Genomic DNA, 72,089 nt, shown 5'->3' on the forward strand with positions numbered 1-72,089 from the left:
TGCCATCGATCTCATCCAAGAGGAGTAGCCAACGGCTGGGAATCAGTGTTTATAGGTAAAGCCTAGGCGGGAGAAAGGGGAAGAGAGAGAGTTGTCTTGTCTCTTTGTAATTAGAGGTTTAAATATGAGGAAACCTGAATATTTGCCAAGATGGACTGCAGCTATGCGTGTCAGTTAGCTCACGAGAAAGAAGTGGGCTGATTGATCAAATCCAAAAAGGATTAGGAATGTGACGTGTGCAGAAAAGGAAAGGAAAGCTTTGATTCCCTTGCTTTCCTTCGACGTTACAAAACCAAATCCTAATTGGATTGACTATTTGTTACTTATTTCAAAAAACTGTAATATATTGTCAACATAATCTAGTACATATGTGATTATGTAAATCATTATTAGATTATATTTATGATACTATAAGATCCTTTCTGTTTAGGATTGTTGGTAGGATTTTTACCACCTCTGCAAATAGGTTTAAATTCACACAAAATATGGCATTCTACTCCTAAGAGTACAGGTAATTGTAGTATAAACGTTCATGTAAGGTCGTTTTTCTCATGGATTTGATGAATATATTTTTTTAGACTAATCATTAGTTAACTATTTAAAATTGGATTTTAGAGAAGATTGAGATTGTGGAATATAAAAGATGAAAATAATAGATAAACAATTTAATCTCCAATAAAACAAACTCGCCAGCAAGAATATGTAACAATTATTAAGAAAACCACTTATGAAAAGGAGTAGGGTTTAGCCGTCGTCATTAATAATCTTATGCAATTCTATCGATTGCTAATGAATTTTCACATACATCTTTGAAAGTTATGTTTTTCTGATGCATATTTCCTCGTGATGTTCAAGCGAAACCATATATCTAAAAGATTAAGATTGTTAAATTTAAAATAAAGGATAAACAATTTAATTTTAAAGAAAACAAACTCGGGAGCAAGAATATTTAACAATTTTTAAGAAAACCACTTATGAAAAGGAGTAGGTTTTAGTCGTCACCATTAATAATCATATGCAATTCTATCAATTACTTATGAATTTCCACATACATGCTTTGAAGGTTAGGTTTTTCTAATGCATATTCTTCTCATGATGTTCAAACGAAAACATATATCAAACACTTAATCCGTTTGTGATGTTGAGATCAAATATAAACATGCAAAACTCATTAAGTTCTCTGAAAAACCTTTTAAAAACCATGTAACCCTTAAGAGCATGATGTTCGCTTTAAGTGAACTTACAGTTATTAATCACAAGAAGCCCTACTCAATTTCAAGGTGATGTTCCAACAAAAATTGCATCAAATTACTTATTCTAATTACCCTAATGGTGGCCAGCCACTAAGTCAATTAGATAGCTTAAGCACAATGATTAACAATTCAAAGCAAGAGTGCATCAATTCACAAGTGTTGGAACCAAATTCATGCACCACTGTCAGTGGTGGAGATGCACAAATTTGAATAACTTGTAAAACAACAAACAACTGTGAGCAAGCCTAAGACCAGGGGAGTGGTGTGTATGCCAACCAAAGGCTCTCCAACAGTGAAGTTATAAGGAAGATAAACATAGACTTGAAACTACCAAGATGCTGAACAAAGGATTTACCATCCTATTGACGACTGGCAATGGCTTTCTTAGCTGAAAACTAGAGCATAATTGTTTGGTTCCCATACATGTCCTTCATAGATTTCTAAAAATCCTGTGAGACTCAGAATAACTAAAGATCTCAGCAACATGTTTCTCCATTGAATTAAGGAGCAGTGACATAACCAATTGATCTTTGCACAACCATGCTTCATACAGTGTTTGGTGCTTCGTTAATCCCGATAAACCTTAGTTTCCACTTACCTCTTAAAGCGAGAGAAACTATCCTAGACTAGGGAAGGTAATTGAATTCTTTCAATAAAACTAAACAAAAACGCTAGTTAGTGTTGACCTTTGCATCTGAAAAACTTTAAGGAAAAACAGGAAAGCTTTCACCATCTAGATGAACTGAGCTTTCTTTAGCCATGGAGAAAGGTTGGAGGCAAGCTTGGAGCGGAAAAGAAATGGGCAGAGACAGGTCAAAGATGACACTATTCAAATACTATGTGAAATTTTCAGTTTGATTCAATGTATATTTCATGGTTTGTATGAATGTACAAAGCAATATAAGTAGAGAAAGAAGGGAGACAGTTACATGCAAACCTTTATTACGCAAACCCTAGTAACTAGATAATAACCTAAAGCTATCATACTTCCTTGAATTAAGGGATCACATCAAAACACTAAACCAAATATCAACAAGTCATCTACACCTTAATTTCAGGGATCTTGGTTAATGATGAAACCTAGGAGGCAGGCTGCAGCCGTTGACTTTAGGAAGTGACAACTTCTTGGGATGAGACCATTAGTCACTCTATAGCTTCAAATAGTGCATTTATGTGTTAATATACCTAAAAATCAGTGTTCTAAAAATCAGCCTAGGCAGCGCCTAGGCGTTGAGCGTAGGTGTGCCGATGCATTTAGGTGCGAATAGTTAAGAAAAATCGGGGAGCTGTTAAGTGCCCACCTAGGCGTCTTAGGTGGCCTAGGCGGTTTAGGCGGAGTGAAATGATTTCTTGGGAAGAAATTCCAAACAGAAACCCAAAATTACAAAAGCTTTTTCACCACTTTGACTCCCTCTCTCTATGCACCACGACTTTCTTAACTGTCGCGACTTCCTCTCTTTGGAATCCATCAAAGAATAGGAACTTAAAGCGCAAAACAGAAGTGGAGGAAACCAAAAAGGAAGAATTTACAAAGGGAAAATGGAAAAAAAAAAAAGAAAAAAAAAAAAAAGAAAAGGAAACGGAAAGAAGACAAAGACGATGAGGAAAAGGAAAGAATAAAAAAGAATAAAAGTTTCCATTTTTCAAGGCATCAAAATAGTCTCCTTCGCTTGGGAGTCTCTTGGCTGATGTGAGTGATGGGGACTAGGGGTGGAGGGGAGGGGTCACACCACACACGTGGTGCTTTATGAAATGGGGAAGGATGCATGCACGTCTTCATAATTTTCTCTTTATGATTTATGACCTCAACTTTCAATTGCTATATTGTTTCTAACTGGTTTTAGTGCTCCAAAGTTCAAAGTGGGACACCGACCCATATAAAATCATAAATAAAAGAGAGAGAGAATTTCGGGGATGATACCAATGTGCGTGGTTTGGTTAAGGGATGCCTGGCATGGCTTCCTAGTAGTTTTATTATGAACCACCCAACCCACTACGTGGGATTTTTACTTTTATTTTTTTAAAATCAAATATAATCATTCAAAGTGTCTTAAGTAATATGGCATATATGCTTAATGTGTTTTTAAATTTTGGACTTGTTTGATACTCTTTTTGTATTTTATCATTCTTTTATTATCTTATCCCTGAATTTCATACAAGTATAATTTTTTATATGTCAATATGCAGTTATTTACAATATATACAAGAAATTTACCTAAATCTGCCTAGGTGCCCACCACGATCTAGTCTAGCCACCTAGGCGCTAGGCACCAGCCTGTCGCCCTACTAGCGCCTGGGGTTTTTTAAAACCTTGCTAAAAATTAAAACTAAATATACTCCTTTCCCTTATTACCAGCAAGCATATTCATATAATCATATGTCAGTCGACCAGAAGGCTACTATTTTGAACTTTGATAACAAACTAAATATATTCCTTTCTCTACTGTTCCTTTTTTTCTTTTTTTATTTTTTGGTCCAAAAAAAAAATGGATTAAGAAATTTCATCGTTCCGATTTGAAATTTCTACCATAAAGATACTTTATTAGTAAGTGGGGTATTAGCTCATGCCCAAGAGAGGAATGCCAGTATTATTTTTTTAAGCGATAGAGTATTTCATTACCATGAATAACCAAATAAAAAGTTAGATGGGCGCATTTCTCTCTCATGACCAATTTTTTGATCTGGAGGTATTCGCACAAAATGCTTATACTTGTAAACTTCTATACGGTCACCACAAGAGTCCACTAAAACCAAGAGTTCCAGAGTATATCTGTCACAAAGATGATATACGCGATAGACCTAGAACCAATGCCTCACATCAAGCCATTGCAAACAATGAGGCCACAAAAATCGCTAGAGCTACACAAACAAATCGCAGTAGCGACACTATAATTCTACATATCTAGGCGGTACAACAAAAAACCAAGAAAAGAAAATACATACAACTAAACTAAAGTTGATATGTGTCCACGAAGAAGGAGGATATAGGGATGGCAATGGTTCGGTTTGGGGATAGAAATGTCATATCCATCTCCATAACCACAAAAAATAATATCCATACCCGCAAGTTAATCATCGGGGATTATCTATAATCATACCCATCAGGTAACAGATTCACTATCGATTAACGGTTATATCCATCTTCGTCAATGAAAAACAATTATTTGTTCCACTTACACATTATAATATAATAGATAATTTTATATTAAATATCCACATCCAAATCATCAAAAACATAACAATACTTTATGAAGGCGTTCATGATAAGGCAAATATAATAGTAAACCAAGGCAAATTGGTCCCATGATAAAAAAATTAAAAAAAATTAAAAAAAAAGGCAAAGGGATGAAAAAAGCAATACAATAGTCACTACGGGAGAAAGGTAAAACAAATTATCTAATAATTTTAAGGAAAACTAATGAAAAAGGTTTAAAAACCTTGAGTTTTAATGATAAGGACAAAATAAAGGATAAAGTGAATAGTATCATAATTGACTTTTTAGTATGAAAATGTGATTTTTCGTTAAAGTGAACGGTATCGGAAGCTTTTCGTTAAAGTTTCCATAATTTTAATACTTGTGAATACACGTGTGTGTGTGTGTGTGTGTGTATTATATTTTTCGAAGTGGATTCTAGGATGGAGATGGATCAGGGACTGTATACCATAACTGAAACCATAACAAAATCATATCCACGGTTATTGGGTTTAACAAGTTGAATTGCCATCCTTAAAGAGGATGCAGGTACAAAAGCGGTCGCAGAACAAGGACAAGGCGTGAGAGGCACAGAGGTTCCCTAATCACAACCACTGTCAATGCAGTGTTATAACCAACCGCCACCACCCACCTAGTAACCTGCATAAAATTAAATTTATTAGCACCAGAAGTCGTTGAAGACTTGTGGTTGAAGCTTCAGCAAAAAAGCAAATCGAAGTGTGCCTAGCATCTGGTTCCCACGCTAGAGCCACCGACATATTGCGCTATCATAGCCCGCCACCAGCACGAATCCATGCCCACCGAACCCATAGCTCCAAAAGCTGCGAGGAAGTCCAAGCCACCAGAGAATGACGTTTCAGATCTGCACGCCAAACCAGCATAAACACCCAAACAAGCCATTATAGTGAACACCTCATGGCCAACACAGTCAATAGATCAAGATCAAGATAATTAGCTCATTAACCTCATAGAAGGATAATAGTTTGACCCCATCCAACTAAAGAGAGGTATTGGAGACGCCCCGTTAGAGGAAGAGGGTTGGATAGAAGCGTGAAAAGGGAGGGAAGAACAGAGGGGGAGAAAAAGGGGGAAGAAGAGGAATGAGGAGGACATAGAGGAGGGTGGAGAGAGGGAAGGCTAGGAGAAAAGAGAAGGGCTGACGCCAAGGGCCGGTGACTCTGGGGTCTTTAGATCTAGGTTTCTGAGAAGGGAGGGAGAACTTCAGAGAAAGAGTCACGAGAAAGTTTCTAGTGCAATAGAGTCATGAGAAAGTTTATAATCCAAGTATTATTTCAATACAATTTGTTTTTATTGTAGTAGGAGTATTATTCAAAAAATCCCCAGCTAACATAGTTTAGGCCCCACCTAGGCGCTAGTTGGCTGGCCACCGTCCCAATTAATGCTTAGGCGTTTGAAAATTAAGTAATGACGCCTAGACCAAGACGCATGCCTAGACCTACTGAGGCGCTCGCCTAGAACTGCTGAGGCGCTCGCCTAGAACTGCTGAGGCACCCGCCTAGCCCGGGACCCACCTAGACACCTGCCTAGGTTGCAACTCACTTAGATAGAAAATAGATAATTTTCCTTTTACATTTTACTGTTTCCAATAACTTGTAAGAGACTAACTGAACACTTAAATAAACACACATTATATGTTTCCTCCCCATGTCTTCATTATGTTCCAATACTTCATAATATATATGATATTCTATTTTCTAGTTTATGATGAAATTATATATATTTTAAGTATAAACAGACACTTATTTACACGAAATACAATAGATTTACTTAAATCTGCCTAGTTCGCCTAGGCTCCGCTAAGCCACCTAGGCACTAGGCCCCAACCCGCCGCCCAACTAGTACCTAGCGTATTTTAGAATCTTGAGTAGGAGCGAGAAACAAATTTGCATGCTTTCCAGATTGGTCTATGCACAAAAGAGGTTTGGTTAGGGCATTTTCAATGCAAGATATAAAATGCCTTGAAATAGGTATTTTATATTTTTGCTTGATCAGAAAACTTTCTCAGACCTACTCCAACCCTTGGAGTAAAACTTAAATTTTAAGTTTTAAACCTACCTCAACTTGCTAAATATAAGTTTTAACCTAAAACTCATTTTGGCGGCATATTTAGCCCAGAATTTCCCCTGGTTAGTGGGATGGCCCACCATATGTCTATTTTTTTTAGTTTTGCATTTATAAATTCATTGAATCCAATGGCTAAGATCTAATATGATCAAATCCAACAGTTAAACAAAAAATAACTCACGGTCCAAATTTAATCTAACTGCTAAAATAATTATAAAAAAAAAAAATTCATGTGTTTCACATCCTTTCATAGTGTTCAACAAGTTTCATGATAGATTTAGTGATTTTTCAATATTTATCAGAATGTAAATATTGTTAAGTTTTATATGATCATAAAATTAAATTAGGATAATCTACATAAGTTTTTTTAAAAGTTACTTTCAGGAAAAAAAAATTATCCTAAATTCATTCTTTAATAATCTTGGAGTAAAAATTTAACCTAGAAAGATTAAAGCAGAAAATTGTTTCTTGTTGTGGCTTATTTATCTGACGAGGGAGAGAGGGAGGCACAACAACAAAGAGAGATTAGAAAGAGATGTGTTTATAGGGTTGTGCAGAGGATGTGTTATTCTCCCTACGCAGTGTTTTTTTTATATAATAATAAGGGAGGGAAGGATCTTTCTCCTTTAAGGAATACAAGTCCCAATAGGAAAGAAAAACTAGTATAAAATATAATTTAAGATTCACACATCACACTTTAATATAATGTTTATAACATTTTTGGGTTAAAATCTAAATTTTCTAATTTAAAAATAAATTTTAGATTTTAAACCAAGATCTAAATATATATACATCTTGGCCGAAAAATGTAATTTTTTTTACATATGAATATATATATATATATATATTTTTTTTTGTAACATCTTTTGATGATGAGTCCTGCTAATCAAAAAGAGAAATTTAAATAGGTTTTCAATAAATGATGAGAATAAGAAATTTCAACAATATGTCCGCAAGTATCCTTTTCTGTGTGCACAGTGCTTCATTAACTTCACAAGGGTCCAATTCCTATATCTGTAAATTATATTGTTTGGGTTCGATAGGGATGCCACTATAGTCTTTCTAGTATAAATTCTTGGATGGATTGCTAAATTAATTATTAAATTATCATTTGAGTAAAAATTAGATTTTTAAACTATTTTTTTTCAAAAAAATTAGTCCTTAAATTATAAAAATTTGTCAATTACATCCCTAATATTAAACTCGAAACTACTATATTCAATATTCCGTCAATTTAAGTCACGTTACTTGCATGTGATACACATTGAAGGGTACAGTGGTAATTTTATATAAAGAAATAGTGTATGGAGTTAACTTTGGAGGGTAAATTAGATGTTAGATTCACAACCTATATGAAATGCTAAGGGCTTATAGGCAAGAAAATAACGGTATTTCACTCTAAAAGGTGTCAAGTGATTTAAGTTAACGAAAAATTGGATAAAATAGCTTTGAATATCATAGTAGAAATGAAATTAGCAATTTTTAATGAATTTAGGAACTTATTTTACCCAAAAAAAAAAAAATTTTGAAACCTAATTTTCATTGAAGTGATAGTTCATGGACTAAATCAGCATTTCATCATAAATTCTTTGATAACTATTATCTTCTGGCAATTGGCAGGGAAAGAATAATCCACATATTTAAGCATCAACAACCTCCGGTCCACTCACCACTAGTATCCGTAAGGGAATATCCTCTCTTTAACTTATTCTAATTGCAAGTTGTAATTTATTTTACACCATTAATTTAAGTAGCTATCCTGAAAAAATTTCTTCCCTAAAGAGTTCGTCCATTTTCTTTAGCTCTGTCATAACTTCTGTATTAAGTAATGGCTTCCAATCCCTTGACCTCAGTGAAACCCCATGCAGTTTGCATACCATTCCCAGCTCAAGGCCACATAAACCCTATGCTAAAACTAGCAAAACTTCTCCACTACAAAGGGTTTCACATAACGTTTGTCAACACAGAGTTCATCCATCAACGCCTGCTTAAATCCCAAGGTCCCAACTCCCTCAACGGCCTCCCCACCTTTCGATTTGAAACCATTCCCGATGGCCTGCCTCCAACTGATGTTAGTGTTTCTGCTGCCCAACACATGCCGTCCCTCTGCCAATCCACTAGAAAAAACTGCTTAGCACCCTTCAAAGACCTTTTGTCGAAGCTCAATTCTTCACAAGAATTGGGAATTCCTAAAGTTACTTGCATAGTTGCCGATGGTATCATGCACTTCACTCTTGATGCAGCTCAAGAATTGGGAGTTCCTCAAGTTACTTTCTGGACAACGAGTGCTTGTGCCTTCATGGGCTACCTTCAGTATCGCCCTCTCATTGAAAAAGGTTTCACGCCTCTTAAAGGTAAATCATTTATCTATATTTTTATTTTTGAATATGATCGAAATTAATAAATTTGTATATATGCTAGGGCCGTAATCTTTTTGTGGGAATATCAGTGGCATGAGGCAGAATTACTAAATGGCAAACACAGCCTAGTTAAAACATAAAATATCGTACAACTTTCTAGTGATTCCGTTCATATTTTTAACACATGATGGATAATTTGATTTGCAGATGCTAGTTATTTGACAAATGGGTATTTGGAAACCATGATAGATTGGATACCGGGCATGAGAGGTATACGATTGAAGGACATTCCAACTTTCATTAGAACCACAGAACCAGATGACCCCATTATGGATATTATCATGGTCGATACAGAACAAGCTAAAAGGGCTTCTGCTATCGTTTTGAACACGTTTAATGCCTTGGAGCATGAAGTTTTAGATGCATTATCGAATTTGCTACCACCAATTTATTGCATTGGTCCCTTAGATCTACAACTTGCCCAGATCACGACTGATAACGAATTGAAATTGATTGGATCAAACTTGTGGACAGAAGCAACGAATTGTCTTGAATGGCTCGACTCTAAAGAACCTGATTCTGTGCTTTATATCAACTTTGGAAGCAGCACAGTTATGACAGCTGAGCAGCTAATTGAGTTTGCTTGGGGACTTGCAAATAGTAATAAGACCATTTTTTGGGTTATTAGGCCTGACCTTGTTGGTGGGGTTTCATCTGTGGTTCCTACTGACTTTATAAAAGAGACCAAAGAAAGGAGTCTACTGGCAAGTTGGTGCCATCAAGAAAAAGTTTTGAACCACCCGGCTATCGGAGGGTTCTTGACGCACAACGGCTGGAACTCTACTATTGAAAGTGCGTGTGCCGGAGTGCCCATGATCTGTTGGCCTTTCAATGCTGATCAACAAACAAATTGTAGGTACAGTTGCAAAGAGTGGGGCATAGGCATGGAGATCGAAGGTGATGTTGAAAGAAATTATATAGAGAGACTTGTGAGAAAATTAATGGAGGGAGAGGAAGGCAATGAAATGAGAAAGAAAGCCTTGGAATGGAAGAAGTTGGCAAGGGAGGCGACTACTGGTCCTAACGGTTCATCTTTTTTGGATTTGGACCAAATGGTTTCCAAGGTGTGCATCTATCTCTGAGAAATAAGCATGGAGTAATTGCTTTGATTTTTCATACATAATGGTCCTTGGTGGAATTTCCCAAAAAGTAAAGATCTCTTTTCTTGTGTCTAGTAATTTGTATTTTTTTTTTCTTGTTATATTAAATTTCGTCTTATTATTCAGTGGATGGGTGGAATACTTCTAAATGATCTATAAGCTACATTCTATTAGAATCCTAACTTTAGTTTGCGGGTTATGTGACAAGCATAGAGGAAAAATTGTAAATGAGGAACAAAAGTCTCCTAGCTCATTCCTATGATTATTGAATACGAATCAGAATAAATTATAATCTCATGATTCAACTTGGGAAAATATTTGAGATCACATTTTGTAAAGGGTGATATTAGAAAGATCATCTATTTAGACCATATGTTTTTTAGACCACATAATGTGGTGGTTAATAGTTGGATTCTTTTTTTTATTTTTTCTTTTATTTTTTATTTTTTATTTTATTTTATCAAGGTTGGATTCTTTCTTTAAGTCAATAAAAATAGAATTGAACCATCATCCGCCACAACATGTGACCTATAAAATATGATCTAAACCACTTCTCTAATAGTAAGATGATTTAATTGTGGTCTAAAAATATAATTTCCCTACCATCTCCCTACAACTTGTCACAAAAACAAAAAAAAAAACAAAAAAAAAAAAAAAAAAAAAAAAAAAAAAAAAAAAAATCATTTGCTTTGATATATGTGAGTTTATTTGATTTGGGCCTACATTAATGTGAGACAATTTTCGAGTTACTACCTTAGAGCAAAACATGAGGTCACACGTATCAAAAGAAACACCACAACTCCACAATTACAAACTGTTTAGAAATATGTATAATTCATGAGTCACAAATTACCAAAATCCATGCAACAATAAATATAGCACCCACGAGGACAACAATAAATCTAGTTTTCTTCCCTTTTTTCATTTTAACTCTGCTTTAATTGTGAACGCTTGTATCATTAAATTTTTCCATAGACATATCAATATTATTGTTGCAGTCCTATTAGATTAGGAATGTGATTTTGTAAATCCTAATGTATCTTGTGATATCCTTGAAGTTTCCCTTTAGTAGTTAATATCCTATTAGAGTTGAAATCCTAAAAGGGTAAGGAATTAACCTTCCATACTACTATAAATAAAGGCACAATGGGGTGGAATAGAACACACCTCACAATTAAACATCTCTCTCTTCTCTCTTTATGCCGCACCCTCTCTCTCTCTTTCTAGCCTCCATAATTGTTCAATAAATTATGCTTACAACACATTATCAGCACACTTTTGACGTTGCGCTAAAGAAAGTTTGATCTTCAATCAGGGGAGTATTACGTTTTAATCATTCTTTTTTATGACTAATTTATTATTTTATTGAATTGATCCACATGCTATTGATTCAATTTAACATTTCATTGTTGTACGTGATACAACACATTGGAGATGCAATTCCAGCTTTCCAAGACTGATCTTCTACAAATTCAAAGGCTTTTGTTGTTTTCATGCATTAAGCAATTTTTGCTATGAGGAATTTGTGAGTTAATGAATCAAAATAAAATAGAAGCAATTTTGGTTTTTTTTTTTTTTTTTTCCAAACCCTAGCCAAATAAAAAAAAGGGAACCAAGCAGCCCTTCTAGGCTTGCTGTGCGCTAGAACCAAGCCTACTCGCATGGGCCTTCATTCTTTGTTGGGCTTCAAGCCCTAATTCCCTTTGGGTTACGAAAACCCTAAAACTAAAACTTCAAAAGAAAAAAAAAGTAAAAAAGCGCTGGAGCCACGGCTTGAAGCTGTGCTTGCGCCAAGCCAAGCCAAGTCGTTTAGTTTTTTAGTCGAGTCCAAAACCCAAACACAGAAGCATACAACGTCGTTTTTGGCGTCGTCTTCTTCGTCACACTCAACGCCAACTTGCCTGTAGTCAAGCTTCGATGACCTACGTCGACTGGAAGTTATCCTCAATCTCGAAACCCCGAGATTAAATTTGAAAATCAACTATGTTTTAGAGATTCTCGAAGAATCTCACTAGTTTTTTTACCACCACCGATGTCGAGAAAGTACTCCATCGTGAATGGTATTGCTCTGCTTCGGTGGAGGCCTACCGAACAGACCCCTTCAGCTTCGGCTAGAGCCTACTGAACCCAATTCTGGGTCTGCCTCTCTCACAATCCAATTTCAGTTTGTTTTTACAACATATGGTAAAAGCAGGGCCTACCAAGGTGTGGCATCACGCCCGAAGCGTGATCCTTGGCACCTAAGACCTAAAACTTTAAGAATAAGGGATATTGTTCCTGAACCTCAACCCTGCAGAATCTATTTCCATCTCGATGGAATAGATCATAGAATATGCACCTATTTGTGCCCCTACCAATGTCATTGAGGAGTATCATTCTTGTAGTTAATATGTGAGACTAATTTTGCTCCACCGAACACTGTTGGAAAAGCAAAATTTTGACATGGATAGCCTTGTTGGCCGAATCCCCTTAGTAAACCATTTACTTTATGAACATTTCTTTATGTTCTTGGATTCATGTTTGGTGTTTCTTTTAGTTATGGATAATCTTATTGATATTGTCCTCGAATATGAGTTAATTGAATCATGTATCTTGTATACATGTGACCAAATTCAATTAAACACGTGAATAGGTAGGAATGTGGGAAAGTTAGTTGTATGGATGAATGCGATACTACACACACTAACTTTGTACCTAAATCACATCCCTAGCAATGACTTCAGGTCTATCCAACCTGATTAAGAGCATTGTCACTCTCCTTGTTGTATGAATGGTACTACATTACCATTTAAGAGACCTTATATTCTCACCGTTCTGGGTTTTTAAAGATATTCGAGATGACAATGATCATAAATGAAACCACTGAAGAAAATAGAGTTGCATATCTTTGTACCACGTCCAAAAATGAACTTGAATCTTTGTTTTGGGGCCAATAGGCTGCATCCCAACTGGGAACACGCCCACATGTGGCCGGCCTGGAGCCAGGTGATTCGAGCAATTTACTTGCTTTGGCATGAGCATTTGGGACACTTAGGTCAAACAATGATGTTACAACGCATCTCCTTACCCGAAGTAAGGATTTTCTACCTACAAGCACACTTTGCCAAGCCTGCTCGTTGATTGATTTTCTAAATCATTCCTAGCAAAGATACGAAATAACCTTCTTTTCACAGTGGATTCAAGGGAATACATGTGGATTAATCCAAACAAAATGCGGACCATACAAATACTTATGGTTTTGGTTGATGAATCGACAAACTGGTCACATGTTTGTCCACACACATTGTTGCTAAACCTCCTAGCCGATTTTAAAGGTTCACTACCCAACTTATCCCATAAGGTCTAAGAAACTCGATAATGTCGGAGAGTTTATATCGACAGTTTCTTATTAAGTATTGCATATCTTTTGGGTTTATAATTGAACATCGAATTCCCATGTTCACCCCAAATGGCCTCGCTTTGTGATCATAAAGCAGAATTTAAATTATCGCCCGAACTTTGGTGAATGTACCAAATTTTTGGTTTCTGCCTAGGTCTATGCAATCTTGTACGTAGTTATGTTGGTCTGCCTTGAGGCTCATTGCCACCCAACCATTTCGACGTTACAGTTGGTTGCTAGGTACGAACCTGACGTTTTCGTATTTACGCATTTGGGTGTGCATTCCATGTGCCAAGTTGCGCTGTTGCAACATACCAGTATGGGTCCTCAAGGAAGGATGTGAATCTTTGTCGATCATGATTCTCCTTCACAGAAGCTCTCCAAGAACCCTTGCAAGGGATGTCTTTACCGGTCATTTGCGGAGTCACTTCAATGAGACAGTCTTCCCATCGTTAGAGAGATATAAGAAAGTCAACTTGCATGTAGAATAGCGCGCGTGGACGTTGCCCACTATGTCTCATCTCGATCCTCGTACCACATAAGTGTGATAAGCAAGTGCGATGTATTCTAACTTTCAGAATGTTACTCCAGGCGCATTCCTCTAATCTAGCTAAAGTGATAAGATCATATACCAGCTGCAAACATGCCTGCGAAGATAGATGTACTTAACGGACATCGAGTCAACATCCCCGAAAGGTGTGCCGCCCTTGTTGGACAATTTAGATGCCACTGTTGGATGGTCTGGTACACCGGCGGATAGCCAATCAATCTATCTTAGCCTAGAGCATGACAGATCTCTTGCTTCGTAGGATTCACTTCCCTAGAAGAGGAGGACAAGGCACAATAATGAATCCATACTTGATTGTTGTCTCAAATCATTTTCATCTAATGAGATTAATCCAGATTACTCTCGAGACTTGAAGTTCTTTGTCTAGTATACTAGTTTGGATGAGAAAATGGAATTGAAATGAGATTACCATCGATGATGTTTTCACTTATATGGTAGTTACCGACATAAATGAAAAGCGACGATATTGAACCTTGTTCCGTTGATTAAGTGACAACGTAAAACTGATTGCACAACCAAGATTACAAACTAGGTCAAATTCCTTACCAAAGTGTGTTTTGGACCTATCGTTTCGACATTGCCCAAGGTAACCCTGTTGTGTTACATGTGGGAAAGTAAGCGTAATGGGATGAATGAAACAGTGCGATATGATGCACGCCTTACAACGCAAAGTTTCTCTTAAAAGTCCTATAATTGATAGCAGCATTATGAAATGTGGTTAGTGTTTTCTCCATGGCGATATAGATACAGAGATTTACATATAATTCCTGAAGAATTACATGGACTGGTTCAAATAGCTCTAAACCATGGACCATCCTTTCAACTCGTTTAAGGCGTTCACTTACGGATTGAAGCAATCTGATGGATGTGGTATACCCGTCTAAGTGATTATTTGCTTAGTCAGGGATACGAATGAATGCCCTTGCATGTTAAACTATAAAGTCTTATTCTGAATTGCTAGAGTTACAGTTTATGTTAGTGACATACATCTCACTAAGACTCTAGAAAAGCTTGAGAAAACTGTCCCACATCTAAAGATGGAATTTAAGATGAAGGATCTTAGGAAAACGTTGAAGCATTGTTCTGATGGTACTTTGGTTGACCAGTCAAACTACACTCCGAAGGTGTTACCTTTGAGTATACATGTGATCGTTCATACGTTATATGTAAATGAGACCCTTGAAGAGGTTATGTAATTTGAAATTCCATATCTAAGTTCAACATTGTGCTTCGTTGTACTTAGCTCATTACATTAGACAGGACATATCCTTCGTTATTGATCTATTGGTAAATATGCAACACCACACCTACACACAACCACTGAATTGGCATTAAAGACGTACCCTGAAGGTACTACGAATTTGGACAAATACCAATGCATCTTGAACGGATCCAATCCCCCTGATCCTAGAAATGATGTTTGCCCTGTTTATTATGCTGACGCTGGTTACTTATCAAACCCACACAAGGCAAAGTCCCCAAATGGTTATGTCCTTACCGATAAAGGATATCGCAATATCTTGGAGGTCCGCGATACGACCTTAGTTGCAAAATCTTCAAATCGTTCCAAGACTTACCTCACTTCACTATGCAACACGTGTGACATGGTTAGGACTTCTTATTGAGCATATTTGAAGTACTTGTTGCTTTCATCCATTGTTAAGTCCCAACGACAACCCATGAAGACTATGACACGTGTATGAACCCGACCAAGACATGATACATCAACGAAGTCAACACCAAGACATATTGCGTCTACATCACATCAGAAAAGCATCAGGAGATTGAAGTCATGCAAACCAATCCTAACAACCTTGCCGACCTCTACACAAAGTTACTGCCGAAGTCATCCTTCTAGAACCTTGTTCGAGGAATTGGTATGCCTAACTATTCATATACAATGCTTGTAGTTCTCATTAGGAAGTTTTGTCAAACTCAAGGGGAGTATCTAGAAATATACTCACTTGATCTTAATGTACTCTTTTTCCCTACACTTAGGAGCATTTTTCCCACTGGATTTTTGCTATCTAATTAGGTTTTAACGAAGCACCCATCTTAGGCTAGTCATACCCTTGTGAGCTCTTCTACTTGCGTCTAGAAGATGTATAGTTTTGAGCTCTCCTTAGTTTATGGGTTTTTCTCCCACCTTGGGTTTCACCAAAGGAAGGTTTTGTGAGATTGACCTTTTTATGCATTCTTCCATTAATTTAAGACTCGCATTCGCTCCTTATGCCGACGACTTCATCAACTGTACTTACTTGATCGCGGAAGACTTGATACGCCATTTACTTGAGTATTTACACCCTCAAGGGGGAGTGTTGCATTCCTATTAGATTAGGAATGTGATTGTGTAAATCCTAGTGTATCTAGGGATATCTTTGAATATTCCCTTTAGTAGTTAATATCCTATTAGAGTTGTAATCCTAAAAGGGTAAGGAATTAACTTTCCCTATTACTATAAATAAAGGCATAATGGAGCGGAATAGAACACACCTCACAATTACACATCTCTCTCTTCTCTCTATATGCTGCACCCTCTCTCTCTTTCTAGCCTCCATAATTGTTCAATAAATTATGCCTACAACAATTATCAAGTTATCCATATACATACCAATTTTTTAAATCATTTGTTATAGAAACTAAAACTTTTATTATTATTTTTTTATTTCACGTGGAAGTGAAACGGTCTATTCAGTATCAAAAACATTGTTTACAATGTAGAAGCATCTATTTGGTTGCTTGCCAAATATCAAACTACTTCTTTGTAAAAGTATTATGAGGTAAAAGCTTTTTCTAGTGCTTGAACTGATTTCCTTGTTTTCTCAAATTTGTGATTCCTTTGTTTTTAAAAATTTATTTGGTTTAGGGATGCAATCATTCCAAGTCACCTGCACTAAATTCCATCAGAACTATAAAGTTAAGCGTGTTTGAGAAAGTGTAATACTAAGACGCACAACCTCTTAAGAAGTCTTCGTGTAGCATCCCCCTCCTTTATAGTTTAAGGGATGATGGTGCTCCACTGACCGCCATATGGTGAATGATATTAGATCTTGTCTATGTTCATTTGATGACTCACATGTTTGTCATGCTCGTCACCAATATGACAACATAGAGACTAACTATATTGGCTTTAGAGCAAGTCCAGCATGGTTAAACGCCAACGGGGCTGCTCCAACAACCCAAATCGCCAGCCTAAGCAACTCCAACCCATTCAAGCTATTGGGCTGAGAGGGAGCCTGAGGGAGAGCTCAGGGGAAAATCCAAGGCCCGAGCACCTGAGGAGGGAGATGATGTAAGGCTGACATCGGCATGACGTTAGCCATGTTATAAAAAAATTTACGTCAGGCGCATGCAACACAAGAGCACGTGGGGGTGCGTCACTAATAAGATTTGCAGGCGATGGGGCCCACGCTAGATAGTTTGATTTCCAATGGTAAAAAAAAATTTCAAAACTCCCCCAATAGCTAAATGACGTGGCATGATCTGAGCCCTTCAAATCCAGATCAACAGTCTAAGTTTTTTGGCTTTAAAATTTAAAAAAAAATATCTTATATGTTACCGTTATGCCACGTGTCACAATCTGGAGGGTTGGATTTCAAATTTTGTGTAATCCAACAGTACAAATTAATTAAGTTAATTAAAAAAATTAAAAAATATAAAAAAATAATAATAATAAATTAGAAAAAAAAATTTAAAAATTAATTATTTTATTTTTCTATAAATACCTTATCATTATCTTCCACCTTACACCACACTTTCATATTTTCCCAAATACTTTCAACCACATTCCAATCTTTCTCTCAAAGTTTCTATATACTTTTGTTTCCAAAAAAAAGGCTACTGATGCAGGTACGAATTAGACACTTATTGAAGATGTTGCATTGTGTTCTAACTGGGTTGAAGTTACTCATAATCCGACTACAGGTAATGAGATGCAGTTGCAAGAAATGTGGAGCAATATTCATTCTCTTTTTCTTGAGAAAATCGATGCCAAAAGAACGGAACAATCATTCTCAAGTCATTGGAGAATACTTAGCCAATCATTTACTCATTGGAGAAATGACCTAGCACAATCTAATACTAATATTCAAAGTAAGGGAAATTACACAGATCAGGTAGCAATATATTATTTATTTGTTTGTACTATACCCAAATTTACATTAGCTAGTTTGATTATAATTTTTTTCTTTTCCCACATTTTATAGACACTTCAAGCACAAGCTTGGTACAATGCCAACAACAAAAACAAACCATTCAACTGGTAGGAATGTTGGAATATTGTCAAAGATTGTCCCACATTCAGAGTTGTGTATGTCGGTCCAGAAGTTGTCATGAATAGAACCCCTCTACACTATGCTAGACCACAACTCGCATGTTCATGAAAGCTCTATAGAACAAGTGCCGAAAGCGACCCCTAAGCAAGTGTCAGGGTCAACCCGTTATCCACTCAGGCTTCAAGGTAAGAAGGCTTCAAAGAGAAAAGGGAGTTATTCCAAGAATGATTATGCAAAATATATGGAAGAACTTGCTTGCCAAGGTGAATTGACTTTAGTGTGGAAAATGGCTAAATTTGAGGGTGATAAGGCTAGAGATGAGGCAAAAGTTGCAACTGCTGAGAGATTATTTCAAGCTAATGGGAGAGAAAGATAGCTACTTAGGCAAGAAAGGAAGATGCTTAAAGAAGAAAGAAGGGCTCAACAAGATCGTGACATTATGAACACGCATGTAGATGAAATGTCTTCGAATTCTAAATATTTTTGAATTCAGAGAAAGAAAATGTGGTGTGAAAAAGACGTGCCAAAGACGAGGGAACAAGTAGATATGGTCCTAGCACCACAAATTGGTTAGGTGATGATTTTCCATTCACAAGGGACTATGTAATTTGTTGTATAATCGGAGCCCAAAATTTTCCAATCACTTTGGGTTGTAATTTTGTATTTATTTAATTTGGTACTTCATGTAATTTTTGTATTTATTGAATTTAGTACTTTATGTAATTTCATATTTATTTAATTTAGTACTTTATTTAAACTAAGAATATCTTTATTTAATTTGGTACTTTATTTAAACTAAAGAGAATCTTTATTCAAACAACATAAACACACCAAATAAAAAAAACACTAAACTTAAAAAACACACCAAATAAAAAAAACACAGTAAATGAACTTAAAAACACACCAAACAAACTAAGAGCATTCTTCTTCCACCACAAGCTTGTTTTTAAGTTTCTTGAGCTTGTTTCAACGACCACAAGTGTTCTACCAAGTCACTTTGCCTGGCTTTGTGATAGTATGAGGATTGGAGTGAAGTATATCATTGAATGAGCCTTTCATTGTAATGTCCATTTCTTTCTAAGGGCTCGTGTTGCACGGGTTCTTCAGTGGCGACATAATCACAATATATCTGTGTTTTGAAATTGTTCATTATGTCTGGCTCAAATTCATCAATGCGATCATAATCATACCTGGAAGCGTATCATGCCTTAGCACCCTCCATCTTTTCCACAAATGATTCAAGAGGACATTTGTGGATTTTTTCAACCACCATGTGAACCATTTAGATATTTTATAGTATTGGTCGATGCTTCTACATGTTGGTCACACGTGGAGCTGTTATCCACAAGTTGTCTTCTCCACACTGGTGGCTTAAATTAACAAGCTCAGGGCTCACCACCTTGATTATCTGATCAAATCCATTTTATTGGATAAGTTGAAGAATTTACATCGAAAACTTTCGATGGATATTGCATGTCAGTTGGGTTTTGAAGTTGAACATCCAATACCCCATGTTCATACCCAGAACGACCCAGCATAAGCATTCATTAAACGTCTTCAAATGATTACGTGATCGATTGGTTATACGTACCAAGTTCTGAATCTCTGTTTGGGGCCATGCAATATCAGAAGCAACCATGTTGGTCCGCCTGAGGCCCGTCACAACCCAACCTTATAAAGTACATGTCAATTGGTTACCAGATACGAACTTGACATATCACATCTATGCATCTTTGGTTGTGCGGTCGATATGCCATTTGCACTGCACTTACATAGAAAAGAAAAAAAGGGTCATCCAGGAAGAATGGAAATCTATGTCGGTTATGATTCTCCTTTCATTACTTAGAACCTTTGACAGTCGATCTCTTTACCACTTGTTTTGCGGATTGTCACTTTTATGAAACAATCTTCCCACAGTTAAGGGAAGATAAGAACGTCAGCGTTCTTAAAGAAAGACACAAATTATTGTGGACGTCCCCACTATGTCTCATCTCGATCCCAATCTAGATCGTCAGAGTATAACCAAACACTTCTTTTGATTTAGCAAAAGTGACAAGATCACATACATTTGCAAAGATGTGTACCAAATGTACGACGAACCTTCGTCCCGAAAGCAAAAACACCACTATTATGGCTGATCCTCATACATTGGTGGCTAGCCAATCAATCTATCCTACACCAGAAGCATGGCAGATCACTTAGTTCGAAGGATTCACCTCCTTAAAAGTGAAGGAATGTGGCATGAATGAATTAGCCCCTCGATCGCTGTCTCAATCCAAATTACTCTCGATACCTGAATTTCTTGGTCCAGTATACTAGTTTAGATGAGATATGGAATTGGAATAAGATTATTATAGATGATGTTTCATTTATATGGTTACTACCAACATAAATGAAAAATGACGATAATGAACCGTGTTCTGTTGATTAATGTCAACGTAGAACTAATTGGTCAACTAGAAGAATCGATCTATGATGAATGAGATGAATAAAATAGTGCGATATGACACCTTGTGGCACAAAGTTTCTCTTCTGAGATATGATTGATTGCGGCATTACAAATGTTGTTGTAGTATCTCTAGGATCTTGATACGAAACCTACATGGAGTTTCCAAAGGACTTACATGTACTAATTCAAATAGTTCTAGACCACAAGAACACTTCTCGGTTCTGATGAGGCCTTCACTTTGCAGATGCAGAACTATCCGGGCGAATGCGGTATATCCGTCTAAGTGAATATTTGATCAATTAAGGATATATGCCCCTGCCTATACAAAATCCAAAATGGCTACAGTTGAGAAAACTAACTCACACCTAAAGTCGAAATTTAAGATGAATGATCTTGGGAAAACTCGACATTACCTCGACCTGAAGTTTCGAGCTATTTCTGATGGTATTATGGTCCACTAGTCGAACTAGACCAAGAAGGTGTTACGTCTGAGTATATCCTGATCATCTGTACGCTAGATGCAACTATATCTAAACACAATTGGCATTTTTTGTACTTAGCTTAATGAACTAGATTAGACATCTTATGTGTTGATAATCTTTTGGCATAAAGCAACACTGCACTTACACACCACCACCAAATTTGGTGTTAAAGACATTTTTTCATTACTATGGATTTGGGCTTATCTATCCCTATGCATCTCAGAATAGATCACACCCCCTTGATCTTCGGAAAGATGCCTACCTTGTGGGATTCACTAAATCAGACTATCTATCTTACCGCACAAGGTACGTTCCCAAATGGTTATGTCTTTATCATTGAGGAACACCGCAATATCTTAGAGGTCCCTGATATAGACCTTTAGTTGTGAAACCTTTGAATCATTCTAAGACTCATTGTATCTCATCACGTGAAAGATATGGATGAGAACTCTTGTTGAGCATAATCAAACTCCCTGCAATTTTTATCCATCGTTGAGTCCCAATAACGATACATGAAGACAATGCCATATTATCGACCAGATCATGATACATCCAACAAGTCAACTCCAAGCATATTATGTCTACATCAGCATGAGTATCAGAAGATTGAAGTCAAGCAGTCCAATCCCAGACAACCTTGCCGATCTCTACACGGAGTCACTGCTGAAGTCTACCTTTCAAAAGTTTGTTCGAGAAATTGGTATAGATAACTTTCTAACTTGTAATGCTTATAGTTTCATTTAGAAGTTTTGTCAAATTCAAGGGGAGTATCCAAAAGTATACTCACTTAAACTTAATGTACCTTTTTTCCCTACACTTAAGGAGCATTTTTCCCACTGGGTTTTTGCTACCTGACTAGGTTTTGATGAGGCACCTATCCTAGGTTGGTCATACCCTTGTGTACGTTCTACTTGTGTCCTGAAGACTTATAGTTTTGACTTAATGAAACTTCTCACTTTTCTCCTTCAACTATGGGCTTTTGTCCCACCTTAGGTTTCCATAATGAGGTTTTGTGAGTTTTACCACCCATGCATTCTTCCGTTTGTTTTGAGACTAGCATTCACTACTTGTGCCGACTAGATGACTAGACTTCATCAACTGCTTCTACATTTCAATGAAGATCTGATGCGCCATCTACTTGAGTATTTGCACACTCAAGAGGGAGTGTTATGACATATGTTCTAATACATATTGTGATTGTATAAATCCTAAGTAGAGATAGATTAGGAATCCTTTGGGATCTAAAAGATCTTTCCTAATAGACTTTATATTACTTGGAGAGCAAGCTTATCTCCTCCTTATTACTATAAATAAAAGCACAAGGACTAGAAAATTAACACACAATTCCTCAAGCCTATTCTCCACTCTCTTTTTCTCCATGCCGCACCCGTCAGTTAAAAATAGGCCATAACATAAAGAAGCATTTATCATATTCTTCTCCTTAAAGCTATTTAAATTTATTATATTTAAAATTAAACACTTCAATAGTATACATTCCCAAATGCTCCAATGATTTTTTTTTTTTTTTTTTACCAGCGATAGAGTTAGTGAGTTAAATTGTTAATTGTTAAGGGGAGAGGTGTGATATCCCGTCTTGTAATTTATTATTTATTTGTTTTACAGTTTTGGAAAAATGATTTTAAGGGTATTTTAGTCATTTTAAATATCACTTTTGTGTTTGGAGGTGGGTTTACAATAGATGGATAGAGCTCAATCCCAAAGTTTTTAGGCAAAGACCATTCATGAATAGGAGTTGAACAAAGAAGTTACAAGCTTTGAAAAAAGGGGTATTTTTTTCTTTAGCCACTTACTATAAATAGTAAGGTTTCTTTTTAAAACCTACCAAATTTGGAAAGTTTCCAAATCTGAAAAATCAACCCATAACCCAAAGTCGCCGATCCACCAACCCGTTTTCTCTTTGAATTTCCAACACAAATTTCGGCCATCTCAAACATAATTGGATGGTGCCACCTACCCAAAATTGAAGATAACACTTTCTTGTACATAACCCACCCAAGAACCATCTCAATAAACCACCAAACGTGGCGGTGCGAGGCTGCAAAATCAAATGAATTTCAGCGACCCTAGTTTTTTTTTCAACGAATCCTCTAAGCAGTGATCGACGCCACCACCTGGAACTTGTAGCCCATCATTCTAGAAGTAAAACCCAAGCAACCCCAACGTCGTTTGACCATCATAGGCGGCGAATCGATGCCGCGAAGATTACAGCACCCACAACCTTTACCAACGAAATTGGTCATCTTTCGTCCACTTTTAGGCTTTGTAGTATGTATAAAAGATGTTCCTCATGTTGAGATGTACGTGTCTGTAGAATTTGGTGAAATTTAGAGTTAGTTAGAAAATTAAAATTTCATTCGCTAAAACAATTACATGCAACAGTGCATTAGTGGCGCGTGGGAAAAATCTAGGACATAAATTTTGGGTGGCGGACATTCTTAATGCTCTGAGCCCATATCCAAAGTCCGTTGGTTGAGATTCAATGCGATAGTTTGATAATTCAGTTTTTGAGTTAATTGTACCACCGTTTGATTTTTGTAATTAACGACAATCCAACTGTTGGATCATCATGAAATTAGAATAAGATGTTGTTGAGGCTTGATGGAACTTAATTGGTTCATCATTATGACATGTTTTTACTGGTTGACACACATCTCGAATTACGTGAAGTAGCATTGTCCCTCATTTTACGTGTCAATCTTGATAAGTTTCCTAAGTAGAGAGTTGTGGACAATATTAGGCTTTATCAGAGCATTGATGGCTCATCAAGACATGTAAAGTCTCAATGACGTGTGTATTGTTTGGCATGACAATTCAATTGTGTTGATTCTGAAAGTGCGTATGACTCCATGTGAGTGACTTTAATATTATGTGATAAGTATTTTGCCTATGAAAATCTCCATGTTGATATCTTTTGTGAATATGACATAGAATTATTAATTAGTTTAATGTTAGTCATCCATCTATTATGTGAAATGTATGTGTATATATATATATATATATATATATATATATATATGTAAGTTTGAAAGATTTGTGAACTGAAAGAGCTAGTAGAGAATCCATAGCCTAGAATACTTTTTTTTTTTTTTTTCTGATTTCATGTGTGGATCTTAAATCTCTAGTATATGACCTTTGTTTCTGATTCCATGACTGCATCTTGTATCCTGCTAATACTTTATGTATGGATGCCACTGAGTGCCTCTGGATCCTTACATTCTTTTTCATTCCATTGAGTACGTCTAGAACCATTCATCCTATGGATTCTATAAAGTAGGCTTGGAATCTTAGTTCCATCTTGTGTATTAGTTCTATATGGTTCCATGAGTGCGTTTGGAAGGCGGAACGTTGTTATTTGTGCTAGTCTGTGTGGATTCAATCAAGATTTGTGAGTAAGGATTACTTTATATATATGCAGAGGATTTATGAAATTTTTTCAAAATATAATTGATTGACTTTTGTTCACATATGTCGTATTATTGTCACTCACACAAGCTTCATAACTTACCCAGATTTTTGCTTTAACCTGTGCACCATTCCCATTGTGTAGGTTGTTTCTTGCAGAGTACATTTAGTGGTTAGAGAAGAAGATTTCAAGGGGTATTTAGTGTGTGTGTAGTGCACTTGAGAATAGGGTTTGTTACCCTTTATTATAATTTTGTTTCCACTAAATATCTTATGTATGAATCTCATTATGTGTTAATCTATTGCTACTTTCTGTTGCCATGTCTTTATCCTAGGCATATCTCGAAATTGGGGCATAACGTAAGAGATTGCTGGTGATCAAACTCGCACTAAAGTGCACAGACATAATTATTTTCTATTACTGCGGTAAAGCACCATCTATCATGCCCAATAATTTACAACAAGTTAACCATGAGTATACATGGACCACCCCGTTATTTTAACAAGTGTTTATCGGATTATCTGATAACGACTCGATTCATTAACCTGTCAATTCGAAATTTTTTATTTTGATGTCTTTTCGTGTCGGTTTAACATGTTGTATAAAAAATAATAATTCCTGAATACAGGAAAGATCTCCATATTTAAGTGGGACTGGGCAACCTTCTATGAAAGAAAACAAAAATGGCACATGAAGTGAATACGGTTAAAGACAGCATGTTTCTTTTGCAGTTCGTGGGCACAGTGGCAATATTCATATGCAGCCACACATTTCACACATTACACACGTCCCAGATCACAAAAGAGATAGGATTGCGCATATAAAAGCTTCCCTTGAGGGGTATTTACTGTGTTGTGGCACGTGTGAAGGTGCATGTCTCATGGACCTCATGGGCCAGTTAAATAAGCTAATTATTTGTTTAATGCATGTCATTCACTAGTTTTCAGTCTCACTTGTATTAAATGAACCACATGTTGTCTGATATTTACCATAAAAACCGGTCACGTGCATCTTAATTAGTTGCTAGATAAAAAGGGTATAATTTCACGTAAAGTTATTATTTTATTCGAATTGTAGCATACAATGACAAGTCCATGATTCAAATACTGGAGGATACCCTAAAAAAAACAAAAATATTAGACAAATAATGAATTGAGCGACGCGGGGTGAGTGGTTGAGGGTGACGGCACGGCAACAAGTCAGGGTCGTTTCTGAGATTTCAGGATCTTGTGTCAAATTTATAAAAGGTAGCCTTCTTAAGATAATTTTAAAATAATAAAATAATAAATAATAAAAAAAGTTGAATAAAGTATTGATGCTAAAAAACAATATCGAAACAAATTTTAAAACTCAAACTAATCATTGGTTTCTAAATATCATTCAATGTAAAAAAAGTTACAAAAATAATCATATTATTAAATAATCAACAATTAGTTCAATCTTAAGAAACCAAATAAACAAAACTTAAAAAAGTCTAGCATTGAAGTTTCACTTAAAGATGCTTCTTCGTGCATTCTTTGCTGCAAAATCATCAATTAAACCTTCATAATCAATTTTGTTTGAAAAACCACTTTCAATCAATATCAAAGCAAGTCCATTTAACCTTTCCTACAACATGGTTGATCGCAAGTATGATTTTAATAACTTTAACTTTGAAAAACTTATTTCCGCAGATGCAACAATAACAGGTACAGTAAACAAAATTCTGTACGCAATGCTTACAGTCAGGAAACAACACATCCTCTTCAAATAGTTTAATATGTCAATGGATGTCTTCATTTATTTCAGCAAACGCTCTCGTAAAAGCTTCAACTCTACAAATAATGCATCCCCAATCAACATCAAAGAACTCACCTTTCTTGAGAAAGTTTTGAAGACGATCACAACAATCTTTCAATTTATCATTGTCCATCGAATTCAACCTTTCTGAAGTGAACAAAAACTCAAATATATCATCATATGCTTATATTCATTAACTAAATCATCCACTGAACTTTGTGGTTCTTTTTCTTTAACAAAAAACCTATCAATAGCTCCTTTTTTAGACTAAGTCAATTGTTCAACCCTTCTTTTTCTTTGACGCTTCAAGTAGCCAAATGGATATTTTCTAGTAGGTGTCATCTTTTATATCTCAAACAAGATCACAATTAAATTATAGTAAGTATGAACAATAAAACCTGATACTCCGCAATGCGTGTGCGTCTAGTATTTTTTGCGATTGCTCCCTCTTGTTGTGATGATTACTTGATTAATTTCTATGAGTTTTGCCCTGAAAAGTATAAAAGAAAAAAAATTCATTATAGATGAGAAATATCTAAATTTTCAAATTCCAACTTCATATACTTAAATTTATAAATTACTTACTTTAATCGAAGTCTGCATCACTTTGATCACTTGAATTGTCTTCATAATTTGAAAATTTCTATTCAATTGGATGAAATTATGAACTAGGGTTTAGTGGTTTGTGGGGGGAAAAAGCAGTGGAGAGTCGGACGCAACGGGAGGGATGAGGCGTTAGAGAAAAAAAAAGACTCTTGAGTCTCTGATTAGGCTTTAGCGTGAAAAATAAAAAAAAAGTGAGATATAGTTTTATAAAATATATAATTTCATACAGAATTGAGAGCAACTCCAGCGTTGGAGCCCACCCCCCAGGCTATACACTATTCAATCCACCTAATGAACAGTAACTGCCCTTAATGAATAGTAATAGCCCTGACAATAGTATTTGCATCTCCACCGTTACACTTCAATAGCCCTGACAATAAGCAATAAAATATTAGTATTTTATTTATTTATAAAATAATACAAAATAATTTTAATTATAATATTGGATAAGATTTTTAATCGTTCTTATTGCGCTACGTGTCATTATCCGAAGTATTATTAAATAATACAAAATAATTTTATTTGTAATTTCATATAAGATTTTTAATCGTTCTTGTTGCCCTACTTATCATAAAATCCGAAAAGACAATTATTGGTGATGGAAAAAAAATTAGATTGAAACTTTGAAAGAAAGATAGGAATGTGGTTGAAACTAGTTGAGAAAATATGAAATTGTGGTGTAAGGTAGAAGATAATGTGAAGGTATTTATAGAAAAGTGAAATCAATTTTTTTTTAATTTTCTCATTTTTTTTTCTGATTTATAATAATTTTTTACATTTTTTAAAAATTTTTATTCACCTAATTAATCTCTGCCGTTGGATTAAAAAATTTGAATTTCCAACACTCCAGATTGTGCCACGTGGCAAAACTGTAACATTTCAAAATTTTAAATTGTTTTTTCTTTTTTTCTTTTTTTAAATTTCCATAGCCTAATAACGTGGACCGTTGATCTCAGATCCAACGACTGAAATTAAATGAGGTTTTTAATTTTTTTTTTTACCTTTGAAAATCCAACGGTCCATAAAATATAGCCGTTGAAATCCAACGGACATGGGGAAGCCACGTGGCCTCCCCAACGGTAAGAAATCTGAGTGGGCCGCGGGCCCCATTTCTGAATTTATGTCGCCTAACGCGCGCCCACGCGCACTTGAAGGCCACGCGCCTGACAGAAAAAAAATAAAAAAAACAGCTGACATCGCCCTGACGTCACACCCACTTCGGGCTCTCAGGCTGGCAACTCGTGCCAGGCCTCTCTCCCGGGCTGGGCCTGTCCCTCGGGCTACCACACGCTGGACCAAATCAATCGGGCTCTCTAGCCCTGTTCACGGGCCTGTGCCCCGAGCAAAAGCTCCCGCTGGAGCTGCTCTGATGGGTGTGTGGGATTATAGGCATGTAGCCGGTAGCCTTGTCGACCTACTCCTATTTTTATATATTATATCTATTGTGTTAATTAGATTTTTATATGATTTTTTTATATAACTACATTTAATATAAAATTATTCTGGGGGCCCCTCAAATTTTGGGGCCTGTGCAAAGGAACCTATTAGACTCCTCCAAAGCCAGCACTGCAACAGGTTGTGGGTTTTTGGGGGGTTAGGGTTGGGACTTGAAGTGTACAAATTTATAATACACAACAGCCTGTTCCCCGTATAAGTCTTTATTTACAAAGGTTGAAAGTTTTATATATTCTACATAGAGTAAAAAGAGTTCTTTCTTTTTTACCAAACAACGGAGTTATTTTCGAATTTTTCTAGGTTATTTAAAATTTTAAATAAATAAAGGGGTCTAAGTGGGATTAATCCTTTTAGATTTAATAAAGTAAATGATTCTACGTGGTTTAAAGAAACCCAACATCCAAAACGCTAATTTCATTTAACATTAATAAAAGCAAATACGACGAAGTATGAGAGAAAACAGAAAGGGTTTCAAACGTTTCCTCCTCGCCATGACACCATTGCATGCCTCATCCATAGATAACCAAATTTCAACTGTGCTAAAACTACTCCGAGAACAAACCTTTGAACTAACGACCTACGCTCAATAATTCCCAACCACTACCACAACATATGCCCAAACAATAGGAGGGTGCCCAAAAATATCCTGACAAGAGTTTCTTTTGTATTCCAGTGGGTCCCAAGACCACCCGGGTCCCTATGTGGATCCACCCTTGGCAATATATACATACATATATATATATATATATATATATATATATATATATATTTGGCCCCGAATATATCCTCACAAACTTTTCTCTCAGAGGATCCCAAGACCACCCGGGTCGCTATGTGAATCTATGTTTGTTAAATGTGTATTTATTTTTATTAATATGATCAAATAGTATGATATATTAATCATGTTGTCCACTCACGTGTAACACCTTAGGCCATCTCCAACCAAAGGGGACCAAAGAGCCATGTTTAGCCTCCGTCCAGATTATAGCCATACAAGAAATTATTTTTCAATGAACAATATCAGACCATTTTTATATACCATCTCTAATCGAGGGAGCCAAAGGGCCATGGACCAAAACATAGCCCGTTTGACAAAAAACTCATCTCCAACCGAAATGGGCTATTTTTTAGTCCCTTAATAATTTATTATTTTAATTGAATTAATATGGTTAATTGAATTAAATTACCATATTAAAATAAGGTTTTCGGAATGTGAGAAATGATGTAGAAATGGTTATGGAATTGAATTAATATGGTTAATTGAATTAATTTTTTAGTCACGTGTCAAGATGTAATTGGTTATGGAATGGGGAAAATGATGTGAAAATGGTGTAGAAATGGTATAGGAAACAAAATTAGATTTTTTTTTTTTTTTAAATTTCGTCTAAAAAAATTCAAATTTCAACGATAACCTAATGTCAACTAGCCTTTGCTAACTTGTGTCATGTTGATGTCATTGTTACCGTTGCATGGATTTGGCTGCTACAATTGGGCTAGCTGGCTGGTTTCTTTTGGCCAGCCCGTTGGCCTTGTGGTTGGAATATGGCCCAGTGGGGCCAGCAAGCCTTTTGATCTAGCCCTCGCTTGGAGATAATTTTCGTGTTAAAATGGGCTATATTTTGACCTATAACCTTTTGGCCCAGTCGGTTGGAGATGGCCTTAAATCATATATCCCATATCCTGTGTTACATGATTTTTCAACATTTCTCATAGTTCGGGTTTTTATCACAAATGGTCCTTGAGATTGATCAAACTCATCATTTTAGTCCCTTACTTTCAAAATCAATGTATGTCATCTCTGACATTCACTATCTCACATCAATTTGGTCCTTCTGTTCAATTTCATCAGCTATTCTAATAGTTTGTATGTGGGACCCACACATCCAATGAAATGATGACATGTGGATTGCACAAAATAAAGGTTTTATCGCAAATGGTCCCTGACATTAATCCAACTCCTCATTTTGGTCCCTGTGTTTCAAAAATCAATAAATTTGGTCCTTAACTTTCACTATCACACATCAACTTAGTTATTCAGTTAAAATCTCATCAATATTTTTCATTTGTGAGCTGATGTGGTGTCACTAATGCAATTATATGGCTTCATGTGAATTAACTATAAGGAACTATTTTTTTAAGAGTGAACCAACTGAAGAGTATTCCGCACTGACATTTTTCTCGCATCCCACAACTCCAACTGGAAAAAATTTTAATCTAAATTCGATAAAATCAAATCCAAATTTAATTTAAATTTGAAGAAAATAACTAACTAGAGAGAATGAAGAGTGAGTTCAGGAAGTCAAGTACTTTAATGGTGTCATGGTGCCTTCCTTTTCTTTTTGAGCTTACCCTGATGAAGACGATGATGACTTTTTTTTTTCTTTTAGTTTTGGTTTTTAGTTTCTTATTTTACTTTTAGTTTTAAATCTTTAAAAAATAGTTTCTTATAGTTAATCCACGTGGCGCCTTATGATTGGATTAGTGGGACAAAAAAATTTTGGCGACACTTTAACGGAAGGATTAAATTGACGTGTGGTATTGAAAGTCAATGACCAAATTTGTCGATTTTTGAAACTCAAAGACCAAAATGAGGAGTTGGGTCAATGTCAGGGATCATTTGCGATAAAAACTCTTATTTTGTGCAATCCACATGTCACCATTTCATTAGATTTGTGGGTTGCACATACAAACTAACAAAATAATTAACGGAATCTTATCAGACTGACCAAATTGATGTGTGGTAATGAATGTCACAACATTGATTGATTTTGAAAATAAGGGACCAAAATGATAAATTTGATCAATCTCATAGACCATTTGTGATAAAAACCCTAATTCACATCGGGACAAATAGACAAATCCTCATGCATTGAGTACGGAAAGTGCCGACCCGCCACGTTCAGTAGGAAAGCACTTAGCACTTGACTACCTTTTCTCCACTATAAAAGCGCAGGCTGAAGAAAGGTCTCGTTGCCAAAAGCATCCCAATTTTCTTAGATTTTTGTTTGATTAGAAAAAATTAGAGAAACAGAATAGGAGAGAAAAAATGGGTTTAACTAACCCACATGCAGTTTTCATACCATTTCCAGCACAAGGTCACATAAACCCGATGCAGCAATTAGCTAAACTCCTCCACTACAAAGGCTTCCACATAACATTTGTCAACACAGAGGTCACTCACAAGCGCCTCATTAATTCCCTAGGTACCAATTCCCTCGACGGCCTTCCCACCTTCCGATTCGAGACCATTCCTGACGGCCTCCCGGCAACTCATCCCTAGGACGTGCCATCACTCTGCGTTTCTACTAACAAAACCGGCTTGGGGCCATTTAGGGAACTTTTGAAAAAGCTCAACTCTTCACCCAATTCACCACCTGTGACTTGTATAATTGCTGATGGTGTTATGACCTTCACTCTTGATGCTGCCCATGAGTTGGGAATTCCTGAAGTGCTTTTCTGGACAACAAGTGCTTGTGGCTTCTTGGCCTACGCTTAATATCACCGTCTCACTGAAGAGGGTCTCACCCCTCTCAAGGGTATACTACTTAAATCAATCTGATGTTGCAATACTCACTTTATTCAAACTGAAATCAGTTACCACATAAGTTTCATGTTTTCGTTGAAAACTACAAACTAAAAACTGAAATGGTTATTAAACGTTGACAGTGTTTTTCAATTAGAATTTGAACTCACCAGTACTATTTCTTGATTTGATCTTGCAGATGAAAGTCATTTCACAAACGGATATTTAGACACCGTTGTAGATTGGTTGCCGGGCATGAAAGATATCCGTTTGAAGGACATTCTGAGTTTCTTTAGAACCACAGACCCAAATGATGTCATGTTGGAGTTTATGGTGGGTGAGACAGAACGGACCAAAAAAGCTTCAGCTGTGGTTTTGAACACTTTCGAGTCTTTTGAGCAGGAAGCTTTGGAAGCAATTTCTTCTTTGTTTCCACCAACTTACTCCGTCGGACCCCTAAACCTACTACTCAGTCAGATTCCAGCAGACAACGAGTTGAAGGTGATTGCGTCAAGCCTATGGACCGAAGACACAGAGTGTCTCGACTGGCTCGACACCAAAGAACCTAACTCGGTGGTTTATGTGAATTTTGGAAGCACCACAGTCATGACAAATGAGCTGCTAGTTGAGTTCTCTTGGGGACTTGCAAATAGCAACAAGACATTTCTGTGGATCATTAGGCCTGGCCTTGTTGCTGGAGACTCAGCTGTGGTTCCTCCGGAGTTTTTGGAAGAGACCGAGGGAAGAGGTAAGTTGGCGCCCTCAGGAACAAGTTCTGACCCACTCGGCCATCGGAGGGTTTTCGACGCACAGCGGGTGGAACTCTACCCTTGAGAGTTTGTGCGGCGGAGTGCCGATGATCTGCTGGCCTTTCTTTGCCGAGCAGCAGACCAACTGTAGGTACGCATGCAAACACTGGGGCATAGGCATTGAGATAGAGGATGAGGTGAAAAGAGATTACATTGAAGGTCTGGTGAGAAGATTAATGGAGGGAGAAGAGGGCAAAGAGATGAGGAAGAACGCGTTGGGATGGAAGAAGATAGAGAAGGCCACTAATCCTAAGGGGTCATCTGTTCTGGATTTGGACAACCTCATTAACCAGGTCCTAATTGCTCCGTGAAATGAGGATTGAGTAGAATATCCAAAGATCTTATCTTTGGTAAAAGTAATGCTCGTCATTTTTTTTAAAACAAACAAAGAGTGCTTGATCACCAGTTTCATCACAATGTATCAATCTACCTTTGAAATAAAGGGCACTCTTTATATTGCTGGAATTTTTCAGTGTCTTTTCATTATTTTACTTTTTAGTACATAATCTTTCACTTAGGTTAATCATCAACTTATCTTCTTCATAATTAATAAGTTTTCTTGCATATTACTTTTGCTTCCTTTTCAATTTTCACTTCTAGTTTGTTAGAAACATCAAATTCAAAAACCCTTTTTGTGCTTACAGTACTTACGTGTTTAATGTATGTAGTAGTTTGTCTTGGTAAAAAATGGTTTGAAAAGTAATTAAATTAGGTGAAGAGTTAATTAATTTGAAGTCAAAATCCAATAGCGGTGGCAATATTCTGTGAGTATAATTTGTATTTAAACTAATCTTTGGGTTGCACTAAAAGGTGAAAATAATACATTGATATCAGACTTATAAACATTTTCGGCCCAAATCATCGCTATCAAGTTTAAAAGGAGAGTACATAAACTTAATTTCGTGCCTCAAACATCAATTATTAGCCACACACACACACACACACACACACACATATAGCTGATCATTAAGAGGCTGCATCACTTGGCATTCCTTTAAACAAGGAAGTGGTAGGACTAATGTCCTCATCAAGGTCCCTGAGTTCATCAAAAGAATTCGGTGGAAAATGACTGTGACCAGAGCCAAATGCCTTAATATGGTCTTTGAGTGATCTCTTATGCTTGAAATCCGAACCGCAAACACAAAGCCAGCGCTTGCCACAATTCTTCTCATGTGTTCTCCAGTCACCTTTCACCGCCAACAACTTGCCGCACTTGCGACACATAAAGGGCTTCATTCCATGCTTCCTCTTGTAGTGCGTTTGAAGGGTCCGGAAATCTTTTAGGGGTTTTGCTCTTGGATGGTCGATGTTGTTCTTGCATCCTTCAGCACAACAATAGCATGGGATGCCAAACATGGTTCGCGGTTGTGTTCCCTTTAGTGACTCTGGCCCTCTACGATATTGTGATCCATGCCCCCACATGTGCATCTACCATAGGAATATTCACAAATTGCTTGACATTGGAAATCAAATATTTGTAGCGACATAAGAATATTTACATATGTGGTCATATGCGAATTTTGTGAACAAAATTGAAGTCCCTTCAACATGACTCAAAGTTTTGGTTGGGAAACTCAAGCTTATTTATTTGGCTAAAAGGAGTTTAGGTTCCGAAATCAAGGAATATGGCTGAATGGGGTTTTGGCTTTGAAATCAGAGAATTTAGCCAGTACAAATAATTAAGCTCGATTCCAAAACCTATTTGAGAAGTAGGGAAGGGACTTCAATTTGTTCAAAAACGATTGCCATTGTGGTAGAAAATGTAACCATTTTTCAGACAAATAAACAACATTTGGTAGCAGATTTACAAAATCTCTGCGTATAGAAAGGAGATAATTAGGTTTTGACTGGCATGCAAAAAACCATGCGTCCGCATGAACAGATGCATATAAGAGAAAGTTTGTACCAAAGATGATTTCTAGTCAGATTGTACCAAAACTTTGGACGAGATCAATTATATATTGAAACAAAACAACAGTTATATACCTGCAGATTATTGTAACGGTTAAATGTTTTGAAGCAGACATGGCAAGAAAAATGTGAGAAGCCAATGAGTATTTGTTCTGGAGTTGGAATCCAATATTGTGCTATCACGTTATCTTCGTCATCTTTCCGATCAGTCAAATAACTCATAGAGCCATCCGAATAATCTGGAAGACCAATGTGCAAGGCCACAGTTACTCCATCCTCTTTCTGATCTTCATAGCATATTGCTTTAGGGTTATCGACATGGGAATTAGGCACTTGATCAGGTGAACGAAGTAGGCAGCTTATCGGTGGTAGAGGCTCAAGATTAGCATTTGGGATCTCACTAGGAAAAAGATTGAGGGTCTCTAAATTATGATTTGAATAAAATAAGGGGGAGGAGCTCGAAGAAATTTCAAAGGACTCCATTTTATTATAAGAGTGATTATTAAAAGTGTAATAGAACGAACGCTGCAATGTAATTGACTAAAGATCAAGGTTTTTATAATGAGATCATAGCATGGAATGAATGCATTGTAAACCTGAGAGAGAGAGAGAGAGAGGAGGGTAGAGGGGTGGCTGGAGAATATTGCAGTTGAATGAAAGGAACCATTGTTGAGGGGGTCATAACTATGTGCTGAATAGACTCTGTATATCATTGGGGAAAGGAAGGAAATAACCTTAAATTCTGTGGCCCATGTCATCTGAGTTTAGCAACAATTGCACCACAGAGGGTTGAAAATCTAAGGCAATTTGTATCATCATGCAGTATGTGCAAATTACATACCCAACAGTCAACCCGCACCAGACACGAGAGAGAGAGAGAGAGAGAGAGAGAGAGAGAGAGAGAGAGAGAGAGAGAGAGAGAGAGAGAGAGTTGCAGGGTAAATCATTAATTTCTAGTTATTTAGGAGCATGTAGACATTTCATCATTTACGTTACGTGCAAGTTTTAATTAACCTAGCTTATATAGTTGAGTTGTCATCCTAGCTACCTTTGTTTTCCCTAATATTTGACATAATATCTTCAGTTTAATTAATTTCCACCTCAGTACTACTAGAACATACAACAGAAATATTGTGGCAAGTTATTCTAGTTTTATTATTGATTTCATAATTTTGAGCATAATTACTACCTCGTTTCTACTAGAGCTCGAAGACTTCAAAAATGTTGTTCGAGTTCGAAAGACCTAGTTACCATCAAGGCTCATCAACGCTACCAACAAATGGACCAACAATTTCGACTAGAGCTCGAAGAGTTCGAAAGACCTAGTTACCAAAATCATATATTAGGCCTTTTTCCTTTTCCATAACATAACATTTGTGTGTGGGCCTAGCCTGCAATAAATTGTTGTTGAAGCTGCACAATGAGTCAATATTGTATTATATATTTTACCTTATTCTTAGTATCAATTTAGTGGTTATTTGTGAGAATTTTGATACTTTGATTTATATTCTTATTGTAGGACATTTGACTTCCTCTTTAGCAAAACATAATGAAATGGATGAATTTTGGAGTGATTCCAATTAGAGGATGTTCATATGTCTCTCAGCTTGTTTCCATTAAAGTTTCAGATTTTTCTACCGAGCGGTTTATTTATGGCTATGAAATAAATAAGCAGTGTACAACACTATCAAACTAACGTTTTAGGCTTCTTTGGGCTTTTTGGCATCCAAAATGATGTCTTTTGGGTTTGAGGCCTTCTGCAATTACGTTCAGGACATCTCAAGTTTTACTTCTGGCCATTTTTGGGCCTGTTTTGGAGCCCTGAAGATCCAGAAACGTGGTTGTTTTGAGGCTGTGCAGATTTTGGGCGAATTTTATTAGTCAAATTAGGATTATGTTTCCTAATTTATTTTAATTTATTTGGTTTCCTAGTATTATTCTAAGACCTTTTCTAAGTAGGGTTTTATTTTTTAGTAGTATAAATAAGGTTTTTTAAACATTAGGGTTTTGGGGGAGAAGAAAGGAGAAGAAAGGATGCACTACTTTAGAGAGCTTTTGGATTTAAGTTTATTTTCAAGGTGTTTTCTATCCTTATTTTTAATAATATTTTGTTTTATGATTGTTAGTAACTAATTCTCTTTTCCTAGGGTGAGGCCACGAGCCTTAGTAAGAATATGTAGTTTCTTTTCAATTTGCTTATGATATTATGCATGCAGGTTTGAATTATTAATCACCAGTTTAAACTATCTAATTGTCTTAATGCTTAGCTATCATTAGGATCTTTAGAAAAGTAAATTGATGCAATTTTGGTCAGAGGTCGGTCCTTGAAATTGACGAAGACTTCTTGTGGTTAATATGTGCAATTTCACTTAGGATGAATATCACGTCTTAAGGGTTGTATGGTTTTTCAAAAGGTTCTGCAAAGCTTAATGAGTCATACATGTTTAGATTTGATCTGAATACTACAGACGGATTGCATGTTTGATATACGCTCTATGTTAGGGGTCCAAGTAGGCATACTTTAGGAAAACCTAACCTTATTTATGCATGTGTAATTCATAAATAATTGGAAAAACTACATAGGATTGTTAAGGTGACAGCAAAATCCTAGGCTTTTACAATTTAATTTTCAAAAACCGTTTTCTTTTAGTTTATTTTATTTTGTCACTTTATTTAATTATTTTCTCATAAATTCGTTTTTATTATTTTAAATCACAAAATCAACATTTAATCAAATTTTGTTTTAAATAATTAATTAAGATTTGATTCAACATAAATTATTCATTCAATCCCTGAGGAGAACGACCTTGCTAGAGCCATCTATACTGCAATTATCTTGTACTCTTGCAAGTATTTAAAGTATTTTTATCCCTCCTTTTGCAAGTGGTAAAAATCTCTATCACTGCACTCATCAGGATCTGAGTTCCTTTGATGGTCGTTGGATGATCTACCTCCTACTGCCTTCTCTGCTAATTGATAGGATATGCATCATCTACAATTTCTTTTTCTGTTCATCTACAAAATGGCGACTCCCACTTGTTTTCCCCTTGATTTGCCGAACCAAAATCAAAGTTGCAAATTAGTTTGGTCTGAGTGAGGAGTCGATTAAGCATCATGGCCTACTGGCTAAGCGTTGAAGTCAAATCTACAACCTTCAAATTGAGGGGCGTATAGTGGCCTGCTCAGGTGTAGGTGCTAGAAGACATATAGTGCATTATAGGTTAGGCTGAGGAAGACTGCAAATATGGGTTAAGGCCTATAAGTGCTAGGGTTTCTGAATCATTGGGCTCTGGCCTAAGATGTAATTCAGAGGGAATCAACTAAGAAGGCTGTTGTCATTTGGTAGCGTACGGCGAAACTAGCGTTAGCTGTTTTGTGGCCGATAGCTAACCAGAGGTTTCCGCACCGGCAACAGTTGTTGCTGATAAGTTGATTTCATATTATTATTTTATCCAATTCTTAATATGTTTTGGTGATTATTTGGGTAAGATTTTGATACTTTGTTTTATAATTCAAATATAGGATGTGTGACTTTACTCTATGCAAAAAGTGATGAAACAATAGAACATTTTAATAATTCCAATTGGAGTAGATTCACAAGTCTGTCAAGTGTTGTGTCAAAGTTTCATCATTTAGTTCCAAGGTGTTTGAACGTGTTGAATAAATTTAAGGCATAGCCCGCAATGCTGGTAGATTGACGTTCCATGCTTAATTGTGAGTTTTGGGCATGAAGATGACGTCCTTTGCAGTTGGACCTTTCTATAAAGTTGAAGAGGATGGCCTAAGATTTAAAACAAGACCTTTGGGCCTGATTTGGAGCTGGATTGGTCCATAAATGTGGGAATTGTCTTACTAAGCAAATTGCCTAGTTACGTTAGGATTGTGATTTTTAAGTTATCCTTTTGTTATATTGCTTCCTAGTTTTTAGAAGACCTTATTTAGGTAGGATTATGAATAAGGGGCTGTTTCTAAGCTCCCAACCAACCATTAGGGTTCTCCGCGCACTACTATGATGAACTCAGCTTAGAGAGCTTCTGATGATTCAATTGTACTTTTACAAGGTTTTTTTTTTTTATCCATGCTTCTAATAATATTTTGCTTTTTAGTCATGATTATATGTAACTAATTTCCTTTTGTTAAGACTAGACTACGAGCCTTATCATAAATATGTAGTCTTTTATCAATTTATTTATGAAATTTTGCATGTTTGCTTTGAATTATTAATCATCGTGTTCAAACTATCTATATATCTTAATGTTTGATCACCATTAAGATATTTAGACAAGTAATTTAATGCAATTTCTGTTAAAGCATCACCCTAAAATTGAGGAGGTCTTCTTGGGATTGATAATTATAGTTTCACTTAAGGTGAATGTCACGCTTATAAGGGTTGGCATGGTTTTTCAAAAGGTTTTCAGAAAACTTAATGAGTCTTGCATATTTATATTTGATCTGAACATCACAAAAATATTGTATGCTAGATATACATTTTTGCTTGGACATCACAAAGAGAATATATATTAGGAAAACATATCCTTGTGAAGTCTAGACTTTTAGGTTTGGCTTTCCTTGTCAATAATGTAATAATGTACCACACATTCTCAAATTAGTCTTAGAACATACTTTGCACTAAGGGCTGCCATTGTTGGAAATATGCACTCAATGGTTTCACTTCTCACATTAAAGGTTTGTTCATGCATATGCATTTCATACTTTTATTTCTAGTTTATTCTATCTAGTGATTCTGTCTCGTCAAAACTTATCGCTACTTTCCAATTTGATGGGCACACACTTTAAGACAACCTATATGTGTTGACTAACACTTTTTTCCTGAGTGTGGTTTTCTCACCTTCATCTGAAACTATTGCTTTGGCTTTTGACACGTGTCTCCTGCTCCCTTTATCTGAAATATCTATGCATCTCTTTAAAAAGGCAGCTAGGGTTCATTTGGTTTTTAGGACTGAGATTGGAAAATTTTAGAGCTTTACTTTTTCTTCTCCACTTCAAATCCCCTAGGAGCATCAAGCATATTTTCTGGGTAATATTCTTCTTTGAATATTTATAAATTTTAGAGCTTGCTTGAATCATCTTATATGCTCATTTGTTTTGGCTAGGAAGTTTACATTTTATGAAAAGGGTGATTTTAGCTTTGAGTTACCTCTTGTGTTTTTCATTGAAACCCTAGCTACAAAACCATGTTCATGCACCAATCACCCAATCATTGCATATTAGGATAGCATTGTCTTCATGGTTTTGTTTTAATTTGGTGGTCAAGTACTTCAAGTTTCAAATCTTTAAATTGGCCCCATTTTCAAATTCATGTCAGTTTCTTCCTTCAACTGTTTGACTGAAGAAACTGACTAATCATGTCACGCCCCGACCCTCGAATAAAAACTATTCACAAGCTAGGGTGTGAGCCATATCTTAGCTATAGAAATAAATTCTACAACCAAGATATGGTGGAAAAATTAAAATAAAATTGATTAATAACTGCAACACAATACTTCACATCACAAAATCTTACATGATAAAACTTGAGTTCACCACATATAATTTACTGAATACACAGCGGAATAACTATAGTGCACAAATTAATTCACAACAAAAAGTGCCAACCAAATAATAATTAAATTGTAACAATTCTTTCAAATGCATGAAATATATGCACATAAGATGGATGAATATACTCACTCCCTTCTAATCCCGCTAACACATACCTAAGGCATCCAAGCCTGCACGTCTCATACCATGCTTATACCACTTGGCTCCGAATACCTTAGAATATGATTTAACTCTCATTCATCCCTTAAACCCAATTTTTGTAATTAAATTCTCAGTTTCCACTTTATTATACAGGCACTTCCCCCAACCTCCAATTGGATATTCAAGCCCTTCCCTCGACGCCTGACATATACAAGACTTCATTATTTTATAACTAATCAGTTGTATACTCAAGCCCTTACCCCGACGCCTGATGTATGCAAGGTTCATTATTTTATATTCAAAGGAAACTTCAGCTCTTGAGTATCCTCATAACTCAAACACAACTTAACTCTTTTTCTTACTTTACAAGAATGCTTATGTAAATGCCATGTAACAAGGATATCAATAATCACATGCTCTAAAACATCTGTAACACTAATCAAGTTGTTAGTAACCATGGTAATATAATCATAACATTAACAAAAAAGTAATAATCAACATAAATGATAAACAAATACGTTACCATTTCCTCAGTTTTTTTTTATTGTTTCAATTTCATTTCCTCCCTCTTGTTCTCTTTCTTCCTTCACCACTTCCCCTTTCTCTTCTTTAATATAGCTGAAATTCTACATATGTAATAGGAGTTGGATTGCTGAAAAACTTCCTTGAAAGTGAGTGAAAGAAACTAGAGATGTTGGTCATGCAAAGAGGTTGGCAGAGAAGGTTAGCTCAACCGAACATCAGCTGTTTGAACTGTGGTACAAGTTAGCACATAGATTAGATTGTCGTGATTTTTGGATATGTTATAGAGGAGATGATAAGGAACAATTTTGTGAAGGAAGTGCTTCGATCGGAGATACAAAAAATGGGGTTTTGGTACTCATAACATTGTTGTCCAGTTTTCTGCTCGAATAGAGACTGAGTTGGTGTTTCAAACATATTGGACAGTCGCACCGTTGGATTTTCCTGAAATTTGGATATATCATGGTAGAGAGACAAACAAACAACTCTCATGAGAAAGTAATATGATATAATCTATGGATGTTGGTGTTTTGGTCTGTTAAATAGGCGGGACGAATTTCTAGTTTTTTGGATATCTTTCTTTTGATAGATGAAAATGACGGTGAGTTTGGTGGAGAGATTTGTTGGGTAAGGTCTCATGTATTTTTCTGGGATTTGTCTCACACTTTTTGTACATAATTCTCAAGGGTTATAAATGGAGATTTTCTATGGTTTGGTGGAAGTGCTTCTCATGGAAATGATCTCAAAATGTAAGTGCATAAACAACACAAGATTTAAGTGGTTCGCCAAATCGACTACATCCACTAGAATTTGCTTTCATTGTATTTTACTATATTGAAGGATTTATAAATACAAGGAAAGATAGCTTAATGCCTTAACAATATGTAAATGAAAGATAAGAGGTAATATGAAAGGGAGAATGGCTTTCTTTCTGGAGTGGTTCTTTCTTCCTTTTTTTTCTTCTTCTTCCTCTCTCTTTTCTCCATGTCTTCCGTTGGTTCTTGCTCCTTCCTTTATAAAGATTGCATGACATCTTCATTCCCATCTAATTTGAGGAGAAAGCTTCCAAGTGTGCCAATAGAAAGAAACCAAGTATTGTGCTAATCATTACCATGAAATGTGTTCCAATAACAAGGCAACAAGTGTTGTCCTAATCATTAAGAATGATATGTGTTCCAATGGAAAAACAACAAGTGTTAAGTTAATGAATATCATGCAAGATGGATGCAAGCATCAAAGGCCATGTAAAGATTTATCTCAAGGTAAGTTTGATAGAGTTGCATTGTAGTGAGAATATTGCCAAAATGATTAAGATTCCTATAGATTGATGAGTAAACACGTCTAATACCTCAAAGTGTTGCCACCTACATGCGAATAGACTAACATACACATGCTATAGATTCCACCTCTTCACCCTAATTATTAGCTTCTATTAATTACCAACTTCCACCTCATTCTTTGGAGAAAAATCAAGCTAACTCTACTAGAAAATTTCCACCTCTCGGAGCTTAACTCTCCAACCCTTTTACACTTCACTAATTAAAGATTAAAAAAAGGCTTGCAAGGGTAACTTACTTGCTATTGGCAAGAAAAGTGTAAGTAGAAATGCCAACAAATCAAACTTGCATAAATACATATAAGATACATAGTTACTGGACAAAGTTACAAAATTATGATGAGGAATGAACTGAATTGTTCTGACTAAGATAACTTGTAGTGAACCAAGTTTGATTCGTAGATTTGCTTCTGATTAACTGACGAATCTGTACTTAGTTGACTGGTGAGCTTGACTAGTCAATTCAGGATACTTTAAATCATAATTGCTTTGTCATTGCTAATTGCATAATGAACTGATATGCAAATGTATTCAAGTTTAGGAATTGTTGTTGTGAAACTAATATGGGCAGACTCTGATTCGTTGAACATACTGGTCAATTAGATTTTATTCTTGCAACTGCACTTTGTATCACTGCCCAACTTGTAACTAGTTGACTAGCTCATCTGACTAGTCTATTGTGCAAAGTTTTATTTGCAAGATATTCCACCAAGTACCAAATTACAAACCTTCAAACTTCCATGTGTAATTCACAAGTAATTGGTAGATCTACATAGGATTGTTAACGGCGACAGCTAAACCCTAATGCATTTTACATTTGATTTTCCAAAACTATTTTATGTTCTCTTTGTTGCGAAGTTTTCATTAAAATCAATTTCAATTATTTTATGTCTTTTTATTTTAATTCGCAATTTCAAATCTTGTCCAAAAACTTGTTTTAAATACAAATTATTCATATCAATCCATGTAGAGAACACCCTTACTTGAACTATTTATACTACAATTATCTTGTTCTCTTACTTGTATTTTTAAGTGTTTTCATCTCTATTCTTACAGGTGGTAAAAATCCTATCAATTGTTGTTGTTGATGTCGTGGCATGGAGTGGTGGTGTGGCAACGGTCTTAGTAGCAATGGTGACGGCGATTAAGGGCCACGACAATGTCTCAGCAATCACATCTCGTGGTAAAAGAGGATCCAATCCTTGAATGTAAGGGACAACATGGGCCACAGTTGATGGTGGTGCACCAAATTGAGCGATGGTTGCGAAGATGTCACAACACATCGCGGTTTGTAAGGATTAGATGTTGTTCTTGCTCGTAGTTCTCCATGTGCTCACCATGGTTCGAAGGGTTCGAAGAACGATGAACGAAGAAGGGTGAAGAAAAGTTTTTTGATAAACTTCCTTCGCTCAGATATCCTGATGAAAACATCAATTTGTAGATGCCAATTTTCGCCAAGGATAGATTGACAAAAATCACACTTGCAAAACAATCACTATTAGGTTGGCTAATTGACAAATATCCACAAAAAATGATGACAGTGTCCGCTAAAGGGCCTTTGATGCCTAAGTCAGAAATAGTTTGAGAGAAACTGAACTCGATTAGAGAGTTCCAACTAATAGTTTGAGAGAAACTGAACTTCAGAGAGTTCGAACTAGTTTCTGGTTTTCCTTCATAATCTTGTAGTAGGAGGTAAAGTTTCCCTTCTTTGTTTGCTTGTTGTCACTATATTGGTAGTTTGCTTATTATTTATGCATTTTTCGTATTGTTGTTTACTTTTTGGGAGTTGATATTGGCATTCTTCAGTGAAATTTAGTATTCTTCGGATGAAATTTTATCTTATCCTTTTACACAAGAAGAATAGAGAATGACCCAATACCCGTACTTTTTATACAAGAACTTTGGTGGTAGTGAGCAGTCGCCGAGCTGCTTCATACTATAACAATTTCCTCATATATGTTTATTAGAGAAATAATACACTTTACATGAACAAAGTAAATCAAAATAGTAGTTGATAGAAAAATGTGAATGATTAGTTGATAATCTCTTTCTTGCAATATATGTGCAGAGCACACGAAATCTTAAAGCAATAGTCACCTAATGTTACAGATTTCGACCCAAAAAGAATTTTATGAGTGAGTGACAGCAGAAATGTCAGAAACGTAAGGATCAATTCATGAAGAGCATAATAACTTTTAATCATAAAGTTTATACAACTGAATTCTTTTCATCAGATCATGTATTTATCAACGAGTCTTTTTAGGCATCTGGAGTGCTTTCTGAAGTAACAACTCCAGCTTCTGTTTCGGTTGAGGCATATTGCGGATTCTGAGAATCTGAAACCAGCATAACAATACATACATTCCCATGAGCACATTCGACACATAAATATAACAGCAGTAGTGTATGGAAATATTTTAATTAAGTGCAAGCCCTCATATTAATATATAAGAAGTATATACACATGCAAACACAATTTATCTAACCCAGTGAGTAATAGTCGATTAGCAGTCTGACAACATAACCTGATCAAGCCTAAGTAAAAAGATCATGGCAATTGCTTACTGTATAACCTAAAACTAAACCCTAAATTGGGTTGGTGTTAATTAGAAAAACTGTACAATGTATGTCAGTACATATATTAGCTAGAATGGTCCATAATTTCACCACGACATGTCATGGGTGTCTTATGAAATGAGACAGCGTCCGACAGAAAATTTGTGCTTATATATGTCGGGTTTTAAAGAGTAGGGTTATGACACTTAACAACTCTATGGTCAGCAATTTATATAGGGGCACTTTGATTCAGGTCCAAAAAATTCAGCTGTTTTTGAATTGAGTCCAATTTTATTTCATTTTCTATTACACCTATTTTGCCCCTGGAATTTTTTTTTTAATTCTTTAAATTTGAATTTTTAAAATTTGAATCTTCAAATACCTTTATCTACCCGTTTTTTAATTAAAAAGACATTATTACAAATCTTATAAGTTTATCAAAAATTAAAAGAAACATTCCTAGAGGTAGATAAAAAATTTGTGATGTAGGTAGAATCTATGATAGAGGTAGCCTATGAACAAAAACCTATTGTATAGATAGATAATACAAAATAATCTATGATACAGATAGACTATGAACAATACCTATTGTATAGGTAGATAACACAGTTAATTTGTGATATATAGGTAGATAAACACAATTAATCTTATATAGATTATCAACAAAATATGTAATATATAGGTAGATAAATACAATTCATGATACAGGCACAGTATAATATAAAAAGATAAATAAATAAATAAATAAATAAAGGACAAGTGATATAGGTAGATAAAAACCAAAAAAAAAAATCGTGAAGAAAAATGATATTGAGGGAGGAAACACTAGAGAAAATGCTAATTCGATAGAACTTCAAAGTTAATATATATATATAAAGGAGAATGAAGCCCAAAATATATATATATATATGAGATGAAGAACCCAAAACACAAGATTGACTAATACATTTTTTTTTTTTTTTTTAAAAAGAAACCAATCAAATGTATATATCATCCTTATGAAAGGAGGAGCAAAAGAATAATATTATGGTAGAAGACTACTGGGAAAAATAAGAGAGGAAGAGAAAGATATTGTGAGGGAGAAACAAGAAAAGAGAAATGAACGATTTGGGGAAGGAGAAGAAAAAAAAGGAGATTTATATCCCTAATCCTATAATTAAGGATACGATTAACATTAATCACAAACTTAAAAAAACAGTAATTACTTAATTGGTCAATTTAAGGGTAAATTTGGCAAGAGAATACAAATAAGCTTATGTGGACAATGAATCACTGGACCTAACCTAAAAATTTAATAAAATTGGACTGTAACTAATAATGGCTCATAAAATTGGACTCATATTAAGTTTTCCCATTTATATATAGGATTATTTTGAACATCGAAGAGGAAAGTCACTTAGTACTACGATCTAGTAGTATTTTTCTTAACTGATAAGTGAGAGTTCTTATGTTCGAATTTCATATGATGAGTTCGATACTAATTTATTCCACCATTCTCCGTCCCCTTGATATTAATATTTATGTATAAAAAAATATACTAAAAACGTTTGATTAAATTATTAATATATAAATGAAAAACATTTAGAATGTTGTTATTTAAACTCCAAATATGACGTACTGCACTTCTTTAGCATGGGTTGGGTTAGGTTGGGTTTTTGGAAGAAGAGGGGGGGGGGTGGGGGGGAGGAGAGAATAAAACCTAAAAAATAGCATTTAGCCCAGGTTGGGTTTGGTCTTATATACAAACTATTTAGTGTTTTATGAATTTAGAGTGCATATATGATTTTTTGGAGTTTCAAGTACCAAAAAAATCTCTCAAAATTTTGAATATACTGTTAAAGTCTAATGTTTTTTTAGTGACCCAAACTTTTGCGTGGTATGTAGGCGAAAACTAAACAATATATTGGCACAATAGTAGGTGGGGAAATGTTTATTTTTATACTTACAAACACTAAATGACCGACTCTTTTTCCTAACTAAGCATGCAAGTGGTTTTTTCCTTTCTTTCATTCTCTCCTTCCTTCAAATATTTTCTCACCCTGACTTTGGTTCTTGAAAGTTTTTACCTATTTTTTACGTATATCATTTTAATTTAGTGAAACTATTATGCTTTAGCCAAAAACGGCACATACAAAGAAATCAAATCTTTTTTTTTTTTCCAGGTGAAGACAATGCTTCGAAAAAGTTATATAGTAACTTCCCCATGAGCTACCGAGCTACCAAAAACTCAGAAACCGCCTTGAACATATATATAATTGTATATACTTGTAATGATTTTATTTTGTAATTGTTATTGGCACTCCAAAAATCTCATTCTACACTCCAAACTTTCTATATTTGGAAAGAAAAACACTTGTGAGGAATGTAGAATGAGATTTTTGGAATGCTAATAACACTTCCCTTTTTTTTTCTTTGTAAAATTAACCTAGCTTCCCCTCCTATCACCACGTCTTAATTTCCTTGAGTCATGATTAATTGGCAGTATCTAACATGCCTGGGCATCTCTAAACGACCACTTGAGTACATATCTTGAGAATAATGAACCATGATTCTGAGGCTGAAGCCACATGCAGTCACTGTTAGTTTACATGTACACTCTGCTATGCTTCTCTGTCGTGACTTTCCAATATTTGACCCTTCTGCGTCTGGTCATCACACAAGCCATGCAGCAGCCAGCTCACTCACATGGGTTGCCCTTCCTCTCTTTGCCCCACTAGGTCCTCTCCCATGTTAATCAAATCCCTAGGGAACCTATACAAAACTTCCTATACATATGTATGTAGTTTGTGGGATTAGCTAACTGGGAGCTTCAAACTGTAATTCGAAGATGCTATTGACTCAGACTTTGCATCTGCTAAATTCAATAATAGGAAAGTAGCTATCGACAACGTTTTTATAGTACAAATGATAATTTATACTAATCTATACTAAGGAAAGGGAGAGAGTTCAAACTCGGAATGCAGTGAATTGAAAAGAAATATCCTAACTACAAGACAATCTATCACTTATTTTATCACCAAGGTTATAATAATTATTTTCAATTATATAATTTAAGATTATATCTTCACTTCACATGCAATATCAAAAAATTAAAAAAATAAATAAAACGAGAGTAACTAGTTAATTACCAGGTAAAGGAGAGGTAAAATTAGGAGGATTATGCCTTGAGGTGGGGGGTGGTTGCAGGAGTGGAGGATTAGGATAGGAGCTGGAGAACGAGGGTTCCATGTTGTGCGTAGGATAGTAGAGATACGAAGGGCCGGGCATACGATGCGCCTGGGGTGTAGAAAATGTTCCCCTTGGACTTGGAGATTGAAAAGAATAGCCATGATAGTAATATGGAGTGCCCATTGGTGAAGATGGTGATGATCCATACACTTGAGGGTAGTACTGAGGTTGTTGATGCACTTGTGGGTTGTACATAGCCTGCTGCAATATTATTGCAACCATTCAACAATGTGATCAAATTTTTGGATATGGAGAGAGAGAGAGAGAGAGAGAGAGACTCACTTGGTGGTACCCATAATCTGCAGGAGTGTAGGTTGGGTAGCTGCAAATCAACAATTTTCAATGAGATTGATGAGTTAGGATGAGCAGAAACTTGCTTAGAATGAGACTGCCAGTAGGGTGCCCATATACCAGAAACCCTCCTGTTTTTTTCTACATTGAAAGTTTCACACTCTAAACATAACTTGCTTTTGCCCATCGCCCTGCTCATATTACCACAAATCCTTCTTTCTAATTGTATGCACATGTGTTCTTAAATATGATTGTTACATATAATTCGAAAATGACACAATCTACTAACAAGAAATAATAAGTTGAATTCAAGCGGATCAGAACTAACCTACATACAATCTCTAATTTATTTTTGCTAGTGAAGTGAATCTATATCAACAGATTTTTGGTTTGTGATACTTCTATATATCTTTAAAATTGGAAAAAAATTGTCAACCATTTTGCAGTTGGCAAAATTTCTTTTGATACTAAAGATATTAGGAAAGGATAGACAAACTCAAGACTTTAGATACAAAACACATACACTTAACCGCATAAGTTAATGAACTTTGTAAAATCGTTTTTTTTTTTTAATAAGAAAACTATACAAAGTTCGAAAACGTAAAAGACTTAGGAAGCATCACCAACCCTAAAGTTGACTGATCAGGACAGAGATTGACAACGTTGAACAAATCAAAATATATACCTATATCTATAAGCATTAAGCAATATCATACGTGTCATCACCCCCAAATATCTCTCCATTAATCTTTGCAAATTTTACTTGCTATAGAATATAAGTTCATAAGGAAAAAAAATACATAACAGCAAAAAGGTTGTATCTAAATTTGTGCACTAAAGTAATCAACTGAGGACCACCATGATTACGACATTGCACAACCTTTTTCTCTTACCCTTCTTTTTCCATCTAAAAGTCAAACATAAATTGTTTGAATTACTTTGCAGAAGATTCAACAACAAAAGAATTGCACAAATAATACAATTGCATTTTCAATAATAATTTCTGAATTTGTAATTCAATTAAGTCATTTTTCCTTAACCTCGAAGTTTCGGAATCAATTTTTTCTTTCACAATATCGCTTGTGGATAATTTTGATCAATATCAATAATGTATCATAAACTATATGCACGCTGATGATGCATGCATTGAAACAAAATTAAGTAGGTTATAGGGTTGAAGGGTTGCCCTTATGCACCTTTAAGTTTGTATGATTTATATATTGGCTATTTACAGGTTGATACCAACTGTAGCCAGGTAATATTTAATCTTACATTAAAATAAAATAAATAAAAAACAGACAACCACGTCTATCTAACTACTCACTTTTTTAATTCAATGCATGGACCATTTCTCTTTTAACCACAATCCCAAAAAAAAAAAAAATGCAACACAAATTACCTGTACGATGGATATATTATAGGAGCCGATGGCGGTAGTGGTGGCGGTAATGGGGGCACTCCGCCGTAGGACTGTGCAGCCTGGGGTGCATTTCCCTGGTATGGAGTGGCGCCTTGGTTTCTCCCTGTATGAACCACATAAAAATGTACCACCAAATTAAGTATTTTATCAATTATCGAGCAAAAAAATATTACTTGTCATTGATCACTCTGTTTTCGCAGAGCAATAATCAAGGAGACGAGAATCGAACACATGAGCTCAAATTCAGGGTCAAAATGCGCAATGCGCAATGTACCTCTCGGGGGAGAAGGTCGTGGTCGTCCCAAAGAAGCAATGTTACAATTTGCTCTTCTTCCGTCGATGACAGGGTTTGGATTAGCGCAAGCCCTCCTTGCCGATTCAGGATCACGAAATGTCACCTAGTCATATAATCGTTAAAACCGAAATTCAGAAACAAGACAAAAAGAAAGAACACACAGCGATCTTCGAACACAATACATACGTATCAACATTAGACTTACAAATCCGTAGCCCTTAGATTTTCCAGTATTTTTGTCGGCAATAACAACGGCTTCAAGAATCTCCCCAAACTGCTCAAAATATCTACGCATTTCATCAGTTGGTGTCTCCCAAGCTAGCCCTCCGACAAACACTTTTGTAAACGTTGTGTCCCCGAACTGCGATCGATAATGTGGATGCGCCATGGCATCTACAGCTTCATATGATGATTTCTTAATTTGTTTTTGCAGCTGCATGAACTCATATAGTCGAAGAATTTTGATAAGAAGAGCACTCTAAATTTCTTCCACCTCAAATTTGTGTTGACCTTCTTTGCTCTTTGCTTCCTCTGCTAGCTCTATATGTGTCTCCATCTACAAATAATTATTCCATATTTCCTATTTTTACAGGAAGAAAATCATTGGATACACATGGAAAATTAAAAGGGTTTTGGATTGGTTTAAAATGTTAGTTGTTGTTGGTTGTATTGCTGTCAAATATTTGATGGGTAGTTTGAAATGGAGAAGTTGGTTGATTGAGAGAGAGAGAGAGAGAGAGAGAGAGAGAGAGAGGGAGAGAGAGAATCCGACAGCTGCAAACTCTGATTTGCTGGCTATGTATCAGGAGGGGGAGGGAAGGAGGGAGGGTATGGCTTTGTATTACCGAATGACAGCTCTGCGTGACAAATGCACTTTGGAGTGTGTCCTCCCTGTCTCTGCATTAATAAACCCTCCCACCCTGCAATCAAATTATAATCCCACTACTCCAATTTTTTTTTCTCTCTAATTTACTTCTTCTTTGTGTTCTTCTGCACGTTGGGTTTTTTAGCTCTTGATAATCTTAATTATTTGTCACTTAGCAATGTAATTTAGGGCAGGTTTACTTATCATGTATGATAATGAGAATGAATGCGTATGATTCTCAATTATGCGTTAAATAAATAATGTTTACGGCATGTTTACTTATGAAATGTATTTATGTGAATTCCATCAATTTTGGGTATGGAATACAGGAATAATGAAAGTATTTCTTGAGCATAGCAGAGTTGTTTATCCAATACCCGATCTTTCACATCCATATTCCTTTTAGTCCCTCATTCTCTCATATTCTCATACCATGTAAGTAAACATGTCTTTAGTGATGTGTTTTCTTCTTTACTTGTAAGTAATAGGTCTTTAGTTCGATTCTTGTCAATAGCGAGTTTAAACAAAATTATTTTGGCAGATATAGTGTGTGGCTTAGTCCAAGTCTTTCACCTTTTCTGTAAATATATCATTTATATTAAAAAAATCGTAATTATTGGCCGAAAGAAATTAATTAACCCAATGTAGGCCGAAAAAACATATATAAAGTGTTGTGATCTGTAATTAGTTTGCTTCTTTTGTTTGCATAATTCATACAAGGCGTAGGTATGAGATGCCCTCAACATCTGTACCCATTATGGGTCTGCTAGCAAGGCCATTAGACCATTCGATCATCTTCGAGTTGCCACTTTGTATCGACAAATGATTCAGTGGATGTATTTATATTTTGTACTATTTGTTGTATGATTACAAGTTACAAGTAATTAAATTCGTTCACTAAATGATGTATTAGGACTGAATTAACGTGTGTCAATAGCTAATAATGGTTTATACTTAAGAGTGGAGGGTTTTTAATTTTCTTGTTATATATGGAGGGTTTAAGGTTTTGACTAATTTCATTTTTTTGAAACTCAGCTAACCATAGTTATTTAGTTTAAATTACAAACATATTAGGAACTGATCAATTTTAATCTTAATAATTTATTAAGAATTGATCAATCTTAAATTTTTAAAGTTTTTGCAAATTAATCTTAATCTTGTAATAATTTAATAAACAAAAATTAAAACGAATCAAACATTGTTGTGTCATTTTATGGACAAATGTTTTACACTTCATTAGTTCTTTCAATCTCTTTATTTATTTATTTTAATTTGTTTAAGCAATGGACCACAATTCTTGGTATGTGGAAAATTGACAATTCGTTTTCTCCAGAAGATCACCAATGTTATTTTACCCTGCACATGTTATTCTGCTTCATGTTACATTAGCTGGTTTATGGTCAAAATAACAGCTAATTTTAGTTTTAGAAATCTTAAGATTGACCAACTGCTTCTAAATGCTAATCAAATATTCCCACATGACTCCATGTTCTTAACTGTCTAATCATAAGCTGTTTAAAGCCAACTTCCAAACAAGAAAAAGAACTGAAAACAAACAGTTGCTAGGATTACATAACCAATGGCTTCAGATAAAAAATCATGTGCATTGCGATGGGCGGCAGCCAAGGAAAATCAAAATCTAGGTGTTTATAATTATATATGACCATCTGCATCGAATAATTCCCAATCCCTGGTCAATAATCATTAATTAAATAAAAGGTTCAAGCTCTTAATTAAATTAGTATATGCAAATGGAAGACCATTATCTTGTCCACAAGCTAATGATCATGCGAGCCATAAAGTCTCTTTTGAAGGATTCTTGGACATTACAACTCGGGATTACATGATCCTGATTTCCACGTCGTAAAGCTTCGATTAATTAGTTCACTATGAGGTATGCAGATATGTTATCTTATGAATTAAGTTTACATTGTCACACTACGATTCTAAACCATACATTCAGATTGTAGTCAAAATAACCGTTCTTGGGAAAGAAAAAAAAAATGTAATCAATCGTTTAGAACCATAATTGAAAATGTAACTTGTGACAAACAAAAAGCAACTTATGTATTAGTGAGCAGAGAGGTTCCAAGTTGAACTTGTAAAGATTGCATCAATTTTCATTTTTTAAACTTTAAATAGGATGCTGCCAAACTTTAAATAAGATTTTACAAAAGCTTAGGACAACGATTGTATAGTAGATAGGATAATGTTCTCTTGCCATACAATGAAATTGAACAAAACATCGATTTAAGAATTAAACTAATTAGTAGCCCAAATTCATAATTTTAAATACAAATATTTTATGTTGCGAAGCAATCTAACAATGGACAAATTGTTCTTTTGTCAGATTGTTTGGCAACATAAGATGTTTTTATTGTCCGAGTATGAGTTTGGACTAGCAAATATAGCAGCCATGTACTCGTTGCAGATTATGAATTGGGTTGATTCTTGATGAATATGATCCAAATTTACAGTTTTACAATATAAACATTAATTATAAATATATGTCAAAACTATGTCCAATTTCGACAAAGAAGTACCAACACACCAAGAGTAAGTGATCAGGATAACATTATAAGTAAATTTAAGGGATTTATACTCCAGTTGGTTAAAAATATTTATTCTCAAGGTCCCGAGTTTAAGTTTTCCCTTCTCTAATATCTCTCGTACAAAAAGAACTTTATTAAGTGAATAACTATACATGTATATCACGTAAAAGACAGCATTATGTCTGCAAAAGACTTTTTGATGGAGAGGATCAAAGAGCACAGAGCAACACACGCACGCACAATAAGCGAGAGAGAGAGAGAGAGAGGCAGAAGGAGTCATAATCTAGTTTGTTGCCAGCGTTAGGGACGAGGAGACAGCTATGAGCAGAACCTCAAGTTTTCATGAATAGAACTCTACAAGTCCGTGAACTGGCATCTATATATATATATGCCAGTCCTCTCCACGTGGGATCCTATCATTCTTTCCCAACAATGAGCTGGATTTCCATCCTCTCTCTCTCATAATATTTTTGGGTGACCGGCCGTCGTCGCCTGCACGAATCAATGGCTATATAAAGCTGCACTGCACTCTCACTCACTGTGGTCGAGTACCTTAGTTTCTGATTTGCACAAACCCTAATTTGCATTTTTCAGCAGAAAGTAAAAGAGAAACAGAATTGTCCGTTTCTATGAGTACTCCTCCTCATTCCTCAGAGACTCCCACTAATGCCAGACATGCACTCATGTTTCATGTAGATTTTTCCTATATATACCACAAAAGGAAGACCCTTTTTCTTAGTACTGAGGCTTCCTTCATGTTCATGACATGATTCAAAAGCTGAATTCTTTGTGCCTTTGACTTTTTCTTTCTTTTGCCCTTTTTAACGGTCGATCTTTTGCGAGCTCATCTTCTCATTATTTGATTGATGACCCTACACCTAATTTGGGTTTGCAAAGTTCTTTACCTAAAGATTAGTGGTTTTTCTCCAACACGTTTCCACACAAAAAGTGCAGTGCACTTGTTTAAATCATTAGAGTTGTGCATCGCTCCCTAACACGACACTACACCTTTAAGCACCGACGCTACTACTTTTAATTACTAATATTCCACTTTGCATTTAGTGCAAACACATATGGAAGAAAAATTCATAAAGATAATTTCTAGCCAGAAGGGTGGAAACTTGGGTTTCTGGAACCCGAGCAAAATGTTACACAGTTGACTAGGGGTGGATTCAGTTTTATTTGGTTCCGTATTTTGTCAAAGCTGAAAAATCTTACCGAAATTAATGTTCAGTTTGGTTCGATTCTCTTCACGGTGTTCTTGTTCGGTTTGTTCTCGATTCATTTTTTCAGCTCGATTCAATTTTGGTTTGGATCTTCTTTTTTTTAATGAAACCTGAAAATTGGAAGAAAGACAAACTAAAATCTGAAAATTCTAATTCATCAAGTTTTGATGCAATGAAATTCACATTTTTCCATTTCAACAGATTCTACCGTTTTCAATATTTTAATTTCACTTAAAAAACAAAATTTCAATATTTTCATTCATTCGACGGAGGAGAGAGAGATATTTTAGTAAAAGAGTGAATTGAAGAGTCTCTAGATTTAGAAAGTGAAATGAAGGTTTCAAATTTGAAGACTGAGTCTATCAACTATGTTGGACCAAAAATATCCCCCGTGTCACTTTAAAATTAGCAAAAAGTAACAAAATCCAGAGAGTGAATGTGAAATCAAGAATTTATTTTAATTTGTTTGAATTTAGATTTTAATTAAACTAGTTACAAAATTTGAAGTTTGGAAATTAATTATTTAAAATCCGTAAACCTTTCGAGGTCACAATTTATATTTTTGAATAGATCTCGAAACCACAAACGCATAGACGAAAACCGTTTGCAAGTCCGGATTATAACGGTATAGTTACGAACATTTGAAGTTGTGTTACTAAACTATAGACTTTAGAAATTATTTAAACTCCCATTTTGCGGACTTGTCTTGGTGAGTGACCTTAATATATGTGATATGGTTATTACCCTGTTTTCTTATATTAGTATCCTTTGTGGATATGACTTGGTTTTATAAATGTGTTTTCTGTTAAAATGTGATTCTTTTATAATTGGTCATCGATCTATTTTTATTAAATGTGAATTGAGTCATGGATTGGTAATATTGGTGAAAAAGGTGATTTGAATTGCATATTGAAATGTTTGTTAAATTGAGGGCTAGTAGGAGACCATGACCCTGCTTGGTTAATCCGCAATAGGGGGTCACTAGTGGTACTGCTTGGTTAATCCGCTATAGGCGATCCTTATGACCATACATACTTAGGAGTGATCATGCTTGGTTAATCCATGATAGGTGATCACAGGCTAACAGTTCCGTAGGTGTGACTTTGCTTGGTTAATCCGCAATAGGGAGTCACTACCTACTTAATTATCTTGGTTCTGCTTGGTTAATCCGCGATAGGCGATCCTTATATCTTTGGTATGGCCATACACACACACACACCTAGGAGTGATCATGCTTGGTTAATCTGCGATAAGTGATCACTGCCTAACAGATGCGTAGAAGTGACACTGCTTGGTTAATCCGCGATAGGGGGTCACTGCTTACTTGGTTACTGCAGGGGTGGTTCTGCTTGGTTAATCCACGGTAGGGGGCCACTTCCTATTTGGTTACATATGTAGGCTTCAGCCGAACTGCGTCCCTCTAGCCCTAGTTTTTAATGCACATATGAATGATGGTTTTTGGGAATCTTGGTGGTTTGAATGGGAAAAGTCGTTGGATGTCTGGATGACTCCTTTGGAGTTTTCAGTGATTTGATTATGATTTCATAAAGCATGATTCAATACTCGATGTTTATAAATTGTGACCGATGATCTGTTTTTATTGAATATCACATACTTATATTATTGTCACTCATCTGAGCTTGGCAGCTTAACCAAGTTCTAATTTGCCTATGCACCATTTCCATGATGTAGACACTAATTAGACATGTTACAGGTCTGGGTAGATTACGAGAAACCGCTTGATATTTTGGATTCCGTTGAGTGGTCTGGAATCCTTGCTCTTGCTCATTTCCATAAGGTTAGTCTAAAACCCTAGCTTCGAGTGAATGGGAATTACCACTAATAGACGTGGTGAATATAAATTAGAATTACCATATTTATTACTCATAATCCAAGTAGGGAAGTATATAGAGTTCCTTAGTTAAATTCATGAAATGATAAGTTATCACATTGATTGATTAACGTAAATAAATGCTAAAATCATGCATGTTTGATTCATGAATTGATTAATTGACGGGATTGCAGAGTGACTTTGGATATGGATGTTATTGTTATGATTATTTTAGTTGATCAATGTGGCTTGAGAAGAGTATCGTGCTTCGTCATTGGTTCTTTGACATATTGCATGGTATGCATTGTGATATATTGTTGAGACATAGCGATTTATGTGATGAATGTTTGAGTCTAGTGAAATGACGAATTATGAATGGCTTGACCCTATTGAGCGTACGTAGGCAGTCTAACGAGGAGGTTAGATGCAGCCATAAGGTATACGAAAAAAATTATTATGTTGTTGGATCTCGAGTTGCTTTTTGCCGATATCCCAGAGGCGAGGTATGTTAGAGATACGGGTATTTAGTGACGTCACGTGTTGATCCTGGACGTATAGGTGCGTGACAGTGAAATGAAGGTTTCAAATTTGAAGACTGAGTCTATCAACTATGTTGGACCAAAAAAATCCTTTGTGTCAATTTAAAATTAGCAAAAAGTAATAATAACATACTTTCCAGAAGATGCTCTAAGTTAGTATGCTTGATAATATTGTGACTTGTTGAGCCCAACTAAGGTTTGCTTTGGGTTCACCTGTTAAAGGAAAGAATCCCACAAAATAAGTGTCAGAATATTGTAATTGATAAGTAGTTATTTGTTTCCCTACTTTGTACCCATCTATGTAAATCATGTATAAATTTATAATCCTAGCCGTGTGAATATACAATGAATATTATTCCTACCATATCACATTTTTCTTGATGGCACTAGGGCATTGACATGAGAAAATCAACGAAACACAAACAAAACCCTAGCCTACACAACCATGGGAGACAACACATAAGAGAAGCCAACCAAACCAGGAATGACTTCAAACCCCAAATGGGAAAATCCTAATCATACTCTAGACCTCCATCATTTAGACCAGCCTGGCGTAATCCTTGTACCACAACCCTTGGTGGAAGACAATTATAGCACATGGTTCAATTCATGAGCATGGTTCTAACGGTCAAGAACAAGATTGGTCTTGTTGATGGATCAATTAAGTAGCCACCATAAGACAAAGTCTAAGAGCTACAATAATGGAATCGCTGTAATAACCTAGTCAAAACATGGTTATTGGGATCGATGTCAAAAGAAATCACTGGAAACGTTATCAACTACAAGGACGCGCAGCAAATGTGGCTTGATTTGCGGGAGCGTTTCTCCCATGCAAATATCGTTTAACTCTTCCATGTAGAAAACGAAATTCATAATTGCGCACAAGGCAGCATGACTGTGAGTTGCTACTTTACTAAACTGAAGAGTCTCTGGGATGAGCGTGAAATAATTGTCTGATTCCTGCGTGAAGTTGTGGAACAACAAAAGAGGTCGACTCATACATAAAGACCCAGAAAACAATGAAGTTTCTCATGGGTCTGAATGACTCGTACGCTACGATCCATAGCAACACACTTCTATTGGATCCTTACCAACAATGAACAAGGCATATTCATTAGTTCTTCGCCATGAAAAGCAAACAGAGGTCTCAAATGGAAAAGCTTCATCACAACCAGAAGTAGTTGTCTTTGCTATGAAGAATACAAAACGTGAATCTAATCCAGGAGAGAGCAACACCAAATGTGAGAAATGTCACAAAACAAATCACAGCACCAAGGATTGTCATGCACATCTCAAAGTACCTTTTTGTGGTTGGAAAGGACATACATTTGAATTTTGCCAAAAGAGAAAAGCTGCTGCATAAAGAGATCAAAACCGATCCAAAGGGAATTAGGTATCTTCTTAAGTACCTGACTAGAAAGAAATTGCTTCCAATTTTCCTTTTTCCCAAGAAGAATGCAAGCAAATTCAGAGCATGTTGAGAAAGAACAAAATTTCCATGGCTAATCATGATAGTAATACTTCCAATCATGAGGAGCTCTTAGGTAAAGCTTTTACATTCACTCAAAATGGATAGAAAAATGTATGGATCTTGGATAGTGGTGCTACTGATCATATTGTTTGTAGCCCCAACCATCTTACCCATTCAAAGGTAGTTGAAAATCATACAATCGAATTGCTAAATGGTTCGTTGGCTAAGGTTACTCATGTTGGAAAAATTGTTTTCTCTCCCAATTTCATCCTTGATAATGTCCTTTGTGTACCACCTTTTCGATTAAATTTGATTTCCATCAGTAAGCTAGCATATGACTCTTTATATATGATAGGAGCATATTTAGGCGACTTACTTAGCTTGTTTTCGTGCATTTATATTGTTAATTCATAGTTGTTTTAGTAGTTTAAGCCATTTTCGTGTGTTTTTAGGTTCATATGGCTAAGGAAGCAAAAAGATGCATTTTGGAGCATTTTGGAGCAAAATTGGACTTGGAATGGATAGCTTATGTTTGGAGCAAAAGGAATGGACGAAATTGAAGACCTAATGAACAATATCAAAGGATCCTACCTATTCTAGGTCACAAAAACAACATTCCTTGCAACCTTAGGACAATGCCGTGTGTTTCCTTGTGTCTCCCTTCCGTGCCGTGCAAGGAAGGGCTTTGTTCCCTATTTTAAACACTTAAACACTTCCTTAATCATTCAACCATTCAACCATTGCAGAAAATTCTCATCTTTGCCGTGCATAACCCACCACTTTCCAACCTAATCCACATGCATTTCCAACCCACATGCACCCTTTAATCATTCAACCATTCAACCATTGCAGAAAATTCCCATCTTTGTCGTGCATTATTCCCCCTTCATTCCAGCCATTCCACATGAATTTCCAACCCACATGCACTTATTCTTTCATCATTGCACCACCAATTCAGCCACATGCACTTATTCCTCCATCATTGCACCACAATCCCAGCCATTTCCCTTTGTGCCGTGCATCCCCTCACTCTTTAATTATTTCAGCCACATGCACCCATAATCATTCACACCTTGCAGCCACATGCACTCCCCTTTGCAATTACAGCTTTCCACCAACCAACCTAGCTGTTTTTCCACTCTCTCCCATTCTTTAAATCAGCCACACGCACATTCACCCCTTTCTCTCCCTATAAAACCATGCAATGCATTCATACACACCATTCCCATTCACGCCAGAAATTCATTCCCTCTCTCTAACACAGCCATACTTCACCATTCTTCATATTTTCTGCCCAAAAACACTTCTTGCCTTCCCCTACATCCATCCCTACCCTAAACACATCATTCTACATCATCCATAACCCCCAAAACTCACCAAAACCCCTTGTGCCGCAACAACAAAGAGGAGGAGAAGAGGCCTAAACGTTCATACAATTCAAGTTTGAGTTGTTGGAATTTTTAGGTGTACTTCCTTTCCTTGATTTCAATGTTTACTTTGTTATTACTCTCTAAGTTTGTTGTAATCATGAGTGGCTAAACCCCTAATTAGTTAGGGGAAAGTTTGAAGCCATGAACATGTTTGAAATATGAATTGATTTCTTCCAATTGTGATTTGTTAAGTTGTGATTGCAATTCAATTATCTGTTTATTAAAAACTTGTTTTTGTATGTTGATTAGGGATGCATACTTAGTCTTCATGCATAAACTCGATGCTAGTTTATAAACGAGTTTCACCTAATCGTCACAAGTTTATAAACATGAGTAGTGAAGGTTGCTAGTCACAACCGCGTTAATTGAATTCTTGGCAAGAGTATCATGCATTCATAGTTACAATTGCCTCGTCAACACTTATAATTTTCATAGAGCATAATGATCTCTCATTGTATCTCTTATATGCATTCATGTTGAGAACCATTGGAGAATGATTTGAATTGTCGCATGCATCATCCAATTCAATAACATAAGGAAAATTTGAGAGTTAATTAGTGCATCACGGTTAACTTGGGGTGTTGAGCATCATAGTTAATGAAAAGCAATTGGAGAATCGATTCATATACAAATGTGTCGTGTGGAGAATGGACCTCTAACTAATCCATCCATTATCTTGTTTTCAAGGAATTCGTTTTATAATCTGCCTAGTTTATTAACTTGTTTTGTTATTTCAATTTTCGTCAAATCAAAACCCCCCTTTACTTTCTTGTTCTTTAGTGCTTAGAATCTGTTTAGTTTATGTTTTAAAGTGTTTTGAATCAAGCCATAATCTTAAATTCGTCCAAAATTGGGTTTAAGGTCAGAAACTGCCTAGTTAGTGTTTTTAGGCAGTTTTGAGTCTTTTGAACTTGTTTTGAGTCCTTTGAGTCTTTGTGAACGTTTTTAACTTTGTTTTTATGTTTTTGAGTCAGTTTAGATGTTTTAGCAAACCCTCCTAATCCCCGGTCTAGAACGATCCCTACTTGCATCCTTACTACAATTTGACAACAAGAGGGTTAATTTGTGTGCTTAACTATTTTCGCATCAATATATCACCATTTGTCTCAACCAATTTTGTGTGATACAGGATCTACAATCAGGGAAGATGATTGGGACAGGAACTAAGAGGGAGAGACTACTATCTCAACCAAGCAAAGAAAGGAACATGTAATTTTGTTCGAATACTAGTTTCCAGTCTTTGGCATCAACGCCTTGGACATCCTTCCAAAAAAGTATCCAAGCTATTTCCATTTTTCAAAAATAAATCTTGTAATGTAAACAAGTGTTTAATTTGCCTTTTGGCCAAACAGACCAAATTACCATTTTCACTAAGTTCCCTTTCAAGTGAGTCATGTTTTGATTTGATACATGTTGACATTTGGGGTGGTTACCAAGTACCTTCACTTTCTAGTGCAAGATTTTTTCTCATAATAGGTGATGATTACACTAGGAGCACATGAGTTTATTTGATGAAACACAAATCAGAAACATGGGAACTTATAGTCACATTTATCCACATGGTTGAGAATCAATTCGATACCAAAGTCAAAATTGTACATATTGATAATGGTCCAGAATTCAAACTTGAACATTTTTATGCAACCAAAGGGATCTTTCGTCAGTCTAGTCGAGTCAACGCACCGTAACAAAATGGTGTCGTTGAACACAAACATCAACATTTACTTAATGTTGCCCGTGCTTGACTTTTTCAAGCCAGTCTTCCAAAACGTTTTTTGGGTGAAGCAATACTCACATCCGTCTTTCTCATTAATCACACACTAACCCCACTTCTTCATGGTAAGACATCATTCGAAAAACTATTCCAAAAAGAGCCAAACTATTCCCATTTAAGATTCTTCGGTTATTTGTGTTCGCATCCACACATGCCACTATACCTACCAAATTTGATCCTCGTACGACCCATTGCATATTTCTTGGCTATCTTCATGGCCAAAAAGGGTATCGCGTGTTCGATCTCAAACTCCAAAAGATTTTTGTTTCATGCGATGTCTATTTCTTTGAGGATCAATTCCCCTGCCAAACCACCACTAAATCCGCTGCATCTTAACCTCACCAAAATCCTAATCTTTCGACATTTCCTTTTGAAATGGACTCATTCCCAACAACCAACTCTCACATGCCCATTTCACATAAAACCCCACCTAATCCTCCTGAACCAACACACACACTCATTCCACCATCCACCCGATAGCACTACTGAGCAGTACAAGGCTCAATTGGTTGCAAAAGGATAACCAAATTGAAGGCATTGATTATCAAGAAACCTTCGCTTCGGTGGCCAAAATAACCATTGTCTATATGCTTCTCAATGTTGCTGCAATTCAAGGATGACATTTGCATCAACTTGACATTAAAAATGCGTTCTTGAAGGGTAATCTCTATAAGGAAGTTTACATGTCAATTCCTCCCAGTTTCAGACGAAAGAGGGAGAATCAGGTATGCAAGCTGCACAAATCCATTTATGGTTTAAAACAGGCTTCACGTTAATGGTTTATCAAGTTATCTAGTGCTCTCAAATCTGCTGGATTTCATCAATCATGGTTCGACCACTCATTATTCATCTAAAACCGTGTATAATTCATCTGACATGTAGGCAGCTTTATAGCATTATTGGTTTATGTTGATGATGTAATATTGGCAGGAAACAACTTGCAAGATAGATACCAAGCAATTTCTTGCAAATTACTTCAAGTTAAAGGACATGGGCCAACTCATATATTTCTTAGGGAAGAAGTTGCCCGATCAAAGCAAGGAATCACATTGTGTCAAAGAAAATATGCATTGGAAATTTGAAAAACGAAGGTTTTGTGAGTGCTAAACCCTCCATGATTTCCTGTTGAGCACAACTTGTCACTCACACAGACAAGTGGGGGAATGCCTACCAACCCATCTCCTTATTGGTGACTTGTGGGTCGTTTGATTTACCTCACCATTACAAATCCTAACCTCATTTACGTCGTCCATGTGCTAAGTCAATTCATGGACAAACCAATGCAGCCACATCTCAAAGCTACTCACAAGGTCCTTAAATCTATTAAGCGAGCACCTGGGCAAGGGATTCTTCTAACCTTTATAGGTTCATTAGAGCTACAAGCATTTTGTGATGTCAATTGGGTGCATTGTAAAAATACAATGAGATTAATAATTGGCTTTTGCATTCTACTTGGCCAAGCACCAATTTCTTGGAAGACAAAGAAACAACGCATTGTGTCCCGATCAAGCGCAGAGGTGGAATATCATTTTATGGCCATTACTTGTTGTGAGATTACATGGCAGAAAAATATATTGAAGGACTTGAGGGTAACTCACATGCAATCAGTTACATTGTTTTGTGACAACCAAGTGGCCATGCATATAGCTTTGAATCCTATGTTCCATGAACGAATGAAACACATAGAGATTGATAGTCATTTAGTACGTGAGAAGATTCAAAGGGGACTAGTGCAAATAGCCTACATTCAAACTTCAAATCAGCCAGCTGACTTGTTCACTAAGCCGTTAAGTTCAACACAATTTGAAGTGCTGCTCAGCAAGTTGGGTGTCATTAACATACACTCTAACTTAAGTGTTAAGGGAAAGAATCCCGCGAAATAAGTGTCGAATATTATCATTGATGAGTAGTTATTTGTTTCCATACTCTGTACATAATTATAGGCAATAGAGTAGGATCTTGATATGTAAATCATGTATAAATCTATAATCCTAGCCGTGTGAATATACAACAAATATTATTCCTACCACATATGTTTTTCTTGATCACTAACCCTTTTTTCAAATTTGGGCCTCAATCAAAGCTTGATCATCGATATCAAGCAGACAAGCGTAAAACAATGAGATCCATTCATAAGCATAGGTCATAGGCTCATTGTGCGATTGATTGTCACAACACAACCAAACCCAGATAAGCAACTATGTAAAGCATTTGTCACACAACTTAAAGAAAACAAACAATTGCAATTATTAAATTCTTATATAAAGTCGCCATACCAATGTCTATAATCCGTCAACAAAATGAGAAGGACTGGTATAGTACATGTACACTGCCACGGTAGTATCCTGCGTCATACAAGTTGCTCTCTCTAATATATTAATCATGAATGAAATAGTGAAAGAAATTTCAAAGGAGAAGAGTCGGAAGACCCATAAACTAACCTTATGGACTCAAGACTCTCTTTTAAATACATTGGGCCGAAGCTTATAGCCTGCAATCTTGGCGAGTCCAATAACCAACCACTCCCATAGGCTGAATGGTTCCACTTACAAAATAAGTGTTTTGGCTAGGTAGTTGCCAATTGGGGTGGTGGCGCGGTTGGCTAACGCGTAGGTCTCATAGCTCTCTCACCCCAATTATCCATTTTTGCTCACCCCTGTATTTTAAAGTACAAGTTATCTTAATGCACCCTATTTGCCAGGACTACTCTCACGCCCCCACAAACTACGAGCCCCACACACCGCACATCAAAATCAATCTCAAGTTTTCATATGGTCCAAAAAAAACATGTTCACCATGAACACAACGTACCAAATTCTGCTGCTTCAAGGTTTTTGTCAAATTTAGAGGTTTTACGTTTCCAATGCGAATTTGACTTTTCTTTTTTTAATAAATGATATTATCTACACTAAAGAGGAGGAGATGGGTTTAACCTTATAATAGGCGAATAATAATGTGGTTTAAATTCATATTTGTCGAGAAATATGATATGTTGTATACATATTCATGATATGGTTGTATGGTTGTGCACAAATATTCAAAAATTTGAAGTGGTTAAGTTTGAAATCGTGCTGCCTGAAATTAAACCCCACAGCCACAGGCAGTCAATTTTGGAAGTTAATTAGTAGAGTCCAATATTAGAGGTGGATCATTGATTTATTCATCTCATTAAACAAGTGGAAGTGGAAGTGGTCCTCTCCTTGCATGCCCCTTCCTTCTCTTTGCAGATTTGCATCCATAGTTTGTTGTTGGCTGTCCCACTGAACTTAATTCATGATTATTATTCTTTTAAACTATTTATTAGACCCATCAATTTCCAACTTATCAAACAAGTTATGTTTTTTGTCAAAAGGATAGGATTGGATTGTGTTAAAATAATTCATATGTTAAAATAGTTCAAATTTTGATACTCTCAAAAGAGTTCTCTATACTACTTGGTATTCACAAATAAATCAGATTCGAAGTGATCTCGGTTATGAATTGTGAAGGGGGCAAACTGATGGCAAAAGGTTTTTACCAAGACATAAAATGTAAGCTGTAAAGAGTTTGCAGTTCAAATTTAAAAGCATTTGCCATTTCAATTTGAGGTTACACGTTTTTTTTTTTCTCTTCTCAAATATTGCTCGTATATAAATAAAAATTTTCAGTTAAAAGCCTAAAACCAAGCATGAGGAGCAACCTTGCAAGTTGTTGTAGCTTAGTATGACATTGCAATTTGTTGAGTTATGTACATGAAGTCAGGTATAAGTAACGTATTCGTAACGAATTGTTGATTTATTAATATATTTAAATGGCTAAACAATATTCGATTAGAATGATTTTCTTGTAAAGATGATGTTCAAATGAATATTAAGAAAAATTGAACGATTCGGATGACAAAATTTGTACGATAAATATACGATATTTGCAAGTGAATAATAAACTCATTTCCGCGTAGAAATAACAGAAGTATTGTTCATTTAAGAGAGGAATTCCAAAATTAAAGACCATGTGTTGGACATCTTTAGAGGTGGCAAGCTGTGTGCATGATGGACCTACAAGAAATTAAAAGAGTGTGGCAATCAAATGGGTAAAGTGGGGTTAAGAAAAATGGAGTAACGAATTATATTTAACATGCATGCACGAACCTTTCAAACTTTTTTTCCTCTAGAATTTCTTTTGATTCCTACATATGATTTGAAATGTTCTTGCTCCTACGGGATACTGCTACTTTCCGTTTTCAGGCTGCCAGTAATGGATCTTGGCCCCGCACGAGATGTTTGAGTAACTCATCCAATGATATTGCATTACTGCTCCGTTTGGTTGGTAGGAGGAAGAAGATCCCACACAGATACATATCTACTTGTTCAAAAGTATATTTTTACTAAATTGAATTTAACTCTAGGGAGATTCGAAATTGAGATATCATGTACAAAAAAGAATTATCTTATTAATTAACTGAACTAAGGTCATCTCCAACCGAGACGGCCAAAGGGGTATAGGCGAAAACATAACCCATTTTTACACAAAACTCATCTCCAATGGTGGGTCGAGCCAAAAAAATTTGGGACCCACTAGGACAAAATATAGCCAAATGGGCAGAGGGTTGGGCAAACATAGTCAGCCAACCAACCCTGAAAGTTCAGGCTAGCCATGCTGCTAGTTGACATCATGTAGCCCTTTTTCTAAGACAAAATTTAAAAAAAAAATTAATTAATTCTAATTTTTTCCTATAAATACTTAAGTCATTTCTACACTATTTCTCACATTATTTTCACCCTTCAGACTATCTTATCTCATTTTAATGTCTAAGTTGTTAACATGCAAGTAAAATTAAAATGTTTAATAACATGAAACTTAAAACAACATTTAGCGACAAGTGGCCCTCAAAATATGTCCGGAAACTTTATTTTAATATGGTAGTTAATTTCAATTAACCGATAAAATTAAAAAAAAAACTTAAATAATAAATTATTGAGGGGGCTAAAAAATAGCCTCCTTCTATTGGAGATTGTATATAGATATGGTATGACACTGTTCATTAAAAAAAATTGCATGGTTATAATCTGGACAGGGTCTAAACGTGGCCCATTCGGTTGAAGATAGCGTAAGCTCATTGCAATACACGTTAGAGTAAAAACATCTCTTTGATTTGGTTCAGTTTGCTTAATTGTAATCACTTAGATACATTAACATTATTAGTTATATAAAATATGTTACTATCTCTAACGACGTGATTAGATATTAGATAAACGGTTGGATATATAAAAGAAGATTTTCTACTTTAGCTACATTCATGACTATCTTATATTTATTACAGAACAACCGCAATGTTAATGGTAATGTACAAATACAAGAAAAATGGCAACAACAACGGAACAAGCCTAGTTGTAACTGGCCTGGTTATTTCTAAAAGCGTTATAAACAGTCTAAAGTATGACAACTTTTTGATTTTTTGTCATGTGTTCTGACTTTTTGTTACACTTTTTAAGCAATAACTACCAAAACAACAACCACTCTTGCTCTGTGATTGTTGCCCTGTTTTCTTCTAACGTGTATCCTAGATTGCTCCAGCATAAAATGAAAGTGAACTTTTTGTGGCTTAGATCAAAACATCAAAACAAGATTCAAATGAATAAACTTCTTATTGTTTGGGTAATTATAAATAATGCAGTATGTAGATAGTTTCATCAAATACCATTTGAGATTTGATCCATGTTGTGAGAACAAAGAAATGGGAGCCACGAGAGATTGTTGACATTTGTGAGCTGAAATCTTGTTATGCAGTTAATGCAGAAAACATTAGTTTGAATTGGGAAGATATTCTGATATTCTTGTTCTAGCTAGGCAGCTTCATATTTGGTTTGAAATTTTGAATTGCAATGTCAAGTTAAAGCACGCCAATAAGTACTAAGCACTAGGCAGAGAGTAAACACCATGAAAGGAGTAACGTAACGTGGCTGATAAGTTACGTACTTGTAGTTTAGTACAGTGCCCGATCAATGAACTTGTGGCCGGTCCAGCTTTCCGGGAGCAATTTCAATAGGATAACAAATAAAAGGTTGCCTATTCTTCTTTTTTTTAGGTCGTTTAATTAGTTTTTTTTTAAAGAAAAATGTACGATATTTACCAAATCATCTCCTGTGTAATTAGTTAAAATGCAAACCCAAATATTATATAGGTAGAATTGGTACAAAAGAAAAATCATCTGATATACCATATGGCATCACTTAATAAAGGTACATGTATTAGATTTAAGGAAATTTTTTTAAATTTCATATGAACTTGTACACATTTTTTAATTTGTCATATAAACGAAAATTTTAACCAATATGTCATACCAACTTTCTGAAATCATCAATTTGTCATCTCACTCTAACTCCATTAAGTTTTACGTCCAAAATAAGTAATGTGCGAGTCACATGACTTGTGTTCTAGGTTATTTCTATCATTTAAGATCTTTTTACAAGTTCTTTACTTTTCTTTAGTAAAGCTCTTAAATTTTGTGTTTGAGAGTATTCATGTGGATCGTTGACAATTCCATTTCTGACACCGAACCTCAACTCGTTTCTTATATAAGAGCACGTATTCATGTGGTTCATTGAAAATTGAAAAATAAGTACAAGTTCATATGATATTTCAAAAATTTTCCCATTAGATTTACTAATATAATAGCACGTATACAATTACAAACCTTATACCACATATTGAATTTGGATATTTAAAAAATAGGGATTAATTGTGGGACCCGCTTCACATCGAACATCAATGATTCGAACCATTTATTTTATAAGTCTTGATTCATAGATCATATTTTCAAAAATTCAATTCAATTCAAAACTATTTAAATTTTTAATTGTCACAATGAAATTACAATGTTTCTTAGAACATAGTGTTCCTCAATTTCTTTCTTTGAAATCAATTAGATGCCTCAAATATTTCAACATCAAACATTAACGATTCGAACCGTTTATTTTGTAAGTTTCAATTCATAGATCATATTTTCAAAAATTCAATTCAATTCAAAACCATTTACATTTCTAATTGTCATAATGAAATTTCAATGTTTCTTAGAACATAGTGTTCATCGATTTCTTTGAACTCAAATAGATGCCTCATATATTTTTGATTTGACTAACATTTTGCAAGGATGATTTATGAGGTGCAATAGACGGTTCAGATCGTTGAAGTTCGATGTAGAATGAGTCCCACAACTGATCCTCATTTTTTGAAGAAAATGGAGATCCCTTCTCAAGGCTCTGTAGAATTAAATACATATACAATTATTATAACTTAGGTATACGTCATGCATCACAACATTGTCACGCTATATATGCAATAATTTCTTGGCATAAAACACAAATGGCTCATCTTTAGCATGTCAAACATGTTTAACACGCATTGTTTGTTAAAAAAAAAAAATGCATTGTATCATTTTCTACTCAATTATATCATTTTAAGTCAATGGCTTTTTCCTTGACAAATAGTTAGTCAATGAAAATGGTATTTTCCGTCCAGTGAGATGCTAATCTTATTGTCCTTTTGCCCATGAATCTTGGTTTGATCTGATTCTCAATTCGATGCTATATACACATTACGGTAGGATCAGGTGTAGTCACTAACTAAGATGAGCTTTAAGCCTTTAACTCCTCTTCTTGTTACGTACACACTATTTCACCTTCTTTTTAATTTTGGTTGTTAATTTGTTTAATTTAATAGTTAATACAAAAAAGTGCTAAAAAGGATACAAAAATCATACTCCCTATGAAAACTGCATTTTATATATGTAATTAATATCCAACGAGTCGTTTATGTATTTCTTGCGTTAAATATAATGATATATACCTTTTCTTTTTTCACTTGGGACAGTTTTCTGTCGTGAGAAATGTTTTGTATTGTACACCAAGGAAAAACACTCTTTTTTGTTTTGTCTATTACCCAACTCTATGCTACATCTAAGGTTTGAAAGTCATTCCCCAATTCTCATATTCATCCTCCAATTCGAAAATCAAAAACCTAAATTTTGAAAGAGAGAGGGAATGAGTTGCAGAGAGATATAGAGAGGGGGGAGAGATGGACATTGACGGTCAAATCGAGATATTGTTGAGAATTGATGGAGATCTACCTCGACGACTGAAACGAAAGGGGATTTTCGTCGACTTGTAGGCAGACGAAAAGAGAGAGGTGGTCGACGACTATCTATTAGAGGAATGGGTGGTGGAGGGTCGAGTGGGAGGGACTGTTTGGGTGCAAGCTGTGGGTGGAAGATGAATTTGGTGGGACTGGGAGATGAATTTGACGGTGTAGTGTTGCCTGTAAAGATGAATTTGGAGGTGTGGTGTGGTCTGTGTTGTGGTGTGGAGTCGTCGGAGAAGAAACAGAGGAAGAGGATCAGAGTTGTGAGAGAGCGTCAGGGAAGGTTTTGGGTGGGGAAAGATTTTCAGTGTGACCGTCACACGAGATGATTCATGTGTCGTTATATAAATTATGGGATATGTGTGTTAAAAAGTTAATAACTTAAAAAATAAAATTTCTTATCACTTATATAAAAACACGTGGTGTACTACCTATGTTTTCATCACAACTAAAAATTTCTCCAGGGTGGGAGAGATTTATATATTTATAAACGGTTGAGTTCTAATCGCAATCATATCTAACGGCCACCTATATTTCAAATACATATAAAAATTTATATAAGGTTCGGTTGGGTATTCAACATAAGCATTTGTTTAGCTAAACACCCTTCCCTTCAATTTACACACCAAAAAGTGGTTGTGTCTTAAATAAATTCATTCGTCACTGCAGGGCTTTTTGCTATGCATGAAGCAAGCAACAAGTGATGTGGAGAAGTCACATGGTACATGAACTATGCATAACCAAATTTAAGCAGAGCATGGGGGTTATGTCTTCAGCCAAATCACCAAGATAGAAAAGCAAGGTGCCATTATTTAAAGACATCACATGCACTGCGGGGTCTTGTATGTGTGGGGTTTAACGTAATCCAGTCGACATCCCATATTGCCGTGCATGGTTGGCATTTTGTGCGATTTCTTGGCATTTTATTTATAAGGTTGGCTATAGTACATGTATTTATTTAATACGTTTATTATCAAACAGTCAAATATATACTAAAGAATTTTCTTACCACAAAAAACGTATATATGTTCTACATCCCCATAACTTATACATTCCGACTAAAAATGCTCTAACGAACGAATATTACTGCCAAAAATATCATAGTCGACATGATATAATAAGGACCAATTTTCCCATAAGTTTGAATTGGGGTGGTGGGAGTGGGGTTATTAGAGCAACTCCAGCGTGGGAGTCTTCGCCCCAGGCTATTCACTATTCAATCCACCTGGTGAACAGTAATTGCCCTTAATGAATAGTAATCACCTTTTGCATCTCCACCGTTGTACTTCAATAACCCTGGCAATAAGCAATAAAATAATAGTATTTTTTTTATTTATAAAATAATACAAAATAATTTTATTTGTAATTTCGGATAAGATTTTTAATCGTTCTAGTTGCGCCACGTGTCATTATCCGAAAAGTTATAAAATAATACAAAATAATTTTATTTGTAATTTCAAATTAGATTTTTAATCGTTCTTGTTGCCCTACTTGTCATAAAATCCGAAAAGACAATTATTGGTGATGGAAAAAAAAATTGGATTGAAACTTTGAAAGAAAGATAGGAATGTGGTTGAAACTAGTTGAGAAAATATGAAATTGTGGTGTAAGGTAGAAGATAATGAGAAGGTATTTATAGAAAAGTAAAGTCAATTTTTTTTTTAATTTTTTCATTTTTTTTCTGATTTATAATAATTTTTTACATTTTTTTTTAATTTTTATTCACCTAATTAATCTCTGTTGTTGGATTAAAAATTTTGAATTTCCAACACTCCAGATTGTGCCACGTGGCACAACTGTAACATATCAGAATTTTAAATTGTTTTTTCTTTTTTTTTTAAATTTCCATAGCCTAATAACGTGGACCGTTGATCTCAGATCCAATGACTGAAATTAAATGATGTTTTTAAATTTTTTTTTACCTTTGAAAATCCAACGGTCCATAAAATATAGCCGTTGAAATCCAACGGACATGGAGAAGCCACGTGGCCTCCCCAACGGTAAGAAATCTGAGTGGGCCATGGGCCCCATTTCTGAATTTATGTCTCCTAACGCGCACCCACGTGCGCTTGAAGGCCACGCGCCTGACGGAAAAAAATAAAAAAGCGACTGACGTCGCCCTAACGTCACACCCACTTCGGGCTCTCGGGTTGGCAACTCGTGCCAGGCCTTTCCCTCGGGCTACCACACACTGGACCAAATCA

General features: G+C 35.6%; 3 protein-coding genes, 1 long non-coding RNA gene and 1 pseudogene across 6 annotated transcripts; 2 read left to right on the forward strand and 3 right to left on the reverse strand.

Moving 5' to 3' along the window:
* Positions 1-4,912: 4,912 nt before the first annotated feature.
* LOC148690443 (uncharacterized) lies at positions 4,913-5,749 on the reverse strand. Its single transcript, XR_015957114.1, has 2 exons — positions 5,432-5,749; positions 4,913-5,329 (listed from the first exon to the last, which is right to left on the reverse strand). It is a non-coding gene; the product is annotated as an uncharacterized LOC148690443 (long non-coding RNA).
* Positions 5,750-8,286: 2,537 nt separating this feature from the next.
* LOC137714007 ((R)-mandelonitrile beta-glucosyltransferase) lies at positions 8,287-10,368 on the forward strand. The gene is made up of 2 exons (XM_068453365.2): positions 8,287-8,906; positions 9,120-10,368. Exons 1-2 carry the CDS (start codon positions 8,381-8,383, stop codon positions 10,052-10,054), a joined length of 1,461 nt encoding a protein of 486 aa, XP_068309466.2. The 5' UTR covers positions 8,287-8,380; the 3' UTR covers positions 10,055-10,368.
* A 21,141-nt stretch (positions 10,369-31,509) lies between these two features.
* LOC137731196 ((R)-mandelonitrile beta-glucosyltransferase-like) lies at positions 31,510-33,282 on the forward strand (annotated as a pseudogene). Its single transcript, XR_015956964.1, has 2 exons — positions 31,510-32,024; positions 32,211-33,282. The product of XR_015956964.1 is annotated as a (R)-mandelonitrile beta-glucosyltransferase-like (transcript).
* Positions 33,283-33,758: 476 nt separating this feature from the next.
* On the reverse strand, positions 33,759-35,236 carry LOC137726907 (protein TRANSPARENT TESTA 1-like). Its single transcript, XM_068465861.2, has 2 exons — positions 34,807-35,236; positions 33,759-34,248 (listed from the first exon to the last, which is right to left on the reverse strand). The coding sequence occupies exons 1-2, from the start codon at positions 35,212-35,214 to the stop codon at positions 33,787-33,789; spliced, it is 870 nt and encodes a 289-aa protein (XP_068321962.2). The 5' UTR covers positions 35,215-35,236; the 3' UTR covers positions 33,759-33,786.
* Positions 35,237-44,303: 9,067 nt separating this feature from the next.
* On the reverse strand, positions 44,304-50,975 carry LOC137730082 (uncharacterized). Of its 2 annotated transcripts, none has more exons than XM_068469150.2 (6): positions 50,288-50,975; positions 50,062-50,185; positions 49,767-49,890; positions 48,359-48,398; positions 47,977-48,277; positions 44,304-44,628 (listed from the first exon to the last, which is right to left on the reverse strand). In XM_068469150.2, the coding sequence occupies exons 1-6, from the start codon at positions 50,519-50,521 to the stop codon at positions 44,552-44,554; spliced, it is 900 nt and encodes a 299-aa protein (XP_068325251.2). In that variant the 5' UTR covers positions 50,522-50,975; the 3' UTR covers positions 44,304-44,551. The 2 variants fall into 2 exon arrangements, with proteins under 2 accessions (XP_068325251.2, XP_088541509.1); XM_088685383.1 differs by having other exon boundaries at positions 47,977-48,274; positions 50,288-50,889.
* Between the last annotated feature and the right edge of the window lie 21,114 nt (positions 50,976-72,089).

The sequence above is a fragment of the Pyrus communis genome, chromosome 15 (assembly GCF_041283825.1).
Source record: "Pyrus communis isolate YQ-2024b chromosome 15, ASM4128382v1, whole genome shotgun sequence".
NCBI lineage: Eukaryota > Viridiplantae > Streptophyta > Magnoliopsida > Rosales > Rosaceae > Pyrus > Pyrus communis.

Coding starts and splice junctions, on each gene's coding strand:
- LOC137714007 (XM_068453365.2), top strand. CDS start 8,381: ATGGCTTCCAATCCCTTGACCTCAGTGAAACCCCATGCAGTTTGCATA. Junction 8,907..9,119: donor AGGTTTCACGCCTCTTAAAG/GTAAATCATTTA, acceptor TTTGATTTGCAG/ATGCTAGTTATTTGACAAAT.
- LOC137726907 (XM_068465861.2), bottom strand. CDS start 35,214: ATGGAGTCCTTTGAAATTTCTTCGAGCTCCTCCCCCTTATTTTATTCA. Junction 34,249..34,806: donor ACCGTTACAATAATCTGCAG/GTATATAACTGT, acceptor TTCCTATGGTAG/ATGCACATGTGGGGGCATGG.
- LOC137730082 (XM_068469150.2), bottom strand. CDS start 50,521: ATGCAGCTGCAAAAACAAATTAAGAAATCATCATATGAAGCTGTAGAT. Junction 50,186..50,287: donor AATCTAAGGGCTACGGATTT/GTAAGTCTAATG, acceptor TTATATGACTAG/GTGACATTTCGTGATCCTGA. Junction 48,399..49,766: donor ATAATATATCCATCGTACAG/GTAATTTGTGTT, acceptor GTTGATTTGCAG/CTACCCAACCTACACTCCTG.